Source organism: Pleurodeles waltl, chromosome 12, assembly GCF_031143425.1.
Source record: "Pleurodeles waltl isolate 20211129_DDA chromosome 12, aPleWal1.hap1.20221129, whole genome shotgun sequence".
NCBI lineage: Eukaryota > Metazoa > Chordata > Amphibia > Caudata > Salamandridae > Pleurodeles > Pleurodeles waltl.
Genome location: NC_090451.1, coordinates 159,214,618 through 159,286,706, shown reverse-complemented (window position 1 = coordinate 159,286,706; position 72,089 = coordinate 159,214,618).

Here is a 72,089-nt window from a genome sequence, read left to right as displayed (position 1 = left end):
AGATGGGGAAGTGCAGAGTCTACACAGTGGTGTAGAGGAGGTACCTGTTACACCTGGGGGAGGGTCTCCAGGAGTGGTAGCAGTAGGTCCTATGAGGGTCTGACTCCTAAAGATGTGCAGGACAGACAGGCAGAAAGGGTTTGCCTGTTGGAGTCAGAAAAGTTGAGGATGCAAAGGGAGCTTGACGAGTGGAAAAGGGAATTAGAGATAAAAAAGATGATTTGGGCTTATGTACTAAAACTGAAGGAGCTGGAAGTCATGAAGGCTGAGTCCAGCTAGAATGGTGGCAGCAACAATTTTATATCCAGTGCTGCTGAAGAAGTGCACATGCCCAGAGATGTGGTGCCCTACTTGAAGGAGGGCGTTAACTCACACCAGGAGGTTCAGGGGTATGAGGTGGCTCCAGTGATGCGCAGGGTCCCTGAGGTGGCTTGGGGAACTGGCATGCGGAGTCATATTCCTACTGTTGGGAGGGACACTCTACTGACTCTAGGTGAGAGTAACAGGGAGATTGGTTCCCCCCCAGGTAGAAGCCCTGCTTATGGAGTGTGAAGACATCCCAGAAGAGTGTGGGTAGAGTGTCAGGAACAGTCAGGTACTGTCTGACTTGTATCAGGAGGGTGATGTGGCGTGCTTTTTCAAAGCAGAGTCTCTGGATGGTTGGGTGAAGGGTACTTTGGTTAATTCATGTGAGGGGCTGAGTGATGTAATTGCTGGAGAGCATGTCTAGTCCTTGTTTTCCAGAGGTATGCCAACACCAGGTGGAGTGTGAGTTCTCTGACCCCAGGGAACTTACACTGGAGGCAGACCTCTGGGTGAGTACCAGAGAGTCTGAAGAGGCATTTGGGAGTGTCCTGAAAGTAGTAGTATAGGTATTTCCCAACCAGGTGAGGTAGGTCCTGGTGTAGTGGGATGGGTGAGGGACCCCATGTCCAGTCTCAGAGGAGAGGGAATGGGGATGGGCTGAGGCTCAAGGTGCCCAAGAGCCGGTCCCAGGTCCTGAAGGGTTCCATGAGGGAACACCAGGAGGGGAGCCTAGCCTGTACCACAGGGCCATCTATTGAGGGAGACCCCACAGTGTCAGGAGATCTTGGAGGGGCAGCTGTAGCCAGCATCCCCCCAGTTCTTGTGTCTGGCAGTACCACTCCTAGTGAGGGGGTGCAGAAGTCCAGACAGAGGGTTGAAAGGGGTTGCGGACCCCAGTGGAGAACCTGGACGGTCTGGGGCCAGCTCTGACAGCGGAGCCCCCCAGGAATGACCTTGGTGGGACCATTTCTGGGTTGGGGGAATCCTGAAGCTGTCAGATGGGCAGAGGTCAGGAGACCTGCACCAGCCAGACTCTTGTGTGGCCCTTGTGGATGGTGTGTCCCTTTAGGGGGTAAGTGTGGCCCCCTGGAAGTCCTGGTGTGCCAGGCAATGTTTCAACCACAGGGTGGTGACTCTGGGTTGAATGAGTAGGTTCAGGGGGTAAACTCTGACCTGATGGGGGTAGGTGTGCTCTCAAGGAAGTCCTGGTGCACCAGTCAGTGGTTCAACCGCAGGGTGGTGACTCTGGGTTGGATGACCAAGTTCATAGGGTAAACTCTGACCTGGTGAGGGGTAGGTATGCCCACAGGAAGTCCTGGTTTGCTAGGCGGTGGTCCAGTCTGTGGGTACAGACCCTGGACTGGAGGATCAGGTGCAGGGGGTAAACCCTGACCTGAAGGGGGAGGCGGTTTGCCCAGTCACCCCCATGGTGTGATTTCAAGGTGTACTCCCCCTGAGGGGGGTGCAGATCCTTGAGAGTAGGGGCAGGGGAGAGAGAGAGACTCATCCCTGACCCCTGTGCAATCTAAGGGTACAGACCCTGGATTGGAAGGCCAGGTTCAGTGTGCCCCCCCTGACCTGGAGGAAGGGGCTACTGCTAACAGTGCCCCTACCATGTTGTTTTCTGGGTGGGCCCTAGTTGTAGGGTGCAGGGCCCCAGAAGGGAGGGCAGGGGGAGGGAAGCCTCACCCCTGACCCTAATCCAACCTGAAGGTACAGACCTCAGGTTGGAGAACCAGTTGCAGGTCAACATCCCTGCACTGGTAGGAGAATTGTGAAGGACTGCTTCTACAACAAATAGTTCTGACAATTTTGAACTCTGGGGGTGCTGCTCCTGCAGGGAGGGTACAGAGAAGCCCCAGAGGGGAGGACCAGGGTCAGGATGTCAGCCCTGACCTGGTAGAAAAGAGAGGGTCAAATGGTGCCAGGCACCTCGGGCTACCGCCCTCCACTCTCTACAGTCACAGTGGTTAGAGAAGCCCGAGGTCGGCCTCTCATCCCTTACAGTTGTCAGGGGTCACTGTGGCTTGCAGTCCTGGTGGACAGAGTCTTTCCTTGGGGGGGGGTGGAAACGAGAGTCACACCCTGGGTGTGGAATGGGCAAAACCACTGTGTTGGCCTTGGTGGTGCTATCCACCCCCTGGGATACCTCTGTGAGCAAAGTAAAGTTAGGTGCTACACAGATGGTAACTGCAGATGAGGAGAATGGTTCCCCCTGGGTTAGCTTATTGGGCCCTGATAGTATGGACAGAGGGATCCAACTGGAGTCAGGAAGGCGTAGAACTGGAACATGCCCCTGCTGTTGTGGGCCTGGGTCCCTGTTCTATAGCCCCAATCAGGGATGTACATCTAGGTATTGATTTTTCTCCCCTGGCTTTAGGCTGGTAGGGGGTCGTGTTGGACCTTTTTGTCTATGCAGGGTCATCCCCAATCTTTTTGTCTCCTGCATCGTATTTTTTCTGACCTGTTGTTGTTGGTTTTTTAACTCTGAGTACTTTACCACTGCTAACTATTGCTAACATGCATATGTTCTCTGTCTAAATTGTATTGTTGATTGGTTTATCCATGATTGGCATATTTGATTTACTAGTAAGTCCCTAGTAAAGTGCACTAGAGGTGCCAGGGCCTGTAAATTAAATGCTACTAGTGGGGCTGCAGCACTGGTCGTACCACCCACATAGGTAGCTCTGTGATCATGTCTCAGACCTGCCACTGCAGTGTCTATGTGGGCCATTTTAACTGTAAATTCGACTTTGAAGGTGTACCCACTTGCCAGGCCTAAACCTTCCCTTTTCTTACATGTCAGACACCCCTAAGGTAGGCCCTAGGTAGCCCCAAGGGCAGGGTTCAGTGTATGGTTGAGGTAGGACATATAGTAATGTGTTGTATATGTCCTGACAATGAAATATTGCTAAATTTGTTTTTCACTGTTGCAAGGCCTGTCCCTCTCATAGGTTAACATGGGGGCTACCTTTAAATCTGATTAAAGTGTAGATTCCCTTTGGGAGCGGATGTACATGTGGAGTTTGGGGTCTCTGAGCTCACAATTTAAAAATACATCTTTTAGTAAAGTTGATTTTAAGATTGTGTGTTTGAAAATGCCACTTTTACAAAGTGAGCATTTTCTTGCTGAAACCATTTCTGTGACTCTGCCTGTTTGTGGATTCCCTGTCTGGGTCAGTTTGACAGTTGGGCCGGTTGCATCTCACACTAGACAGTGACACAAAGGGAGCTGGGGTGTAGTCTGCATTTCCTGATGAACCATCTGTGCTAGGAGGGAGGGGAGGAGTGGTCACTTGCACCTGAAAGGGCTGTGCCTCTCCTCACACAAAGCAGTCTCCAACCCCCTGGTGAGTGTCTGGGGCCTGGCCTGGGAAAGGCAGGATTTCACATTCAACAGACATTACTTTGAAGTAGGCCTACTTCAAAGGAGAAATTGGGTATAAGAAGAACACCCAAAACCACAGACTGAAGAAACACTTCTGGAATAAGAAGAATTTCTGCCTGGAGAAGAGCTGAAGAGCTGAGGAAGAAGAGCTGCTCTGCCTGTGACTGTACTTTGTGAAGCTATCCTGCAGTTACTGCTTCTACCAGAGTAAGAGGGCAAAGACTGGACTTTGTGTGACTTCCATCTTGAGAAGAAATCTCCAAGGGTTTGATTTAGAGCTTGTCTCCGGTTGTTTGAAGTCTCAGGGACAGCAAATACTTCTCTCTGCCAGAATCTGGAGTCTCTGGAGAGACTCCTACTCTGCCCTGTGGTGCCCATCCAGTTCCTGGGACCCTGAAAGGAGAATCTGGCAGCCTAAAGAAACGGAAATCCACGGTCAGAGCACCGTACGGGGAAAAGATCGACGCGACTCTGATCTGCGGCTGAAGAAACGATGCGCCGCCGGCTCCGCAGCTGAAAATCAACACTTGCCTGAAACACAACTGAAGAATCGACGCACGGAGCAGTAGAAATGATGCGCAGCATCGCTGAGGGAGGCTGGGAGATCGCAACCCGCGCTGCAAGGTTTCCGGATCATCGTGGGGCTGGATTTCCGACGCAAGTACTGCTGGGTGTGTAAAAACAACGCAAGTCCTGCCCAGACCTGAGAGTGCTGACCAGATCGATTTATCACTCTCCTGCGGAGAGAAGAAATGACGCGCCCCTAACCGGCAAAAGGAGAAATGACTCAAGGTCCCGCTCATGAGTGGAATCAACGCATCGCAAGCCCTTTTTGATGCGGACTCGCCCGTGCGGGGTTATTTTTGACGCACCCAAGGTACATTTTCACGCTAACAGTGTTAGTGTGTGTTTGAAACTACTTAAAGACTCTTTTTGCATTTTTATTAATAACTTGACTTGTGTATTGTGGATTATTGTCGTTTTGGTCTAGTTATGTTTAGGTAAATATTTCCTATTTATCTAAACCTGTGTTGTGTCATTTTGTATTGTATTCATTAAGTTACTGTGTGTGCTGGTACAAATACTTTACACCTAGCACTCGGAAGTTAAGCCTACTGCTCTGCCAAGCTACTAAGGGGGTAAGCAGGGGTTAGCTGAGGGTGATTCTCTTTTACCTGGACTAGAGTGAGGGTCCTTGCTTGAACAGGGGGTAACCTGACAGTCAACCAAAGACCCAATTTCTAACAGCTGGTATAGGGCTTTGCCCAGAATTCAGAGTTCATGAAGTTGGGGGATGAGAATTGAATTAGAAAGATTTTGAAAGTCTGTACTAAAGTCTAAAAGACATGCCTTGATCTAGTGTGGCATTAAGTTCTATAGACAATGAATTTCTGGCTGACAATATCCTCTGATATGGTTTTGTTGGGGCCTATATGTTCTACAGATTCAAGAAAGATAAAAAAATGTTGATTTGTTTTGTTTTGGAAAGTTTTGTGAAGATTTCTCAAATTACATTGAGGCACTCATTACAACCCTGGGGGTAAAGTCCGCTAACCGCTGTGCTGACGGCCGCCAACATACCGTGTCCGCGGCGGAAATCTGCTATGGGTATTTTAACCCACACTTAGAAATCATCCACAATACAGATACCCACACAAGTCCGCCACACCAAAGGTCAGTGATAAACTGGCGATAGCAAAACCCACACCGTCACGCCAACAGGAATACGCCCACACTATCAGGACCCACGAATCAAAGCTGTGGTCATTCAACCGTGGTAATCCATTGGTGGTATACCCCGCCATGCTCAAAATACAAACACACTTACAAAACTACACTACATTGGACAATTCAAAATAAACACACCTAACACACATACACACACCACACCCACATCACTATAAAACACACTCTCACATTACCCACAACCCCTTACAATGACATTTTTGGAAGAAGCAGAGAGAGAGAGAATAGCAAAGACAACACCAGCATCCAGAGGCACACAACACCATCACTCATACACCATCCACGCACAAAACACCACACACCCCAACACATCACATCAACCATCGCCTCACACATCACTCACACCACATCATGGCACCTCAAAGACCCCCCCCAGGTTTTCTGAGGAGGAGCTCAGGGTCATGGTGGAGGAAATCATCTGGGTAGAGACACAGCTATTTGGATCACAGGTGCAGCAGACATCCATAGCAAGGAAGATGGAGCTATGGCAGAGAATTGTAGACATGGTCAATGCAGTGGGACAGCATCCAAGAACACGGGATGACATCAGGAAGAGGTGGAACGACCTATGGGGGAAGGTGCGTTCCGTGGTTTCAAGACACCAGATAGCAGTACAGAGGACTGGCGACAGGACCCCCACCTCCTCCCCACAACTAACAACATAGGAGGAACAAGTTTTGGTGATCATGCATCCTGAGGGCCTCGCAGGTGTAGCAGGACTGGACTCTGGTAAGTCATTTCTCTACTATTATATCCTCCCCATCCAACCTGCATGCCATCACAAACCCCTACCCCTACCCTCACACCCATCAATTCAACACCTCACATATATCCCACTATCACAACCCACACATCCCAATACCAAGCCCTGCATATAACACCAAAGCATGGACCCCCAACACAGACCTGCATGGACACCCATCACCACAGCATGCCCAGCAGAGACACTCACCTAGCCCACAAAATCACCACTCACTCAAGGCCAAGCTGACAGGAAAATCACAACCATACAGATAAACACACCGGTGCACAAGATGGCACACGCAGATACAATAACAATGTATTTACACCCCAACAGGACTCCTACACAACGTCACCGGACAGGAGGTGCCAGCCATATCCAGTCCCCCCACAGAAGAGGTCCACAGTGATGACAGCAGCTCTGCACACCTGGATCAAGATGACCAGCCCGGCTCATCAGGGACCTCTGGACAGTCGGTTCCCCTGCCACAGTCACAAACCACCACTGAACCTCCCCTCTCAGGAAACACCAGCACAGCACCCACCCAGCGGGCCCATCCCTCTGTCCCCAGGACACGTCAATCAGCAGTGTGTCCACCACTACAGGGACCCCAGGCAACACCACTAACACAGGACGATCAGGGACCTGGGGTTAGTGGCACACAGTTCAGGGGACGGAGGCACAGGACAACAGGGAAGCTGGGAGGACTGCTGTGCAACAGGGGGAGGAGAGGCCCAGGGAACCCACTCTCCACGAGGCACTCTCAAACATTATGGGAGCATACCACCATTCCCAGGAGACCATGGGCATGGCACTGGCCAAGTTTCAAGAGACCCAGTGGCTGCAGGAGGAACAGTACCTGGGGATCAGGGAGGACTTAAAGTCCATTAACACCACCCTTGTCACCATTGCAGGGGTGCTGGCAGACATGGCCAACACCATGAGGGAAACAGTCGCATACCATCGGGCCCCTGACACTAGTCCAACAGATGAACAGACTTCCACGTCCGCTGGCGCTAGTGGACAAGAGGCCCCGTCACAGGACCAACAGGCCACCAGCACCCCACCCCCTGCAGAAGGAGAACCACCCCGCAAACGGTCCCTGCGATCCAGGAAGAGAACATTGCCAAGACCCTCACCAGGAAATAGGTCTCTCCTGATTGTCACCCTTCTGTCCCACTCTGTCACCCTGTCCACCTTGAACTGCCATTGCTCTACTTCCCATGCCCCCTTGGACAATACACCTGTGATACCAAGAGACTGGACTCTACCATGGACATTCCTCCACCATCACCCCAGCCCATTGCACATACCCCTCTACTTATTAGCACTGAAATAAACACCCTTGAATCACAAAACAATCTGGAGTCAGTCTGTACTTTCACAAATGTATTATTACAATTTCTTCAACAAATATAAATGTTAATGTTCATTTGCACATACCAATGTATGACAGTTGTTGGGCAGCAGTACACATAGCAGAAGGCAGAATGAGGTACCCAGATCTGTGAAAAGGAAAGCCAAAGTGAACTGTCAGGGTCCATACACAGAGGTTAAAAGGCTCACTTATACAATGTCCTACAGTAGTTAGATATGAGATGAGCAGTGCCAGTCTCTTACCTGTGTCTCACTGGAAGTACTGCATGATCATGTTGTTTCGGTTGTCAATCTCTTCTTCCTCTGCATCCTCTTCCTCACTGTCCACAGGCTCCACAGCTGCCACATGACCATCATCAGGCCCATCCTCCGGCAGAAAAGGCACCTGCCGTCGCAAAACCAGGTTGTGCAACACACAGCATTCCATGATTATCTGGCACACCTTCTTCGGTGAGTAGTATAGGGAGCCACCTGTTAGATGGAGGCACTGGAATCTGGCCTTCAGGAGGCCAAAAGTCCGATCAATAATACACCTAGTTCACCCATGTGCCTCATTGTTGCGTTCCTCTGCCCTTGTCCTGGCATTCCTCACTGGGGTCAGTAGCCATGAGAGGCTGGGGTAACCAGAGTCACCTGCAAATGTCGAGGGATATCTGTTAGACACACACCAACCCTTAGGGACTACTGCATACCCAAACACCTATTCATACTGTGTGAGAACCTTGGGCTGACCTATTAGCCACACCCGGTGCCTCTGAAGTTGACCCATCACATAAGGGATGCTGCTATTCCTCAAAATGTAAGCGTCATGCACAGAGCCAGGATACTTGGCATTCACATGAGAGATGTACTGGTCTGCCAAACACACCATCTGCACATTCATTGAATGGTAGCTTTTACAATTTCTGTAAACCTGTTCATTCCTGCGGGGGGGGTTCAAATGCCACATGTGTACCATCAATAGCACCAATGATATCAGGGCAGATAACACTCTGGTCAACACGTTAGAGAACATTGGTTAAGACATCCCTGATGCCATGGCCACTGTTGTTTGAAAGGAACCACTTGCCAGGAAATGGAGCACTGACAGGACCTGCACTAGAGGGTGGATACCTGTGGGATGGCGTATAGCTGACATCAGGTCTGGCTCCAATTGGGCACCCAGTTCTTGGATTGTGGCACAATCAAGTCTGTAGGTGATAATGATGTGTCTGTCTTCCATTGTCGACAGGTCCACCAGGGGTCTGTACACCGGAGGATGACGCCATCTCATCATCAGCCACAGCGGATGTGCCCTATGGAGGAGAATGGTGAGCAGAGGGTCATGTACCTCATAGGATGCACAAGTGTTTTTGCTCTAATGTGAGTAAATCTGTGTGTGGCGTTGTCTGTCTGTATTTCTGCCCAAATGTGCAGTGACGCAGTTAGGTGCCATGCCATGTGCCACCCTGAAATGGCGGCTGCCTGACCCATAAGGTGGGACAAGGGGAAATGAGGTAACTGCGCTGGCGTTGTGCAGCGTCGCGGTAGGCGGTCGAAGACCGCTGCGCAATTCAGCATTGGTTATCATTGGGCCCTATGGGTTCCAGGAGCCAATGACGATGTACGCTGGCGGTGACGATATGCACCGCTGCGGAAGTGACTGCCATTTTCTGTCTGTTCACTCAATTGATACCAGATCCTTCAACAGGAGAGGACCTACACTGCAAGTGCTGCTGTGACTTGTGTCTTGAAGCGACAATGGCTCGAGTGTCTGGGGAAAGGGCCCCTGCCTTCACTTCGGAGGAGTTGGAGAGACTAGTGGGTGGGGTCCTCCCCCAGTACATGCTACTCTTCAGTCCTCCAGACAAACAGGTGAGTACACTGTGAGCAAGATTTGTGGGCCATGAATGTATGGAGTGGTGTGGATGGAAGATACATGTGGGATTGGGGGCTGAGGGCTGCATGAGAGGATGGTGAGTGCATGTGTGTCAGGGCATGGGTGGGAGTGGTGGGCAATGAGTATGTCGAACCGAACAGGAGAGTAATTTCCTGTCATGCTATACCTTTCCTCTAGTTCAGCGCCCACCAGAAGAAGGGTATTTGGTGTGCCATCGCCAAGGAAGTGAGGACCCTCGGGGTCTATCATAGACAGAGCACCCACTGCCGCAAGAGATGGGAGGACCTGGCGACACTGGAGCAAGAAGACGGCGGAGGCCCAGCTGAGGATGGCCTCCCAACGTGGAAGGGGTGCCCGTCGCACCATGACCCCCCTGATGTTCCGGATCCTGGCGGTGGCATATCCGGACTTGGATGGGCGCTTGAGGGCATCACAGCAGCCACAAGGGGGTGAGTAGAGTCTCATTCAGCTGACTCTGTGCGCTTTATGAGGTGCCTGGGTGGGGGATGTGGGCTGTGAGTTCCCCTAGGCGAGGGCGAACTTGGTAGGGTAGGTCCCTTGTTAGGCAGACTCTGTGGCACTCCAACCGCAAAAGTGTTAGTGGCCATCTACAACTAGTCATCCTCCTGTGAGTTCCAGGTGTGCAGCAAATGGGGTTAGGCGTAGTCCCCCATGGGCTGGTGTTTTTCCTACTAACTGCTAGTGCATGGCCTAGTGCATAGGGCTTCTGTCTGTGTGTTGTGTCCGCCAACGTAGTGGTGTTGCTGGCACTGACCATGTTTCTCCTCTGTCTTTCCCCCCCATCTTGTTTTGTCACCCTGTCCTTGTGTGCATTAGCATCATCTGGTGGAGGATCAGAGGCACTGGAGAAAGAGGGAGCTGCATTCAACATGGCCCAGGAGGGTGAATGTACGAAGTCTGAAGGCACCAGTGGGTTGGAGGGCGAGGGGAGTTCCACAACGGGGACAAGAGGGGACACAAGTAACAGCGACTCGTCCTTTGATGGGAGCTCCCTTGTGGTGGCGGGCACCTCTGTGCCCACCGCAACAACAGGTACAGCCGCCACCCCCCTACCAGCACTGCCCTCCCAGCAGCCCCTCAGTGTGTTTCCCATGCCCGCTCACCCAGGAGGGTGGGCATCTCCTTCGCCCAGGCACCTCAGGCCCTGTCCCAGTCAGCACTGCTGCCCTCAGTGAGGAGGCTATTGACCTCCTGAGATCCCTCACTGTTGGACATTTAACCATTTTGAATGCCATCCAGGGTGTCGAGAGGCATTTGCAACAAACAAATTCATACCTGGAGGGCATTCATTCTGGCGTCGCAGCCCAACAGAGAGCATTTCAGGCTCTGGCCTCAGTACTGATGGCAGCCATTATCCCTGTGTCCAGCCTCCCCCCTCCAACATCCACTTCCCAGACCCAATCCCCTCTACCTCAGCCTATCCCAAGCACACCATCAGACCAGCATGCACACAGATCAACACACAAAAGTGGCTCAGGAAAACATAAGCACCACACATCCCACAGGCACTCACACAAGCACCATACCCATGCAGACACACCAACATCCACTGCCTCCACTGTGTCCCCCTCCTCCACGTCCTCCATCTCCCACCCAGTCTCGTCTCCACTCACACCTGCATTAACTACATCATCAGCCACTAATTCCATCACCAGCACGCCCATCACAACACACCGCTCACCTGCAATCACCACACCTAAAACCATTCACTCGTCCCCTGTGTCCTCTCCGAGTGTGTCTGTGAGCCCTCCTCCCAAAGTACACAGACGCCGGCACACACCCACTCAACAGCCATCCACCTCACAACAGCCTCCAGCCCATGCACCTTCACCCAAACTCAGCAGACGTACACCTCCTACAACCACTACCTCTTCCTCCACTCCCAAACCCTCTCCATCTTCCCGTCCCAGTGTGTCTAAAAAAACCTTTCCTGGCTAACATTGACCTCTTCTCTACACCCCCCCTCCTTCCCCTAGGGCCAGGTGTCTAGAACCCACATCACCCACAAACCTCTATGAAAAATATTGCAACAGAATGCCAGAGAGAGACACCACCAGAAACAACACTAGCATCCACAGGCACTCAACACCATCACTCACACAACATCCACGCACGTCACACAACACACCCCTAAATATCACCCCACACATCACCCACATCACCCCATGGCACCGCAAAGACACCCCAGGTTTTCTGAGGAGGAGCTCAGGGTCATGGTGGAGGAAATCATCCTGGTAGAGCCACAGCTATTCGGATCACAGGTGCAGCACACCACCATAGCTAGGAAGATGGAGCTATGGCACAGAATCGTGGACAGGGTCAACGCAGTGGGACAGCATCCAAGAACATGGAATGACATCAGGAAGAGGAGGAACGACCTACGGGGGAAGGTGCGTTCTGTGGTTTCAAGACACCAGATTGCGGTTCACAGGACTGGCGGCGGACCCCCACCTCCTCCCCCAGAACTAACAACATGGGAGGAGCCGGTCTTGGCTATACTGCATCCTGAGGACCTCGCAGGAGTAGATGGAGGAATGGACTCTGGTAAGTCAAATCTTAACTACTTCATCCCCCACCCTACCTGCATGGTATCACATACCCCCACCCTAGCCCTCACCCCCATCACCCCAACTCCTCACACATGTCCCACTATCACAAACCACACATCCCAAACCCAAGCCCTGCATGCAACACCAAAGCATGGACACCCATCACCAAAGCATGTCTACTGCACATACCCATACACCCCCCTAGACCATTATCACACAAGGTCCCACACAAGAATGGAAGCACTGGGGTACAGGGTGACCCACCCATTGCATACCATGGCACATACAGATGCAATAATCAGGCCTTTACACCCCTGCAGGACCCCTACCCAACATCACCGTATAGGAGGGTCCAGACATGTCCACTCCACCCACAGAAGAGGCCCACAGTGATGATATTAGCTCTGTCCAACTGGATCAAGATGACCAGCCCTGCCCATCTGGGACCTCGGGACAGTCGGTTCCCCTCACACTGGCACAGGCCACTACAGAGCTTCCCCCCTCTGGAAACACCAGGACAGCACCCACCCAGCGGGCCCATACCTCTGTCCCCAGGACACGTCAAGCAGCAGCGTGTCCACCACTACAGGGAACCCAGGCAAACCCACCACCCCAATTGTGGCACCGGTATATCAATGATATTTTGATTATCTGGCAAGGTACACCTACTGAGGTAGTCCTTTTCACTACCTGGGTCAATGGTTTAGACCCTTTTTTGAAGTTTACTTCTGCAGCATCAAGAACCCAGATATCTTTTTTGGATTTGACGATCAGCACAGAGGGTGGTAAACTATATACTTCCACTTATCAGAAAATAACCGATCGCAATAGCTTGCTGTTATATGAGAGTCATCATCCAAGAGCATTGCGAGATAACCTACCTTACGGCCAGTTCCTACGACTACACCGCAATTGTAGCAACACTCGCACATTTGATTCCCAAGCGAAAGATCTCTCTAATAAACTTATTGATCGCCATTATCCAGATCATGTGGTGTACACAGCCTATAAGCAGGCCAAACACTATAACAGGGATGCATTACTATCTACGATACCCAGTTCCTCAGACACCAAACTAACTTGTGTGGAGAGCAGATTCCAAAACCTCTCTTCGCTTTCAAGAGGACAACTAACATCAGGGACATATTAGTCCATACTCACGCCCTGTCACTCGACTTTCTAAACAGAAAACACTATGGGATATCCCACCTGTTGTAGGTCACATCCTGTGTGGGAATTGCAATGTCTGTGTACTAACAAAACGTCTAAAGACCCTTGACCTTGAACCTGTAGGCACATGGCGGTTATTAACACATACTGACTGTAATACCCGCAATTGTGTATACTTCATTACATGCCCATGTGGTCTGCGCTACGTTGGTATGACCATTCAAGCAGTCAATTTAAGAATCAATGAGCATCGCAGTAATATTAGATGTGGACGTACCACGACAAAATTTAGTACCCACTATCTGGAAATTAGGCATAGTCCGGATGACGTGGTGGGTTGTCCTACAGACCAGCTCACATGAGAATACTAGAACTGTTTTTGAATAAGGAACAACGCTGGGTGTTCCAATTGAACACACATGTAAATGGACTGAACAATGACATCCCCTGAATTAGTCTGGCACAATAGAGTTTTTAGGTGCCTTGAACTGTTGTCATCTCAGCAAACTCATTAGTTCGATATAGACTGTATGACCGACCACTCCTTAGTCATTCTATATGTTTTTTTCATGACAACACAATTTAATTATAGCCTCAATCCAAATATACTGACACAACCTTTGTAATGATTATTAAGAAACCTCCTGTCCAACTTTGTTATACTTGGAATTACCAGTTCCCCCTTTAAAAACTGCTAACTTGTTATCACGGGTCTTTCTTTGTAAACTACTTGTTTAGAGTTTTAGTACTTCTTCACTGTCCACCCTCCGACGATGACGAGCATGGGTTTAACTCACATTGAGCTCGGTTACTTGGCAATGCGAGCGTCAACACTACGTGTTTACTTCCGGTGGACGGGGTTCTTTTGCCGCGGAGCCGCGACATCCCCATTGTTTCGGGAGCACGGCTTCGGGTAGGCTACCCGCATCGTCCAGGAGCACTGCATGTAAGTGAAATCGCATCCTTGCTCCGGAGAGTATTGCCTTTAATGTATGACTGTGATCATTTTTTACCACTCTCGTGATTCACTAGCACGCAAGCTGTTTGTTTGCTTTTTTCGAGGTACCCTCCGCATTAAATCTTTTCTACGGAGAGAAATAATCTTTTTTCCCTTGCGCATGGAAGGTGTTGACAGACTAATACATTTTTTTTTTTTAAATGTCTTCAAATTGTTGACTTTCATGGCCAGAAACGATCAGGGTATTCTCCCACCAGCCCTTTTCTTGTGCCTTTATTAGCCTATAGACATACCGCTATGAGATTTAGACAATTTATTTAGAAGTATGTCTTTCTTGTGGGTTTAGCCACGGTATAGTTACTTTGCTGTGTCGAAGCCAAGTCGGAGTATTTCAGATCCAGACAATTCAGGAAACAAACAATGACCAGCCGCTTTTCCTTAGATAACTTTTAATAAGAACTAATAGGACATAATAAGAAATACATGTACATGGAGACTGAGCAGCCTAAATCCAGCGCAAACAGTCTGCACAAGGAAGTAATGCATGATCTTTTATAGCATTAAACCGCAGACACATTAACACATTTTATTGGTTCTTGATATTGACGTATGATTAATTTTTTCTATATAGCACACGTGATGCTCCATATAAGGGTTTGAATCATAGACAAGAAGCTTGCACAATGTCCTCTGAATCAAATGTCTTGTGATACATCTATATGTGGAGAAAGAGGAACCATAAGTGCATACGTTAGTACTTTTAGCAGTGAGGATTTCGCAAGCTAGCATCCTGTGGTGTCTTGTGATGGCCGTCAGTTTAGCAAGCCTTGCAACATAATGCGTTTCAAGCACAATAGACATTTCTTCAAGGCCTAGCTAATTCAACATTGTAAGGTGTTCAACAGAAACAGGCCTGTATTTTCATTGTGCATCACAGGGCCTACTAGGCCCAAAATGGATCCAGGAGAACCTGATTCCACAGCTGTACGACGGGTGCCCACTAAATTGCTACTAGAATTCTGTATGACCACATATTCTTGTACACATAATAACGGACTTTGTTGTTGTTTCTTGGTTTTCATTCATTCTATTATTAGAGTGCTTGCGCCCTGCTTTCTGCCGATGCTATCCCAGGAAGCTCGTTCCTTGATAGGAAGGGTGAGTTGGTATAAAATACATTTTTTTGCATGCATGCGTGTGCCACAACTTCCACCCCCACTAGTTTGCTCACTGTTTGACACCGTCTGTCCTATGATTGGAACCTATGATGTAATTACAATGGAAGCCAATGTTGATTTTATTACCTATGACCTGTATTTATTTTATTACAGGGTGACATTTAGGAATAGTTCGTTCAAGTTTGTTCCAGACTAGTGTAAGTGACTGGATACATCATTACTGATAGTTTCAGGTTATTACAGTCCTTTTTTTGACACTTAGGAGAAGCATTTAATCATTAGGTCCTGAAGAAGCGTCGTAGGATCCGGCTGGACCGTAGATACGCGAAACATGTTGACCCTTCTTCAGGGATGGTTTGATAGTTCCCCACCCCTTCTCCTGCATTTCCGTGGGAAAGAGTGATTGACCATTTTCTGTTTCACTCTTTCATCATTTTTTTTTTATCTTGGCCTCAACCCTCCTTATGGATCAATAACGTTTTTTTGGGTCTGTGAGCCAATTTCAACTTCCACTTAGACTCTCCTAGTTTTCCTTCTTGTCCAAACTCACTCTTGGGGTTTTGGCATCATTGAGAAAAGATCTCCGGCAAAGAGCCCCCCCTTTTTGGGGGGAGCATGTCAGACATTACAGCGCCAGTCTGACGAGGAGCACTCCGATGATGAAGCATGACACCCATCTGGGTGTGTGAGGACTTTTGCTCCTAAAATTTCAGACTCCTTTGTATCCTTTCACCTACTTTCGCTTGGAACAGTGTATTTTGTTTATATGCATGATAACCCACCACCCCAACAACACCAGGGACCTGGAGGCAGTGGTAGTGGGCACACAGGTCAGGGGCTAGAGGCCCACGAACACAGGGGAACTGGGAGGACTGCTGTGCAACAGGTGGAGGACAGGCCCAGGGAACCCACTCTCCACGAGGCCCTCTCCAACATCATGGGAGCCTACCACCATTCCCAGGAGACGATGGCAACGGTACTGGCCAAGTTTCAGGAGACCCAGCGGCTGCGGGAGGAACAGTATCTGAGATTGAGGGAGGAACTCAAATCCATCAATTCCATCCTGGGCACCATTGTAGGGGTGCTGAAAGAACTCGTCAACACCAGGAGGGACACTGTGGCACAACAAGGGGCCCCTGACACTAGCCTGGCCGATGAACTGCCCACCACCTCCACCGGCGCTAGTGGACAGGAGGCACCGCCACAGGACCACGACACCAGCACCCCACCCCCTGCAGATCGAGAACCACCCCGTAAGCGGTCCCTGAGATCCATGACAAAGACAGAGAACAATGCCAAGGCCCCGCCAAGAAATGAGACCACCCTGATTGTCATCCTTCTGTCCCACTTTGTCACCCTGTCCTTACTTAAACTGCCTAGCTCCACTTCCTATGCCCCTTTGGACAATGCACCTGTGAGACTAATAGACTTGACTCTGCCATGGACATTCCTCCACCATCACCCCTGACTAATGTACAACTCACTCCACTATTTAGAACTTAAATAAACACCCTTAACTCACAAAACATTCTGGAGTCAGTCTGTGCTTTCGAAAATGTGTATTTGCAATAACTGTGGAAAAATGCTATATCCAATGTATTGTCAACATACCTATGTCACACAGCTCTAGTCCATGCGGAAACAAAGCAGAGGTCACACAGTGGGACCCACATCTGTGAAATTGAAAGGGAAAGTGACAAATCAGGGTCCATACACTGGGTGAAAATGACAGACAGATGAGAGATAGAAGAATTAAATCAGATGTAGCAGGAAGTGTTGTCTTCTTACCTGTGTCTCACTGGAAGTATTGCTGGATCACTGTATTCCTGTTGTCTATGTCCTCTTCTTCTGCTTCCTCCTCATCACTGCCTACAGGCTCAACAGCTGCCACAACACCTCCACCTGGACCATCCTCCTGCAGAAAAGGCACCTGTCGTCGCAAAGCCAAGTTGTGAAGCATACAGCAGGCCACGATGATCTGGCACACCTTCTTTGGTGAGTAGAATAGGGAACCACCTGTCATATGGAGGCACCGGAACATGGCCTTCAGGAGGCCGAAGGTCCTCTCTATAATCCTCCTAGTTCGCCCATGGGCCTCATTGTACCGTTCCTCTGCCCTTGTCCTGGGATTCCTCACTGGGGTCAGTAGCCATGACAGGTTGGGGTAACCAGAGTCACCTGCAAATGGCGAGGGACAACTGTTAGACACACACTAACTCTTAGGGACATACCCAGACACCTAGTCACATTGTATTGGGTCCATGTCCTCACCTAATAGCCACACACGGTGCCTCTGGAGTTGCACCATCACATAAGGGATGCTGCTATTCCGCAGAATGTAAGCGTCATGCACTGAGCCAGGAAACTTGGCATTTGCATGGGAGATGTTCTGGTTGGCCAAACACACCATCTGCACATTCATCGAATGGTAACTCTTCCGGTGTCTGTACACCTGTTCACTCCTGCGGGGGGGAACCAAGGCCACATGTGTCCCATCAATGGCACCTATGATGTTGGGGATATGTCCCAGGGCATAGAAGTCACCTTTCACTGTAGGCAAATCCTCCACCTGAGGGAATACGATGTAGCTGCATATGTGTTTCAGCAGGGCAGACAACACTCTGGACAACAAGTTGGAGAACATAGGCTGGGACATCCCGGATGCAATGGCCACTGTTGTTTGAAAAGACCCACTTGCCAGGAAATGGAGTACTGACAGGACCTGCACTAGAGGGGGGATTCCTGTGGGATGGTGGATAGCTGACATCAGGTCTGGCTTCAACTGGGCATACAGTTCCAGGATTGTGGTACGATCAAGTCTGTATGTGACAATTACATGTCGCTCCTCCATTGTCGACAGGTCCACCAGCGGTCTGTACACCGGAGGATGCTGCCATCTCCTCACCTGCCCCAGCGGACGTGCTCTATGGAGGAGAACAGCAAGCAGAGAGTCAACCAACACTGAGGTACGTAAACACAACTTAATTGTAAAATGTTAGAAAATCGATATATGGCTGTATTAGTGTTTAAGCAAGGCCTAGATATGTGTGACGCAGTCAAAAGGAATGCCATGGGGCCCCCTGAAACGGCGGCTGCCTGACCTGTAATGTGGGACAAGGGGATATGAGGTAACTGCGCTGGCGTTCTACACCGTCGCAGTAAGCGGTCGAAGACAGTGGCGCAATCCTGCATTAGTTAACATTGGACCCTATGGGTCCCAGGAGCCAATGACGATGTACGCCGGTGGTGACGGTACGCACCGCCGCAGACGTGACCACCATTTTCTCTCTGTTCACTCACTTGATACCTGATCTGCGACAGGAGAGGACCTACACTGCAAGTGCTGCTGTGACCTCAGTCTGGAAGAGACAATGGCTCATGTGTCTGGGGAAAGTGCCCCTGCCCTCAGCACGGAGGAGTTGGAGAAACTAGTGGATCGGGTCCTCCCCCAGTACACGCTACTCTACGGTCCTCCAAATAAACAGGTAAGTACACTGTGAGCATGCTGTATGGGCAATGCCTGTGTAGAGTGGTGTTGATGAAAGATGGGGGGGGAATGAGGCGTGCATGATACGACAGTGAGTGCATGTGCGTCATGGCAAGGGTATGGATGCAGGCCAATGACTGTGACGGTGCGGACAGTTATATTTTCTCCTTTTCCCCTGTACTATTCCTGAAGGTCAGCGCCCACCAAAAGAAGGATATTTGGCGTGCCATCGCCAAGGAAGTCCGAACCCTGGGGGTCCACCACAGACGGAGCACCCACTGCCGGAAAAGATGGGAGGCCATTGTCCGCTGGAGCAAGAAGATGGTGGAGGCCCAGCTGGGGATGGCCTCCCACTGTGGGAGGGGTGCCCGTCGCACCATGACCCCCCTGATGTTCCGTATCCTGGCGGTGGCCTATCTGGAGTTGGATGGGCGCTTGAGGCCATCACAGCAGCCACAAGAGGGTGAGTACACTCTCATTCTGCTGATTCAGCATGCATTGTAGGTGTCTGGGTGGGGGAGGTGGGCTGTGGGTTCCCATATGCCGGGGCGAGTTTAGTAGGCAAGGTCCCTTCTTAAGGCAGGCCCTGTGGCATCCACCCCACCTGTGTTCAGAGCCAACTACACCTAGTCAGGCTCCTGTAACTTCCATGTGTGCAGCAATCGGGCATAGGCCTTGTACCCCATGTCCCAGGGATTAATTAGAGAACTCTAGGTGCACAGCGTAGTGCAGGGGGCTTCTGTGTCTGTAGTGTCCGCCAATGGTAGCGGTATTGCATACACTCAACATGTCTTTCTTCTGTCTTCCCCCCCTTTTTGTGGTCTCCCTGTTCTTGTGTGCATTAGCATCATCAAGCAGAGGAGCAGTGCCGACGGAGCAGGAGGGAGTTGCATCCCACATGACCCTGGAGGGTGACACAATGGAGTCAGAAGCCACCAGTGGGTGGAGGGTGAGGGGAGCTCCACGACGGGGACAGGAGCTGAGACCAGTGACTAGGACTCCTCCTCTGATGGGAGCTCCCTTGCGGCTCTGCCCTCCCAGCAGCCCTTCAGCGTGTGCCCTGTGGCCGCTCACCCAGGAGGGTGGGTATCTCCTTCACCTCAGGCACCTCAGCCCCTGCCCCAGTCAGCCCTGCTGCCCTCAGTGAGGAGGCCATTGAACTCCTCAGGTCCCACACTGTTGGGCAGTCTACCATTTTGAATGCCATCCAGGGTGTAGAGAGGCAGTTGCAACAGATGAATGCATACCTGGAGGGCATTCATTCTGGTCAGGCAGCCCAACAGCGAGCTTTTCAGACTCTGGCCTCAGCACTGATGGCAGCCATTGTCCCTGTCTCTAGCCTCCCCCCTCCAACTTCCTCCACCCAGACCCAAACCCCTGTACCTCAGCCTATCCCAAGCACACCATCAGACCAGCATGCACACATGTCAACAGACAAGGGAAGCTCAGGCAAACATTAGCACCACACATCCCACAGGCACTCACACAAGCATCATACACATGCACACATACCAACATCCACTGCCTCCACTGTGTCCCCTCCTCCTCGTCTCCCTCTTCCCTCCCAGTCTCATCTACACTCACACCTGCATTCACTACATCTTCAGCCACTACCTCCATCACCAGCACACCCACCACCACACCTCACTCACGTGCAGTCACCACCCCCACTACCATTCACACATCCCCTGTGTCGTCTCCCAGTGTGTCTGTGAGCCCACCTCCCAAGGTACACAAATGCAGCCACACACCCACCCAACAGCCATCCACCTCACAACAGCCTCCAGCCCATGCACATTCACCCAATTTCAGCAAACGTACACCTCCTACAACCACTACCTCTTCCTCCACTCCCAAACCCCCTCCATCTACCCGTCCCAGTGTGTCCCAAAAACCTTTCCTGTCCAACCTTGACCTCTTCCCCTCACCTCCCCCACCCCTTCAGTCCCCTAGGGCATGCCTTTCCAGGTCCCAACCCAGCACCTCAGCCACAACATCTGCGGGAACAGTGGTGCCAGTAGTAACCGGCTTCTGGAGTGCACCAAACAGCAGGGCAGCCAGTGTGCCAAGGAGCCAGACCACAGACAATCCCCCACCTCAAAAGCGCAAAAGGTTTGCCACTGCCCGGCGGGAGAGAGGCAAAACATCTAGGCAAAACATCAACCAAAGCCTCTCCCAGGGGTACAGTTGGGAGTGGGAAGACAGCTGCGCCACCATCCAAGGTGGGGAAGGGGCACAGAAAAACAGGCAAGTAGGCGAAAACCTGCACGGCGGACAAGACCGCCACCAGCACCGCTTCACAGGACACCGCCGCCACAAGCACCGCTGAACAGGACACCGCCGCCACCAGCACCACTGAACAGGACACCACCGCCACCAGCACCGCTGCCAAGGGCACTGCCGCCACAAGCAATGCTGCCGAGGACACTGCCACCACCAGCACCGCTTCACAGGACACTGCCGCCACCAGCACTGCTAAACAGGACACCGCTGCCAAGGACACCGCCGCCACCAGCACCCCTCTTCCCTTCCCCCTGAGTGCCTGTTGTATTTTTATCTTATGCTCCAGCAGTGTTCTCTCCGTTTTGACCGGGTATTGAGTGTGGCCTCGCCCATGCATTTTGGGCCCAGTGGTCCACGGACTATGATTGTGGAATACCTTGGACTTGTATTCTTGGTGTATGTATTTGTTTATAGTGTAAATATATATATCTATATATCTAAATATCTATATATATATATATATATATATATATATATATATATATATATATATATATATATATATTTTTTTTTTATTACTGTTTTTTAATAGATTACAATCATTCAACTAATTTCCTTTTGTCCTTGCATTCTTCCAGGGGGGGTTAGGGTTTGTAAATGTAATGTATCTACATGGGCTCGTGTGTGTCGTAGTGGGTGGGGGTGGGAGTGTTGCGTGTGTGTGTCACTCTTTTTTCCCTCCCCCCTCCCCTGTGTCATACGTGCAGTACTCACCATGGTCTTCGCCGCCGTCTTTGTTGTTCTAGGTAGAGGAGCAGGAAGATAAAGGTTGGGAGTATCTGGAGCGCGGCTTCCATGGTGTCCTGGTTCCTTGTGGGGTGGGTAGAGGTGAGCGTTTTCCCTTCCAAGTCCTGTTTCAGCAGTGTTTTTGTTTGCGGTGAATACGCCCCAGAAAAGGTGGTGGATTGGACTGTTGTAATACAGTGGGCGGAACCTTGTCTTCCGTCTGTCTGTTGGCGGTTACACCCGCGGTGTTTGTTTGTACCGCCGTGGCGGTCGGAGTGTTAAAGTGGCTGTCTATGTTGGTTGTTTCCGCCACAGTCGTGATTCAATTTTCTTTACCGCCGCTTTAACACCGACCGCCAGGGTTGTAATGACCCCCATATCCGAAAGTCCAGCCCCTCAGGCATGATGATGCTCCAACATACATACCACTGAAAACATGTATAGACCCTGTCACTCCAGTGAGTGATACACACACATATGCACACATGCAGTGGCCATAACTATCATGTGGTGACAAACATGATTCCTCAATTGGATGCATACTCATTTATAGAGTATACTCCATTTCATCATGTGTTGTTATGAGAGACATGCAAAGCCACATTCCTGGTGTACTGCAATACTAGTCACTCAGGTATTGTGGCTTGTGAATCAAGGGACAATAAGTTACTGTGTGATGCTCATGTGGTTTGAGTTAAGCTCATGATTTATTATGCTTTCTATGGTCCCTTAAATGTTGGCCTGTGTTGTGTGTAGGTTACATATGCTACATTTACAGTGTACCCTGAGCCACAAATGCCCCCTATGACACCTTGATGGCAGGGATCCTGTGCGTTACTTGATGACAATAGGACACTAAACATGGATTGGCCATTTATCTAAATTAATACAACAAAGAAATATATGCTGACAGTGTATATTTTGGTCATCCATGACAGAATGCATGGGCACAGGTGTAGTCATTGCACCTGAAATGTGTCACTCATCACACTGTGTACCTATATTGGGTATTGGAATTCATAGTTAGCCACATTCATCATCTTACATTACCCAAGTTGGGAGATCAGCAGGTATACAGCAAACTGACACTGTCCCATTATTGAAACATGATTTAGCAAATATCCTACTGTGTCAATCATGATGATGTAGGTTTCAATTTGTATGTATCTTGGGAATGGCAGCAGCTACAGGAATGGTGGTCTTCGGATCTTAGCATATACCCATGTCTGTGATATCATTCATACTGGGAAGTTAGCTATTGTACATATGCTACACTAGATCAGCAGGGGTGTACCAATCGTAAAGTAGCAAAGTATTTGGGGACTATATATGTATGATGGAATTGGTCAGGGGTCCCTTGCACAACATCATGCAAGTAATACATTGTGACCAGGCATTCCCCAACTTCAGTTATCCGATGATGACCCATTAACTTATGAGAAGTGCATGGCTATAAAGTAACACAGATGGCAAATGCATCAGCTCTGTTCCAGCTATTGTGCCCAAGGCCAATTTAAAACACACAGGAACAATGAACAGAGGGCCAGGGATATTTGTTATTCCTCAATTTGTAGCATTTGCTTCAACTTTGTATGTATGGACCGGAATACAGTTCAGACATGTATTCAAAATAATTGGGGACCACATTCATTCCTTGCTTTAGCTTGTGAAATACATCTCTTTCCTGGTACACTCACAGACCATGGATAAAACATATGTTTGAGCTGCATTACTATCATCTATTGATGTAACAGCAGCAGTAATTTACAAGATCAAGTTGATTTTGTAAGTATGTGCAGCTGTTGCGTCAACAAATGATGGTAATGTGTAGCAATTATTGTATAACTCAGGGTCACTGTATGTTTAACTTGCATTCCACATGTCCAAAAACATTGCCTGCAGCATATTATTAAATCTGCTACTGTCACTACAGAGCATTTAAATGTGCACATTACTCGGAATTGTACTCACCAACAGGGCCACCAATCACAACACCCAAGTGGTCCAGCAGGTCTTGCTCTCTGGCAACAAGGACAGCCCAGCGGTGCTTCAGTTGGTGGTTGTTACGTGGTGTGTTGAAAATGCGACGCAGATGGTACAGCACCTTGGACCACCTGAGCCTCCTCGCCTCCATGTGATACCACTGTATCACCCTGCCACCTGCTTCAATCATGAGGGGGAGGAAGTGGCACACCAGCCAAATTAATGCCCCCAGCTCTTCCTCACCCATTCTCCACAGACGTGGCCTACACAACATGACAGAAAGAATAGGACTAGTAAAGGATACAGAGGAAAATAAAGGGAAAGGAGGGAGGAAAATGAAAGTAAAGTAACCCACAAACAGCCCAAATATCCCCAGACTAACAATACTCACTACACACTCCTAACAGTACAAAGACAAAATTAGACACCAAATATGACAAATACACACTTACAATGAACAACTGAGACAATTACAAATAAAACAGATGAAAAATAGGATGGTACACAGGAGACAAAAGCACAAATTGAACAGACAAAGCTCTCAGCACAGCAACACAGTCTAGAAAAATCACAGACTGCAAAGTGAAAGTGAAAGTACACCCACTGTACAATTTCTGTAAATAGGATATCCTATTACATCACTTCCTGCCTCAAATGTGGTGAGTTTTGATAATGAGGAGTCAAAATTTTATGACGCTTACAGTCTGTTTGTCAAATTGTTTTGATGCAAACGCTTAAAAATTACCCCGCATTCATAGTTCAAAATATTGTGAATTGCTAACCAATTTCATGGGGTACAGTGTAGGAATTACCGCTCGGGGCAATGGATGTATAATGGCTGTGAGCGTCATTTTTCAACGCATATGCGGCAATTTTTGACACATATGCATCTTTTTTTACGCGTCTGCATCAAAACATATGTTTTTTACTGTGTTTGTGTCATTTGTCTAATTTTTAAATTACATGAAAGCTATAACTGTACAGAGATAGGTTGTTTGCACCTGCATTGTGTGTTCCAGAGTTTGGGCACATATGGCAGACCACACTACTGTGGACCATGATACTCATGTTGTTTACCGCATGAGCACTCTTTACTGACGCAATAGATACCCAAACTTTTTGAATAAAAATTAGTATTACCCAGTTTGAGAAGGTTGTGTGTCAATAGACGATAGCAAGGCTACGCAAATTAATACATTAACTCATTGCCTGTGTGTTAATGTCTGTGAATTGGTTATTTCAATTTTTGTTGGGCCTCTGTGTGAACGTCACAAGATGTGCTTTCATTAATGTGCTTGTATGCATGTGTTGTAAATGTGAATAACCATCAGAAACTATTGTAGCATGAGTCAGGATATGTGTTTGTCATACATGTAGCATCTAATGCTGTGTGAACTGCACTTACGTTTGGGACAATACATCTCCCATGACAAACTATGCACAGGATAGATGGAGGACGGTTGATAATGGCAGTGCGTAAGCCATCACATGTACAGCAATGTTGGATACCACATCCTGGTCACTTGTTTGTATACGAGCCATGAGTGAGTCATTTGAAAATGCTATGTAGGTACAGTGTTTGTGACACAGACTCAGAAAACAATCCAAAAATGTAATGTCACTCCACAGTTTGAGTCATATAAATGACCTACATTTATCTTGTGGCAGTGGAGGACCAGCAGACCAAGCTGCATGTGTTCACATATTTTCATTGGTTAATTGCACAAAGGTGTCCAGTTCAAGGGTGTGGCCATGTGTACCCTGTGTCATTATTGCCTCCATTTTCTCACTATTACATACATGTCTACTCATCAATCTGTGGATCCATTTCCTGCATTAACAGAGTATCATTCAAAGCAGAATTGACCAAAAGCCAAAGGGGAATCAACAACACACATGGGGATAGTCCAGCTATGGCACTGCAGACGTTTTATGAGGCTGACAACAGGGCAACCTTGGTGTGCTCACAAACATAATGGATCAGTAAATAGAACCCGGCAGCTGTCATCACAACATTTGTACACAGAGTAGTATTGAAAATTCCCACTGCAACAGGGAACATCAGTGCCTCTGTGCTGATTAATCTCACAGCTAGTCACCACGCAACCACCATCATTGGGTTGCAGCCAATGTGAATCTGTGTGTGGACCGTGTGGGCACAAACATGTTTTGTCCTTTCATGCACATTAGCAAACGTTGTTTGTTGTGCTGGAGGCACCATACCCAATCCATGCATACAGCCATAGTACACTATCACTGTTTGTCACTCATTCATAAATGGAACACAGGCAAGGGAGAGGGCCGGGATTGGTCTATTTGAACACTGGCCCCAGACTTTGATACCATATGTAAACTGATTAAACTATACAATATATTTATGGATTCATCATAGACCTACCAGACACAATATCCCAGGAGGAATGTGAGGGCATAGAAAGCAACTATGAGAGAAATGTAGCCACAGGGAACCTCTATGGTAACACAAAGACAGGAACCAATCAGGCTAACAGGAAGCATGCTCTGTCAGAAACTAACATGAACAAGGAAAATGCACAGTGAGCAGACTCAGACTGGGAAAAATCCTGAACAACACTATGGAAAATGAAAACTGGATTTGTGCTGTCGGCTGCAACGTTACACAATAACTCAAGGGCTGTATTACACAAGTGGTTTATACGGCAAGGCACAATAAGGATATACATAAGAAGGCAGCTTCTGAGCAGTTCCAGGCAACAGCAATGGCAGTGCAGGTTCAAATGGCTAATCTGCATGGAAGTGCTCACAGGTGTGTGCAGCTTCAGTCTCTTACATGTCCTGTAGGTGTGAATCCAGTTCAAAGAACCAACAGTACCTTTCACATGGGAAGCAATGGACAGGTGACTACAGGTCCTACAGACTACCAGGCAGTGCATTTTCGGACCTGCAGTCCATGTAGTCAGATGAACTAGGACTATGGCATGCCATACTTAAGAGGAAAACACACTGGAGTCAGAATGTGAGTCTGAGTGTGTGTAGATGAAGGATTATCAGGGGACAAATAGTCCTGTCAAAGGGCCACCTAGAGTAGGGTGGGGAGAGACTGAATAAGTGCCTGTGACAGAACTTATGACCTGGGATGGCATGCACAGGGCATGACTTGTGAGCAATGCTTGTCATACTTAGGGCACTCGTGCTATCCATTTTTAGCTAACATGGACTTCTTGTCACACATGTTCCTTGCAGAGATAGCTGATGTCACACTTACTGCTGCCAAGGGTGTGGTCATACATTCCTGTTACCAATGCAATTGCAAATCCACTGCTTCATGTATGAAGCAGGTTTTTTACTTGTGATTGATGGTGTCTTAGTTGTGTGCCATATGCTGCGATGAACCATGTTGCCAACATGGATGTGTGCCATAGCTGTGCTACTCTAATATTGCCCTTCAAATGTGAAATGAACACAATATATGTCATTTACACTGTGTGTGAAGTTGGGTGTACATTCATACCCAACAAATGTGATATGGCTTTTTCAGTATCCTAATCTGTATTACTGCACTGCTCCATGAGGTTAAACTCTGATTGTGATTCCTAAGGATCATGTGATGCATAAATAATTACCCAGACCATGATTTAGTGATTAGATTAGGTGTTTAATGACATATTATAAGAAATTGGTGATGGTGACTATAGTTAAAAGAAGTTTTGTACAATGTGTTGTCTCCGACGAAATCCTACTGCAGTGTTTGGATGGTCCCCCACATGTTGATGGACAACATCCTCCTCTTCCTCCTCTTCAGGCATTTGTGGGTCTGGTTCATAGAGGGGAATGTTCCTCCTTACACATATATTGTGTAGGATGGCATAGGTCAGAATGATCTTGCAGACCATTTACGGTGAATATAAAAATCTGCCTCCAGTGATGACGAGGCACCTGAATCTTGACTTCAGGATGCCAAAGGTCCTCTCTACTATGGTGCATGTCCTCCGATGTGCCTCATTATAGGCACGCTCTGCTGCAGTGCTTGGGTTTGCAAATGGGGTCATGATCCATGGCTGGATCCCATACCCCTGATCAGCTGAAAGAGAAAATGCGTGAACATTTTTGATGGAGTTGCACCATGATTATCACTTTGCATGGCAGTTGTTATTTTGTGTTGTCTGTGACTCATCTGTTTTTGTGTTATTGTGTGGAATCCTAGGCTTCTAGGATGTACCATCAGCATTGGGTTGTTTCATTATCTGTATTGGTGTTTGGCTGATTAACCGGATGTCAGCGGTATTTTTGTACACTTGAAGTACATTGTGTACTCCGATGCATTATGTCATGTGAAAGAGGTGTCCATGTCTCTTAACTGGGGGTGACATGATACTTTCATATACAGAATCAATTCCACAGTGGTGGTAACACGGTTGCATCTATATGGCCATCCCATCCAATTCAACATATGCAATAGAATTTGATAAACATCAGTGAGGCCCTTTGATTTGGCTAGGTGACAATGTACAACACATCTCCATACGTTGACAGCACTGAAGTGTTGACAATTGACAATGCACAAATATCCCATGTGTGACAAGTTCTAGGCAAACCTATTTTTGTGCCCTCACCAAGTTGGCTCATGTTCAAACGTGTACCTACAGTACTGAACCTGGTCCACGTAATGTGGCTAACTTGGTTGTGGGGGTGAAGGTTTAAGTGTCAGAAGGTCCATATGCCTGTACATCTGTTGTGTATGTGTGTAATTGTCTCAATCCGTATGTGTAGCAATGCGCACTTTGCAATATTCCACTTGCTTATTGGTAGCGGGCAATGTCACCCCAGAAGTGATGGGAGATGTTGGTACAGCCTCAATGATTCCATGACCCATTCATTAGAGTCATCATCATCATGCTATGTGTCTCATGGTGTTTGACCTGCAGTGAAACACATTACACACCCCTTACACAGTACGTATTGGTTGGAAGGGTGTGTGATTGAGTGTTATTGATATGATGTTGGAAGGTTCATCTTCCAAGTTGTACTGCCAGTTAAGGCCATGTCATTGTCACTGTGTGGTTTTAAATTGTTGCCTTGCGGCTCTGGAGTGGCATCTATTGCTATTTGCATTTGTCATTTGTCCCTAGGTGTGTATCCCCTTGGGTCAGGATATCAAACATGACTAGCAGTGTCACAACCTCAGTGTCTTCCTGGCCACATGTCAATATAGTGGTGTATGTGTTGTGTGTCCTACAGGGTTTCTGTGCTGTGTGTATATAAGTAGGTTTCTGTACTTACCAACAAGTAGGCCATTTCCATATCGTCCATACAGGAAGTGTTGATTGATGGTGCAGTGGCGGAGATGAATGAATCATGTACACTCCCAGGATACTTTGCCACGATGTTGGTGATCAATCCCCAGTGATCCACAATGGCTTGCACATTGATGGAGTGTGTGTGCTTGCAGTTGCTGTATAGATGCTCGGTTGCAGCAGGTGGCACAATCCGTACATGTGTGCAGTCAATGGCACCAAGCACATGTGGGAAGCCGTTGAGTTGGTAGAAGCCCTGTTTGGTCTCCTGCTGCTTCTGCTGTGTATTAGGGAAGCTGATGTGGCGGGTTGTGAGGGAGATGATGGCATCCAGTACCTTGGGTAGGAAGGCAGAGAATGAGGGCTGTGAGATCCTGGCAACCAGTGCACCAGTGGTTTGAAAAGAGCCACTTTCCAACATGTGGAGGACAGCTAGCAGCTTGGTCTCTGGTGGAATGATGTGGGGTGTCTGCAATTTGGCGCAGCAGCTGCTATATGGCTTGCCAGTTTAGTCTGTACCTCTGGATGACGTCATGTTCCCTGAGGCCCAGAAGGGTTGTCCTGGTCTGGAATATCCTCTCCTGCCTTCTGCGTTGCCTTTGGGGTCCTTGTTGGTGTTGTGGAAGCTGCTGATGTTGGTCCTGTGCTCTGCGTCTTCATGCATGCTCGATGAATAACACCTCCATGTCTTCCTTTTTGAGCTCTGATGTTGATTCTGTGTGTTTTCCTTAAGTAGTGGTGTGTTTGCCTCATTTTAACGCCTGCTCTGACCCAGGCGTTATTTTTTTACGCAAATCGGGCTATGTGCCATTTTCCGACTCCGCCTCCCAGCTGTGTGGGATTTTTGCGCGGTAGGATAAATATGGCGCACAGGTGTTTAAGATGTTAACGAACGCTTACCTTGCATGTCATTAATGCAAGGCGTTTTCACACATCCAGAAAATGACACACACGGTGGAATTTTGGCGTTCGCGGCCTCGGGCATTAAAGTATAAATATGGTGTTAGGTTTGCACCAAATTTTAGTAAAAAATGTTGATGCAAATTCTGCGCAGACAGAGTATAAATATGCCCCTGCGTGTGCTGGTACAAATACTTTACACCTAGCACTCTCAAGTTAAGCCTACTGCTCTGCCAAGCTCCCAAAGGGTTAAGCAGAGGTTAGCTGAGGGTGATTCTCTTTTACCTGGACTAGAGTGAGGGTTTTTGCTTGAACAGGGGGTAACCTGACTGTCAACCAAAGACCCCATTTCTAACATTGGTGATCAGCGGTTGGGATTTGGGCTTGTATTTGTACTTGATGTACAGTGATTAAGTGTACACTACTGTTTTGATTTCAGACCACTACTTGACCACATACTACTTGTCTTGTGATTTTGCTTTTTCTATTAAGGACTCCTTTTTGTTCTACTTCCATGGTTTTGCTGATCCCTTGACTGATTCTTTTTACTTCATTGGGAACTTGTTTTCTGCCGTTGGAGCTTTGCACTTGTTGCCATCATATCTCAATTTGGAGATGCAACAGCTGGAGCTGTGTTTGAATTGGGGAAACTGAAGAGGTACTCAGTTGCTCAATTGAATCAGTTCTGTAAAGTCTTGCCTGTCCCGGTAAGAGTTCCACCAGGAAGGGGGAGCTGCAAGAGGCACTGAGGGTCTGGGTGACAGCCAAGGAAGTTGGGGGGCACACAGAGGATATAGATGGGGAAGTGCAGAGTCTACACAGTGGTGTAGAGGAGGTACCTGTTACACCTGGGGGAGGGTCTCCAGGAGTGGTAGCAGTAGGTCCTATGAGGGTCTGACTCCTAAAGATGTGCAGGACAGACAGGCAGAAAGGGTTTGCCTGTTGGAGTCAGAAAAGTTGAGGATGCAAAGGGAGCTTGACGAGTGGAAAAGGGAATTAGAGATAAAAAAGATGATTTGGGCTTATGTACTAAAACTGAAGGAGCTGGAAGTCATGAAGGCTGAGTCCAGCTAGAATGGTGGCAGCAACAATTTTATATCCAGTGCTGCTGAAGAAGTGCACATGCCCAGAGATGTGGTGCCCTACTTGAAGGAGGGCGTTAACTCACACCAGGAGGTTCAGGGGTATGAGGTGGCTCCAGTGATGCGCAGGGTCCCTGAGGTGGCTTGGGGAACTGGCATGCGGAGTCATATTCCTACTGTTGGGAGGGACACTCTACTGACTCTAGGTGAGAGTAACAGGGAGATTGGTTCCCCCCCAGGTAGAAGCCCTGCTTATGGAGTGTGAAGACATCCCAGAAGAGTGTGGGTAGAGTGTCAGGAACAGTCAGGTACTGTCTGACTTGTATCAGGAGGGTGATGTGGGGTGCTTTTTCAAAGCAGAGTCTCTGGATGGTTGGGTGAAGGGTACTTTGGTTAATTCATGTGAGGGGCTGAGTGATGTAATTGCTGGAGAGCATGTCTAGTCCTTGTTTTCCAGAGGTATGCCAACACCAGGTGGAGTGTGAGTTCTCTGACCCCAGGGAACTTACACTGGAGGCAGACCTCTGGGTGAGTACCAGAGAGTCTGAAGAGGCATTTGGGAGTGTCCTGAAAGTAGTAGTATAGGTATTTCCCAACCAGGTGAGGTAGGTCCTGGTGTAGTGGGATGGGTGAGGGACCCCATGTCCAGTCTCAGAGGAGAGGGAATGGGGATGGGCTGAGGCTCAAGGTGCCCGAGAGCCGGTCCCAGGTCCTGAAGGGTTCCATGAGGGAACACCAGGAGGGGAGCCTAGCCTGTACCACAGGGCCATGTATTGAGGGAGACCCCACAGTGTCAGGAGATCTTGGAGGGGCAGCTGTAGCCAGCATCCCCCCAGTTCTTGTGTCTGGCAGTACCACTCCTAGTGAGGGGGTGCAGAAGTCCAGACAGAGGGTTGAAAGGGGTTGCGGACCCCAGTGGAGAACCTGGAGGGTCTGGGGCCAGCTCTGACAGCGGAACCCCCCAGGAATGACCTTGGTGGGACCATTTCTGGGTTGGGGGAATCCCGAAGCTGTCAGATGGGCAGAGGTCAGGAGACCTGCACCAGCCAGACTCTTGTGTGGCCCTTGTGGATGGTGTGTCCCTTTAGGGGGTAAGTGTGGCCCCCTGGAAGTCCTGGTGTGCCAGGCAATGTTTCAACCACAGGGTGGTGACTCTGGGTTGAATGAGTAGGTTCAGGGGGTAAACTCTGACCTGATGGGGGTAGGTGTGCTCTCAAGGAAGTCCTGGTGCACCAGTCAGTGGTTCAACCGCAGGGTGGTGACTCTGGGTTGGATGACCAAGTTCATAGGGTAAACTCTGACCTGGTGAGGGGTAGGTATGCCCACAGGAAGTCCTGGTTTGCTAGGCGGTGGTCCAGTCTGTGGGTACAGACCCTGGACTGGAGGATCAGGTGCAGGGGGTAAACCCTGACCTGAAGGGGGAGGCGGTTTGCCCAGTCACCCCCATGGTGTGATTTCAAGGTGTACTCCCCCTGAGGGGGGTGCAGATCCTTGAGAGTAGGGGCAGGGGAGAGAGAGAGACTCATCCCTGACCCCTGTGCATTCTAAGGGTACAGACCCTGGATTGGAAGGCCAGGTTCAGGGTGCCCCCCCTGACCTGGAAGAAGGGGCTACTGCTAACAGTGCCCCTACCATGTTGTTTTCTGGGTGGGCCACTCCTAGTTGTAGGGTGCAGGGCCCCAGAAGGGAGGGCAGGGGGAGGGAAGCCTCACCCCTGACCATAATCCAACCTGAAGGTACAGACCTCAGGTTGGAGAACCAGTTGCAGGTCAACATCCCTGCACTGGTAGGAGAATTGTGAAGGACTGCTTCTACAACAAATAGTTCTGACAATTTTGAACTCTGGGGGTGCTGCTCCTGCAGGGTGGGTACAGAGAAGCCCCAGAGGGGAGGACCAGGGTCAGGATGTCAGCCCTGACCTGGTAGAAAAGAGAGGGTCAAATGGTGCCAGGCACCTCGGGCTACCGCCCTCCACTCTCTACAGTCACAGTGGTTAGAGAAGCCCGAGGTCGGCCTCTCATCCCTTACAGTTGTCAGGGGTCACTGTGGCTTGCAGTCCTGGTGGACAGAGTCTTTCTTTGGGGGGGGTGGAAACGAGAGTCACACCCTGGGTGTGGAATGGGCAAAACCACTGTGTTGGCCTTGGTGGTGCTATCCACCCCCTGGGATACCTCTGTGAGCAAAGTAAAGTTAGGTGCTGCACAGATGGTAACTTCAGATGAGGAGAATGGTTCCCCTGGGTTAGCTTATTGGGCCCTGATAGTATGGACAGAGCAATCCAACTGGAGTCAGGAAGGCGTAGAACTGGAACATGCCCCTGCTGTTGTGGGCCTGGGTCCCTGTTCTATAGCCCCAATCAGGGATGTACATCTAGGTATTGATTTTTCTCCCCTGGCTTTAGGCTGGTAGGGGGTCGTGTTGGACCTTTTTGTCAATGCAGGGTCATCCCCAATCTTTTTGTCTCCTGCCTCGTATTTTTTCTGACCTGTTGTTGTTGTTTTTTGAACTCTGAGCACTTTACCACTGCTAACTATTGCTAACATGCATATGTTCTCTGTCTAAATTGTATTGTTGATTGGTTTATCCATGATTGGCATATTTGATTTACTAGTAAGTCCCTAGTAAAGTGCACTAGAGGTGCCAGGGCCTGTAAATTAAATGCTACTAGTGGGGCTGCAGCACTGGTCGTACCACCCACATAGGTAGCTCTGTGATCATGTCTCAGACCTGCCACTGCAGTGTCTATGTGGGCCATTTTAACTGTAAATTCGACTTTGAAGGTGTACCCACTTGCCAGGCCTAAACCTTCCCTTTTCTTACATGTCAGACACCCCTAAGGTAGGCCCTAGGTAGCCCCAAGGGCAGGGTTCAGTGTATGGTTGAGGTAGGACATATAGTAATGTGTAGTATATGTCCTGACAATGAAATATTGCTAAATTTGTTTTTCACTGTTGCAAGGCCTGTCCCTCTCATAGGTTAACATGGGGGCTACCTTTAAATCTGATTAAAGTGTAGATTCCCTTTGGGAGCGGATGGACATATGGAGTTTGGGGTCTCTGAGCTCACAATTTAAAAATACATCTTTTAGTAAAGTTGATTTTAAGATTGTGTGTTTGAAAATGCCACTTCTACAAAGTGAGCATTTTCTTGCTGAAACCATTTCTGTGACTCTGCCTGTTTGTGGATTCCCTGTCTGGGTCAGTTTGACAGTTGGGCCGGTTGCATCTCACACTAGACAGTGACACAAAGGGAGCTGGGGTGTAGTCTGCATTTCCTGATGAACCATCTGTGCTAGGAGGGAGGGGAGGAGTGGTCACTTGCACCTGAAAGGGCTGTGCCTCTCCTCACACAAAGCAGTCTCCAACCCCCTGGTGAGTGTCTGGGGCCTGGCCTGGGAAAGGCAGGATTTCACATTCAAGAGACATTACTTTGAAGTAGGCCTACTTCAAAGGAGAAATTGGGTATAAGAAGAACACCCAAAACCACAGACTTTAGAAACACTTCTGGAACAAGAAGAATTTCTGCCTGGAGAAGAGCTGAAGAGCTGAGGAAGAAGAGCTGCTCTGCCTGTGACTGTACTTTGTGAAGCTATCCTGCAGTTACTGCTTCTACCAGAGTAAGAGGGCAAAGACTGGACTTTGTGTGACTTCCATCTTGAGAAGAAATCTCCAAGGGTTTGATTTAGAGCTTGCCTCCGGTTGTTTGAAGTCTCAGGGACAGCAAATACTTCTCTCTGCCAGAATCTGGAGTCTCTGGAGAGACTCCTACTCTGCCCTGTGGTGCCCATCCAGTTCCTGGGACCCTGAAAGGAGAATCTGGCAGCCTAAAGAAACGGAAATCCACGGTCAGAGCACCGTACGGGGAAAAGATCAACGCGACTCTGATCTGCGGCTGAAGAAACGATGCGCCGCCGGCTCCGCAGCTGAAAATCAACACTTGCCTGAAACACAACTGAAGAATCGACGCACGGAGCAGTAGAAATGATGCGCAGCATCGCTGAGGGAGGCTGGGAGATCGCAACCCGCGCTGCAAGGTTTCCGGATCATCGTGGGGCTGGATTTCCGACGCAAGTACTGCTGGGTGTGTAAAAACAACGCAAGTCCTGCCCAGACCTGAGAGTGCTGACCAGATCGATTTATCACTCTCCTGCGGAGAGAAGAAATGACGCGCCCCTAACCGGCAAAAGGAGAAATGACTCAAGGTCCCGCTCATGAGTGGAATCAACGCATCGCAAGCCCTTTTTGATGCGCACTCGCCCGTGCGGGGTTATTTTTGACGCACCCAAGGTACATTTTCACGCTAACAGTGTTAGTGTGTGTTTGAAACTACTTAAAGACTCTTTTTGCATTTTTATTAATAACTTGACTTGTGTATTGTGGATTATTGTCGTTTTGGTCTAGTTATGTTTAGGTAAATATTTCCTATTATATTTAGGTAAATATATCCTGTGTTGTGTCATTTTGTATTGTATTCATTAAGTTACTGTGTGTGCTGGTACAAATACTTTACAACTAGCACTCTGAAGTTAAGCCTACTGCTCTGCCAAGCTACTAAGGGGGTAAGCAGGGGTTAGCTGAGGGTGATTCTCTTTTACCTGGACTAGAGTGAGGGTCCTTGCTTGAACAGGGGGTAACCTGACAGTCAACCAAAGACCCCATTTCTAACAGCTGGTATAGGGCTTTGCCCAGAATTCAGAGTTCATGAAGTTGGGGGATGAGAATTGAATTAGAAAGATTTTGAAAGTCTGTACTAAAGTCTAAAAGACATGCCTTGATCTAGTGTGGCATTAAGTTCTATAGACAATGAATTTCTGGCTGACAATATCCTCTGATATGGTTTTGTTGGGGCCTATATGTTCTACAGATTCAAGAAAGATAAAAAAATGTTGATTTGTTTTTTTTTGGAAAGTTTTGTGAAGATTTCTCAAATTACATTGAGGCACTCATTACAACCCTGGGGGTAAAGTCCGCTAACCGCTGTGCTGACGGCCGCCAACATACCGTGTCCGCGGCGGAAATCTGCTATGGGTATTTTAACCCACACTTAGAAATCATCCACAATACAGATACCCACACAAGTCCGCCACACCAAAGGTCAGTGATAAACTGGCGATAGCAAAACCCACACCGTCACGCCAACAGGAATACGCCCACACTATCAGGACCCACGAATCAAAGCTGTGGTCATTCAACCGTGGTAATCCATTGGTGGTATACCCCGCCATGCTCAAAATACAAACACACTTACAAAACTACACTACATTGGACAATTAAAAATAAACACACCTAACACACATACACACACCACACCCACATCACTATAAAACACACTCTCACATTACCCACAACCCCTTACAACGACATTTTTGGAAGAAGCAGAGAGAGAGAGAATAGCAAAGACAACACCAGCATCTAGAGGCACACAACACCATCACTCATACACCATCCACGCACAAAACACCACACACCCCAACACATCACATCAACCATCGCCTCACACATCACTCACACCACATCATGGCACCTCAAAGACCCCCCCCAGGTTTTCTGAGGAGGAGCTCAGGGTCATGGTGGAGGAAATCATCCGGGTAGAGACACAGCTATTTGGATCACAGGTGCAGCAGACATCCATAGCAAGGAAGATGGAGCTATGGCGGAGAATTGTAGACATGGTCAATGCAGTGGGACAGCATCCAAGAACACGGGATGACATCAGGAAGAGGTGGAACGACCTATGGGGGAAGGTGCGTTCCGTGGTTTCAAGACACCAGATAGCAGTACAGAGGACTGGCGACAGGACCCCCACCTCCTCCCCACAACTAACAACATAGGAGGAACAAGTTTTGGTGATCATGCATCCTGAGGGCCTCGCAGGTGTAGCAGGACTGGACTCTGGTAAGTCATTTCTCTACTATTATATCCTCCCCACCCAACCTGCATGCCATCACAAACCCCTACCCCTACCCTCACACCCATCAATTCAACACCTCACATATATCCCACTATCACAACCCACACATCCCAATACCAAGCCCTGCATATAACACCAAAGCATGGACCCCCAACACAGACCTGCATGGACACCCATCACCACAGCATGCCCAGTAGAGACACTCACCTAGCCCACAAAATCACCACTCACTCAAGGCCAAGCTGACAGGAAAATCACAACCATACAGATAAACACACCCGTGCACAAGATGGCACACGCAGATACAATAACAATGTATTTACACCCCAACAGGACTCCTACACAACGTCACCGGACAGGAGGTGCCAGCCATATCCAGTCCCCCCACAGAAGAGGTCCACAGTGATGACAGCAGCTCTGCACACCTGGATCAAGATGACCAGCCCGGCTCATCAGGGACCTCTGGACAGTCGGTTCCCCTGCCACAGTCACAAACCACCACTGAACCTCCCCTCTCAGGAAACACCAGCACAGCACCCACCCAGCGGGCCCATCCCTCTGTCCCCAGGACACGTCAATCAGCAGTGTGTCCACCACTACAGGGACCCCAGGCAACACCACTAACACAGGATGATCAGGGACCTGGGGTTAGTGGCACACAGTTCAGGGGACGGAGGCACAGGACAACAGGGAAGCTGGGAGGACTGCTGTGCAACAGGGGGAGGAGAGGCCCAGGGAACCCACTCTCCACGAGGCACTCTCAAACATTATGGGAGCATACCACCATTCCCAGGAGACCATGGGCATGGCACTGGCCAAGTTTCAAGAGACCCAGTGGCTGCAGGAGGAACAGTACCTGGGGATCAGGGAGGACTTAAAGTCCATTAACACCACCCTTGTCACCATTGCAGGGGTGCTGGCAGACATGGCCAACACCATGAGGGAAACAGTCGCATACCATCGGGCCCCTGACACTAGTCCAACAGATGAACAGACTTCCACGTCCGCTGGCGCTAGTGGACAGGAGGCCCCGTCACAGGACCAACAGGCCACCAGCACCCCACCCCCTGCAGAAGGAGAACCACCCCGCAAACGGTCCCTGCGATCCAGGAAGAGAACATTGCCAAGACCCTCACCAGGAAATAGGTCTCTCCTGATTGTCACCCTTCTGTCCCACTCTGTCACCCTGTCCACCTTGAACTGCCATTGCTCTACTTCCCATGCCCCCTTGGACAATACACCTGTGATACCAAGAGACTGGACTCTACCATGGACATTCCTCCACCATCACCCCAGCCCATTGCACATACCCCTCTACTTATTAGCACTGAAATAAACACCCTTGAATCACAAAACAATCTGGAGTCAGTCTGTACTTTCACAAATGTATTATTACAATTTCTTCAACAAATATAAATGTTAATGTTCATTTGCACATACCAATGTATGACAGTTGTTGGGCAGCAGTACACATAGCAGAAGGCAGAATGAGGTACCCAGATCTGTGAAAAGGAAAGCCAAAGTGAACTGTCAGGGTCCATACACAGAGGTTAAAAGGCTCACTTATACAATGTCCTACAGTAGTTAGATATCAGATGAGCAGTGCCAGTCTCTTACCTGTGTCTCACTGGAAGTACTGCATGATCATGTTGTTTCGGTTGTCAATCTCTTCTTCCTCTGCGTCCTCTTCCTCACTGTCCACAGGCTCCACAGCTGCCACATGACCATCATCAGGCCCATCCTCCGGCAGAAAAGGCACCTGCCGTCGCAAAACCAGGTTGTGCAACACACAGCATTCCATGATTATCTGGCACACCTTCTTCGGTGAGTAGTATAGGGAGCCACCTGTTAGATGGAGGCACTGGAATCTGGCCTTCAGGAGGCCGAAAGTCCGCTCAATAATACACCTAGTTCACCCATGTGCCTCATTGTTGCGTTCCTCTGCCCTTGTCCTGGCATTCCTCACTGGGGTCAGTAGCCATGAGAGGCTGGGGTAACCAGAGTCACCTGCAAATGTCGAGGGATATCTGTTAGACACACACCAACCCTTAGGGACTACTGCATACCCAAACACCTATTCATACTGTGTGAGAACCTTGGGCTGACCTATTAGCCACACCCGGTGCCTCTGAAGTTGACCCATCACATAAGGGATGCTGCTATTCCTCAAAATGTAAGCGTCATGCACAGAGCCAGGATACTTGGCATTCACATGAGAGATGTACTGGTCTGCCAAACACACCATCTGCACATTCATTGAATGGTAGCTTTTACGATTTCTGTAAACCTGTTCATTCCTGCGGGGGGGTTCAAATGCCACATGTGTACCATCAATAGCACCAATGATATCAGGGCAGATAACACTCTGGTCAACACGTTAGAGAACATTGGTTAAGACATCCCTGATGCCATGGCCACTGTTGTTTGAAAGGAACCACTTGCCAGGAAATGGAGCACTGACAGGACCTGCACTAGAGGGTGGATACCTGTGGGATGGCGTATAGCTGACATCAGGCCTGGCTCCAATTGGGCACACAGTTCTTGGATTGTGGCACGATCAAGTCTGTAGGTGATAATGATGTGTCTGTCTTCCATTGTCGACAGGTCCACCAGGGGTCTGTACACCGGAGGATGACGCCATCTCATCATCAGCCCCAGCGGATGTGCCCTATGGAGGAGAATGGTGAGCAGAGGGTCATGTACCTCATAGGATGCACAAGTGTTTTTGCTCTAATGTGAGTAAATCTGTGTGTGGCGTTGTCTGTCTGTATTTCTGCCCAAATGTGCAGTGACGCAGTTAGGTGCCATGCCATGTGCCACCCTGAAATGGCGGCTGCCTGACCCATAAGGTGGTACAAGGGGAAATGAGGTAACTGCGCTGGCATTGTGCAGCGTCGCGGTAGGCGGTCGAAGACCGCTGCGCGATTCAGCATTGGTTATCATTGGGCCCTATGGGTTCCAGGAGCCAATGACGATGTACGCTGGCGGTGACGATATGCACCGCTGCGGAAGTGACTGCCATTTTCTGTCTGTTCACTCAATTGATACCAGATCCTTCAACAGGAGAGGACCTACACTGCAAGTGCTGCTGTGACTTGTGTCTGGAAGCGACAATGGCTCGAGTGTCTGGGGAAAGGGCCCCTGCCTTCACTTCGGAAGAGTTGGAGAGACTAGTGGGTGGAGTCCTCCCCCAGTACATGCTACTCTTCAGTCCTCCAGACAAACAGGTGAGTACACTGTGAGCAAGATTTGTGGGCCATGAATGTATGGAGTGGTGTGGATGGAAGATACATGTGGGATTGGGGGCTGAGGGCTGCATGAGAGAATGGTGAGTGCATGTGTGTCAGGGCATGGGTGGGAGTGGTGGGCAATGAGTATGTCGAACCGAACAGGAGAGTAATTTCCTATCATGCTATACCTTTCCTCTAGTTCAGCGCCCACCAGAAGAAGGGTATTTGGTGTGCCATCGCCAAGGAAGTGAGGACCCTCGGGGTCTATCATAGACAGAGCACCCACTGCCGCAAGAGATGGGAGGACCTGGCGACACTGGAGCAAGAAGACGGCGGAGGCCCAGCTGAGGATGGCCTCCCAACGTGGAAGGGGTGCCCGTCGCACCATGACCCCCCTGATGTTCCGGATCCTGGCGGTGGCATATCCGGACTTGGATGGGCGCTTGAGGGCATCACAGCAGCCACAAGGGGGTGAGTAGAGTCTCATTCAGCTGACTCTGTGCGCTTTATGAGGTGCCTGGGTGGGGGATGTGGGCTGTGAGTTCCCCTAGGCGAGGGCGAACTTGGTAGGGTAGGTCCCTTGTTAGGCAGACTCTGTGGCACTCCAACCGCAAAAGTGTTAGTGGCCATCTACAACTAGTCATCCTCCTGTGAGTTCCAGGTGTGCAGCAAATGGGGTTAGGCGTAGTCCCCCATGGGCTGGTGTTTTTCCTACTAACTGCTAGTGCATGGCCTAGTGCATAGGGCTTCTGTCTGTGTGTTGTGTCCGCCAACGTAGTGGTGTTGCTGGCACTGACCATGTTTCTCCTCTGTCTTTCCCCCCCATCTTGTTTTGTCACCCTGTCCTTGTGTGCATTAGCATCATCTGGTGGAGGATCAGAGGCACTGGAGAAAGAGGGAGCTGCATTCAACATGGCCCAGGAGGGTGAATGTACGAAGTCTGAAGGCACCAGTGGGTTGGAGGGCGAGGGGAGTTCCACAACGGGGACAAGAGGGGACACAAGTAACAGCGACTCGTCCTTTGATGGGAGCTCCCTTGTGGTGGCGGGCACCTCTGTGCCCACCGCAACAACAGGTACAGCCGCCACCCCCCTACCAGCACTGCCCTCCCAGCAGCCCCTCAGTGTGTTTCCCGTGCCCGCTCACCCAGGAGGGTGGGCATCTCCTTCGCCCAGGCACCTCAGGCCCTGTCCCAGTCAGCACTGCTGCCCTCAGTGAGGAGGCTATTGACCTCCTGAGGTCCCTCACTGTTGGACATTTAACCATTTTGAATGCCATCCAGGGTGTCGAGAGGCATTTGCAACAAAAAATTCATACCTGGAGGGCATTCATTCTGGCGTCGCAGCCCAACAGAGAGCATTTCAGGCTCTGGCCTCAGTACTGATGGCAGCCATTATCCCTGTGTCCAGCCTCCCCCCTCCAACATCCACTACCCAGACCCAATCCCCTCTACCTCAGCCTATCCCAAGCACACCATCAGACCAGCATGCACACAGATCAACACACAAAAGTGGCTCAGGAAAACATAAGCACCACACATCCCACAGGCACTCACACAAGCACCATACCCATGCAGACACACCAACATCCACTGCCTCCACTGTGTCCCCCTCCTCCACGTCCTCCATCTCCCACCCAGTCTCGTCTCCACTCACACCTGCATTAACTACATCATCGGCCACTAATTCCATCACCAGCACGCCCATCACAACACACCGCTCACCTGCAATCACCACACCTAATACCATTCACTCGTCCCCTGTGTCCTCTCCGAGTGTGTCTGTGAGCCCTCCTCCCAAAGTACACAAACGCCGGCACACACCCACTCAACAGCCATCCACCTCACAACAGCCTCCAGCCCATGCACCTTCACCCAAACTCAGCAGACGTACACCTCCTACAACCACTACCTCTTCCTCCACTCCCAAACCCTCTCCATCTTCCCGTCCCAGTGTGTCTAAAAAAACCTTTCCTGGCTAACATTGACCTCTTCTCTACACCCCCCCTCCTTCCCCTAGGGCCAGGTGTCTAGAACCCAGACCAGCACCTCAGCCACCAAAGCATCATCCACTGTGGTCCCTGCAAGTCCGGGAGGATCGAAGGGGGCACCTTTCAGGGCTACCAGTGTGCCACCTACTGAAGCTAAGGACCCCCCGATTCCGCCACCTGCCAAGGTAAAGAAGGGGCCAGCATGCAGAAGGGAAAAGCCGCACCACCCATCCAGCAAGGCCTCATCCACAATCAAAGAGGACAGTGCCAAGGTGCCAGCAGCGACTACCAAGGTGGGAAAGGAACACAAAATCAAAAGAAAGTCACCTCAGGGCACGGAGCCTCCTGGTGAGGGACTGGTGATCCCCATTTCTCATGACAGGTCAGCAACCTGTACCGCAGTGAGCACGGCTGCAACGACCGCCACCTGCACCGCCACCTGCACTGCCATCTGCCCCGCCACCTGCATGGCAGCTGCCACAACTACAGTCACCAGCACCATCCCCAGTGGACAGCTGTCCGAGGCTGCTGGAGACGGCCTGGTGTCTCCCTCCACTAATACAGACACCTGCACCACGGGCAGCGCCGCCTGCATCTCCGCCCCAGACACCACCACAGCCACCGCCACCTGCCCTGCGACGTGCTCAGCCAGTGCCACTACAGCGGACATCAGCAGCATCCCCAGTGGGCAGCCGTCCAAGGCTGGAGGAGAGGTCCTGGACCCTGCACACACTACATGAAGCACCACCACCGGCACTGGCACTACAGCAGTTTGCAGCCTAAGTCGTCACAGGATTGAGTGTTGCTCTGCCTCCATGGAGTATCATGCTATCTGTTCCCTGAAAATCTTGTGGATCAGACCCCAGGTGAGGGAATGGGAACTGCCACACCCCAGGTGCAGCATCACTGGGCACCAAGCGCCCTCCAGAACCAGTGGAGAAAAGCATCCACTAACATAGTCCTTGGCAGGATGAAGCACTCTGAGCACCAAGCCCCCTCCAGAACCAGTGGAGAAAAGCATCCACTAACACAGTCCTTGGCAGGTTGAAGCACTCTGGGCACCAAGCCCCCTCCAGAACCAGTGGAACATGCCACCGACTTGAGAGACTTTGGTTTGCACTCCCCAGGAGCAGGCAGTGGGCAAACCACCCACTTGAGAGACTGTGACTTTGCACTCCCCAGGAGCAGGCAGTGGGCAAACCACCCACTTGAGAGACTGTGGCTTTGCACTCCCCAGGACCAGACAGTGGGCAAACCACCCACTTGAGAGACTGTGGCTTTGCACTCCCCAGGACCAGACAGTGGGCAAACCACCCACTTGAGAGACTGTGGCTTTGCACTCCCCAGGACCAGACAGTGGGCATGGAACCCCCTCGAGGAGCAGTGGCGTCGCCCCATCATCCGGCTGAGGTGCCCCCCTTCCCGCTGAGGTGCCTGTTTTTTTTTCAACCTGATGTTGCTGCAGTGTTTTCTCCGTTTTGAGGCAGGTGTCATGTGTGGGCTTCGCCCATGCTTTTCAGGACCACTGGTCCACGGACATTTAATGGGACAGTGTACGGACTTGTGTACTTGCTGTAAATATTTGTATGTACTGATTATTTACTTTTCTCTTGGGCTATCTGTTTGTTTGAATGTTACACTCATTAAACTCATTTCGTTTGGCCCTTGCATTCTTCCGGGGGTGATGGGGTGTATCTGTGACGTGATTGGATTGTGTGTTGTTGTGGGTGGGGATGTTGCGTGTGTCTGTCACTCTCTTTTCCCTCCTCCCCTCCCCTGTGTGCTAGGTGCAGTACTCCCCGTGGTCGTCGCCGCTGTCCTTCGTACTCCTGGTAGATGAGAAGATACACCAACATTGGTAACACCTGTAGTTTGGGCTCCATGGTGTCCTGGTTTCTTGTTGGGTGTCGAGACGTGAGTGGTTTCCCTTCCAATTCCTGTTTCCGCCGTGCTTTTGATGGAGTTGGTACCGCCCCAGAAAAGCTGGCGGATTGATGCCTTGTAAATAGTGTGGGCGGTACATTGATTTCCGCCTGTCTGTTGGCGGTTACCACCACGGTGTTTGTTTCTACCGCCGTGGCGGTCGGTGTGTTAAAGTGGCTGTGTGTGTTGGCGGTTTCAGCCATGGTCGTAATTCCATTTTTTGACCGCTGGCCTGTTAGCGGTATTACCGCCACTTTATCACCGACCGCCAGGGTAGTAATGAGGGCCTCAGTTATTAGCAAACCAAAAAAATCAATTTTCAATGGAAATGTGGTCCTAACTATATCTACCCACCAGCAACAAAATATATTTGTATGCATAAAAGCAACTCAGCTTTAAATAAATACCTGTTAGATTACCCACCCCATCCAGCTTAGCATGGTTTCCGTTAAACATCAAATATATATTTATTAAGCCTCCCTAAAAAAGGCAAATATAAATATATGTCTTTCAAGAATGTATATCTGATTTTATCTTAGAAAATCAAATATGCACACATATTTGTTCCCAAGCCTAGTATAACGGGAGGGGCAAAAGGAACGAACCAAAGTTGCAATAGTGCCAAAGAGTTAAATCTGTTAAAATGGAAGCCTCGAACAATAAATTCGAAGACGAAATGAAATATCAGGCAACTTGCCTCAAAGTTTGATTTAGCTTTGTTGAAATATGAATTACTACGTAATACTAATCTCCAGCTTGCTCTAGAGTTCATGTGATATACATTTTGCAGTAGATTAAGAAAGAAATTAAACATATTCAAACGGTTTCACTTCTTGACACAAAATTAACATCACGAACTACAACCAGGGGTTCTGTAACCAGTGTGTTTCAGAAGCAAGAAATTTCCGCTCCAGGCTGCTTAAATAAGTGCCTGAAGTGAGGAAATACATTTTAGTTCCCTTGTGGTACAAATTTCAGTGCTTTCATTTTCAGAAAGCTCTGCAGACACTTTGCGATGACTCGTACTCTCCTTTTGATCACTTGGCTGAACTGAGAGCAAATTAAGATTTGAAACTGTATTGATATTTCGAAGCCTGTCCGAAGCCACTTCCTGAATTGTTTTAGTGCTGTGAAAACTATCTTGCATATCATTCTGCCATGTTTTACTATTTTGCACTTATTTTGAATACAAACAAATACATTTATATGTGCATTATATCATTATAAGATATAACAAATGACTCGCATGCACAGCAAGAATGGTCCACTCTTGTAGTATGTTACCAGGTATAGAGTTACAAACCATGGTGGCTGCTTCCTGTTTGAAGTAGTGGGGCGATCAGGAGTGCCTGAGGTCCATCCCCAAATCTCTCAAACCTGGTCCGTTATAAACAGTGTTTATAATGGGTCACGATGGAGAGCTCTGGAGTTAGTTAGGGCTGAAGGAAGTGCGAATTTCTCACACTGCCTGGCACAGTAAATTAAAAAAGAAAACTTACTTGCCTTCTTCATCCTCTTCTACTCCAGTCCTCTTCTACTCTGGTCCTTTCCGTCCTGTAGACTGGCAGAATGGGGTTTGGCTGGAGCTCCCTGGTCTGACACTCCTTCAGGCCTTGGGGGCCTGTTCTGGCTCTCCACCCAGCTGTCTAAGACAGCTTAGGTGGAGAGGTTTAAAGTGTGCATGTCAGGATGCCCATCACAAGCCTGCCGGCTAAAGTGACATGCACACCTTAAACTGGAGTGCCCACCACTCATACTCCCCTGCTGCTAGTCTGCAGACATGGCCCTGCCCCAAACCTTGGCTCAGGCTGGCTGCACTGAAAAATGGAACGGTAATAAAATGGTTTTATTACTGTTTTATTTTTCATTTTTGCTGCTCTGGCAGCAGGGGGCAATGCTCCCCTGCCCTAAAGGAGGCACTGCAGGGCTGTAAAAGATACGATTATAACTTAATTACACTTAAACACTCTGTTTAACATACGAAAAAACATATATCAGAAAAACACATCAGCAATGGATATCCAACGACAACACCCACGTCACTTTTGTGAAAAACACCTAAGCTGTCAAGTGTGATAATTCGTGAATAGTAAAACAAACATGAAGCCACCAATAGACGTACTAGTTAAAAAATATGCAACAGAATTGTTACCAATGAGAGTAATAATATATTACAGAATAGTGAATAGCATGAGAGTCATGACACCTTCTTGAAAACCATAAAGCTGAGGTATTCATTAGAGGGCACCCAATTATATAAGCCAAGAAAAACATCCATGTAACCAGAAAAAAACATAATATGTAACAAAGAGTCATAAGATTAAACGGGAATGTCACCAGAACTAGAAAGAAATCACATCTAAGAGATAGTGGTTCATACCTTAAGCAATAAATGAGAAAAGATGCGCGTTTCCATAAGTGCTAAAGTAGCTCTCCTGATATCCCAAGATTTGCTGTTATCTACAAATAAATATGTGTAAATGGTAGCCAAAAAATTAACCCAGGTCTAAAGCCAAAATTTGACAAACAAAATAATAACTGAGTCAAAAAGGGACATCTACCCAATAACAAGTTGTCCAAGTCTGTGCTTGTGAGCACATAACGGTGTGTGTATACACACCTCTGTGGCTGAAAATAAATATGCAAATGCATTAAAAACTATATAATGTTGTATCCCTAATATTATGGTCGCACAAGACCATTAGCAACAAATGCCAAGATCCCCTCACTCACCTTCGGGAATCATAAGGAAATGAAGCCGCGTCCAGCGTATAACGCGGCGCTCCCGATCGTTATGATGAAAGTGTCGGCACCCGGAAAAGTCCTCCTTTTTTATATTAATCCAGCAGTAGAAAGAAGGAAAGTGAAGAAGGACTGTAGGGCTATAAAAACCCCTTTGCGGCGCCATCTTAGATGTGTTAATCATTGAACCTTGAGATCTATTGCTATCCATTCAGTAATTTGCGAAATAGAAAGTAAAAACTGACTATGAAGCCTCCTCACGGGCGCCATCTTAGATGCATAAGTATTTGAACCATGAATTCGAGAACCCTAAATGGACTCACACCAGCAGCCCATCGATAAGTATCAGATATCCTACCAAGATTATCAACCAAGTACTAGCATTGAAAATCAGTAAATTGATCAGGAAAATCCAATAAAACTATAAAAACCATATGTAACCTGTATGAAACAGGGGAGAACCGAACAACTGGGTATTTAACCTTCATGAGTTACCACCTTTAGAGCTCCAGCAGAGGGAGAAGTGTATACTCAGACCTAACGCAAATGTATCACAATGCAGAGGGCCACCATACTATAATAAGGGAACCTAAAGAAGGAAAAAATATGAAAATAATAGAAAAAGAAGCTTTACGTGTGTGTCATGTCTATCACACTACCCCGTAGATCTAAATGGTTCTCCAAAATTGGAAACCGACACCTAAACATGATAAGTATACATTTTACATCCAGTTAAAATCCATCTTCATCAAACAACTGTCCCACGTTCATAAACATGAGTAAACATTTCCCCTACAAGCCCCCCACTGTTATTCATCGTCCAAATGATTGAAACCAAATGACAATATACTCATTTCCTTTTATCCCGCAGTGAGACTCAACATACGTAATGGCAACTAGATGGCATGAATGCCAAATTATTCACCTAGAAAGTACTCCATTTCATAGTTCGTGTTAAGGCCCTCTTCCACTGCCCTTAGTTTAAGAATCCAGTAACATTCCCGTTTCCTAAGTGCTAGTTCCCTATTCCCTCCTCGGGGATCTCTAAATACGTGCTCAAAACCAAAAAACTCAAAGCACTTCATCTGACCTTGTTTGGAGCTCTGTCTCATATATGTAACTATGGGATACCGGTCTTCATCTTGTCTCAAGGCCCTATAGTGTACCTTTACTCTGGTCCTGAGTGATCTGATTGTACTGCCCACATAATATAGTCTACATTTGCAGGTAATCATGTATATAACATAATTGCTGCTACATGTGATATTAGAAGTGATGCAGAATTGGTCACCTGCCTGACTGTTAAAAGTAGAGATGCCTGATTTAGTCCATCTGCACATTCTGCAGTGTCCACATTTGTAGAACCCTTTGCTACGACTGGTAAGCCAATTCTCATGTTGGTGTACAACAGGGTAACTGGGGCACAAAATGTTCTTGAGGGTCCTACCCCTCCGGTATGTAAAGACCGGGGTATCAGAGATTACTCCCTTAAGGTTTGCATCCGCTGTTAGCACATGCCAGCGTTTACTCATAAATTTTTGTAACAGTGTAGAGGTTTTTGTGTAATTCACTGTACACCAAATATTAGTGTCCGTTGGTCTGACTTTGTGTCTAAGAGTGTCTGTCCTGTCCAGGCGCATAACTCTATTGCGTGCTTTCTCAAGGATTCGCGGCGGATAGCCTCGTAATTTGAATCTAGCTTCCATATCTTCTATGCATTGTAAGAAATCAGTCTCTAGGCTACAATTCCTTCTTGCCCGCACCATTTCACCGTATGGAATCAAATTTATCTGATGTCTAGGATGTTAACTTTTCGCATGTAATATGGAATTACATGCTGTACTTTTTCTGAATAGACGACTCTCAACCCTGTTGTTATGAATGAAAAGTTCCACATCCAAAAATGCAATATTGGTCGTACTGTGTTCCCAAGTGAATCTAATATTGAAGTCATTGGAATTCAAGCAAGCTAGGAAGTTATTGAGTTTCTGTATATCACCTGTCCATATCATTATGCAGTCATCAATATATCTGCCCCAGAAAAGTATGTCTGTATTCCATGTGTTACCTTCCATACTCCAAATAACCTTCTGTTCAAAGTATCCATGAAGAGGTTTGCATAAGCTGGTGAGAATCTGGATCCCATGGCCACCCCCTGTTTCTGGCGGAACCAATCTTTCTTAAATAAAAATAAATTATTATCCAGAATCATCTAAAGTCATCCCTGGTTCCCAATTGATATCAGCCAATACACTCAAAATGTGCTTAATGTCCTTGATAAGAGAGGGGAGATTGGTCACAAAGGGCTGCAAGAAAATGTCCACATATTCAGAAAGTCTCTCTGTTGGGCCACCCATACCCGAAACAATAGGCCTACCCAGTGGAGAAATAGGGTTTTTGTGAATTTTTGGTAGGGTGTATATACAAGGGTATATGGGTCTGAAGACTCTACGGTACATGTCCTCATCCTCTTTTAGTAACGATTGGTCGAGACATTCTTTATTCACAAGTCCAGGAATAGGATCTGAGCCGATTCAGTCATAACATGTGGTGTCTTCTAACTGCCTACAGATCTCTTGTTCGTAGTCCTGGGTGTTCATGACCACTATATTACCGCCTTTATCAGCCTCCTTGATCATAATATCTGTACATGTTTGTAAGTCTCTTAGAGTTGCACGTTCTTCATGGTTCAGATTGTTATGGTGAGTATAGTGATGGGTGCTCTTTCTAGATTCCAAAATATTCAAATCCCGCCAAACTAACTTAAAGAACATATCAATACAGTTACCACAACTAAGGGTAGGTATTCACCTCGACTTAGTCCTTAACCCACTATACAGTGTATCAGATGGAATGTCAAGATCTGCTAAAATCTGAGATACGGTAGTGTGGTCCCGTTCATAGTCTGTAATAGATAGTAGTGTAGCTGTGTCATGAATATCCTTAATGGAAAGAGGATAGTAGTCCCTGTTGCTATCAAAGAGGATATCATCATCCCTGTTGTCAGTGTGGAGGGTAAAATACTTTTTAAGTTTTAGGCGTCTAATGTACTTAAAAATGTCCATTTTCATTTTTCGGAAATCCCCAAAGTCCCCTAGACAAAATCCAAGTCCTTTGCTCAGTAATGATACACCATGTGTTGTGAGTTCTGTATTGGAAATATTAACAATGGCAATAGAACTCCTATTCATATTGTTTATTTCTCCTTGTTCCATGACCTAGTCTTCATTCCCCTTCTTACTTCTGTGTGTTCCTCCTCTCTTGCCCCTCCTTGTTTTACGGGGTCTACCTTGCGTCGATTTGTTTCCCATTGCCCCTGTCTGATCCTTTGAACCTCCGCTAAGAAAGAGGGGGTGCCCTGTTGAGTTGTGACATCCTGTCTTGAAATGTTGGAAATACTACTCACTTCACTTTTACTGATCGAGAAACTACTAAGTGTTGATAAGGAACCAACGTCCTGAGTTTGTACACTATCCCCCCTTTTGATTAGGTGATCGTAGTTTTGGGAAAATGTAAAAATTCTACTATTTTTGTAGTCTAGTTCATCACGTTTGAGTTCGCGTGCTTTTCTCTGTGTGATTTCATTCTGATGTTGATCAATAATCTCATTCAAAATCCTATAGTTCCTGGTGGTTGCTTCATCCAGGTTCAGACTCTTAATCTCTGTTTCAAGAGAAGATATTTCTAGTAGTTTAGTAACTTTTCTCTCCAAATTTTCTATCAAAATATTCATCAATCTTAGAGAGCTCGAAATGAGTTCCTGTTCCCAGCTATCTAACAGGTCTGGATCTAAATCATCAAAGGTAGGGAAAATATGAGATCTTAGTCCCCTAGGTATCCTGTTCAATTTCACATTGTTTCAATGTGGCTCCATCCCACCATTTTGAAACCTCCTGTTTTTCCAATTTTTCAAGCCTAATACATTTTTCTTGCAAGCCAACTGTGGCCTGGCGGGTACCTTCATGTTCCTTCATGTACATAAATAACCATATGTAAATGACAATTTGTCTCTTCTGTGTGTGCTGTATTCTACAGCTCACACAGAAGTGCCAAAGCACCATTAGTGATTCTTAATGTGCAGGAAGGGACACCTTCACGCACATAAACAGTCATACCCCTCAATGCATAAATCCTGGCAGCTGAATCTTGCACCAGCGTGAGGGACAACACAGGGGTCAATACAATGCATCCATGTGTTACCAACGTGACGCAGTGGGGCTCTGATTATTTTTACACACCACCGTGCTGCACCACATTTACATCAACAGGGGCCTAATATGACAATAAGCCTGAAGTATCAAGTCTGTGACGTGACTTGTCAACTGCCACAACACAGATAGACTGATTTTATACCATCTCATTGCAGAGGATGACGGCTTTCCTGTGGATCTGCCTGTCCTGGAGTACCCTGATGACCTGGATGACCGGCTGGCAAATATCAGCCAAGAGACCCTCTCAGCAGACACCACCTCCAATCGCATGGAGGAGTATTGAAATAGGCACCCCAACAGTACGACCTGCCAGCACTGACACAGCACAGGACTCTAAAGACCCAGGCACCAGCTTTGAGAGGACAGTGGTAGGAGTCCAGCGGGAGCTGGCCAAGGAGGAGAGGGAGGAGATGCAAACAATGGCAGCCAGCCTTGAGGGGAAGCAGACATGTATGGTCATGGCAACAGAACAGACTGCAGCCAACCGACGTGCACACTCCCCAATGCGTGGAGTCCAGGAGTGTCTGAGTGACATAGCTGCTGCCATGAGGGAGCGGCCACAACATCTGCCCTCCCAAACTGGCAGCAGCGTGCTTGAGGACAAAATGGACTCCATGCACTGAGAAATGGTCTTCCGCAAGGCAGACATGGCTGCCTACCACAGGATGTTGCGGCTATACTGAAAAACCAGCAGCTCCTACTTGCTGCAGTGATGCCATATGTAGTGCCACAGATGGCAGCTGCCAGGAATTGGGACTCCACATCTGCAACCCATGAGGAGTATGTGGCCCCCTCTACCTCGCCATTACCACCATCAAGGGTAGAGGAGGTACCACACACATCGGAGGATGAAGATGTTGAACAGATCATCTTCAGCCATAGGAGTTCCCAGTAGCACCTACCATACCACCTAAGCAGTATTTTCCTCAGTCCTGTGCTTGACATCATGCCAGTGTTAGCACTGTTACAGCTTTGCACTCTTCCTCAGCACACTGTTGAACTTTCTGCTATGGACTACTATTGTCCCTAACTTTTCAATTGGCAATTTATGTTCTCCTGCACTGAAAGACATTTTACCCAAACATGTCCCATGACATGTGCATCAATCCTGGACTTATGTTGTGTCCCAAATGGATGAATGGGGTCACAGACATGGACATTGTATATATATTTAGCACTGTTACACTTGTTAATAAACACCACCTACACACCCAGCATGTTTATGTGTGTTGTAACACTTCTACTATGCCTAGTATTTGTGATGTGTGTAACATGTCTCAAGTCACAGAATGTCAGTACAAGAGTGCATGAATATGTGGCACAGATATATGCACATGGGGCATATTTATAGTCTATTTGCGCCAGATTTGGGTAATTTTTTCAATGCAAATCCGGTGCAAATTTAACTCCATATTTATATTTTGCTTCTAGACATGTCTAGCGCCAAAATATTGGAGGTAAAGTCATTTTTTGCCTGCAGAAAACTACCCTGCATCAATGAGATGCAAGGTAGGCGTTCCCGGGCAAAAAATGACTCAAGGGCCATAGTGCCTTATAATCCTCCTATGTAAAAATGGCGCACAGGAGGTAGGCAGGACTAAATAATGGTGCTAAGCTTGCTTAGCACTTTAACACCTGTGTCAGGGCAGGTGTTAGGGGATGTGTGGGCCCATTTCCATGGTGTTACACCATGGAATAAGCCCACAGGTGCCCACCCATGCGCAACTGACACTCCCACCCACACCAAGGTGACAGCAGAGGATGTGGGACCCCATCCCAAGTAAGCACAGATAAGTAAAGGTGAGTATTTACCTTTTTTCTTTAAGTGCCAAGGGGGCCCAGAAATGGGCCCCCATACATGGCACTGGGTGCAAAGGCCATGCCCAGGGGACCCTTGTACCACGTGCTGGCCATTGGGGTGGTGGGCATGACTCCTGTCTTTTATAAGACAGGAGTCATATAGTATGGTAGGTTTAGCATCAATAAGTGATGCTAGGCTGGTTAGAGTCATCTTTTTTCACTCTAACCAGCCTTACATTATTTCTTAATGCTAAACCCACTACTCCCACACCCCTCCCCGGCTAACATCGTTCTCCATGATGTTGGCCCACCCTTTGCACTGGGCTGCACCATTCCATAAATAAGATGCCCAGCAGGTGTCTTGGAATGGCACTAGCCGACAGTACCACAGTTTAGTGTCAAAAAGTATAAATCAGGTCCCTGGTACATGTTGTATGTCAATGCTGGCCTCAGCCCCTACAAGCAATTCACTGAATATGTGATACATGTTGAACACATGTATGCTACACCCACTATGTACTGCAGGGATGGGTGTGAAACAGTAATCAGGGAATATTGTCAGCTGGGAGTACCAGTAGAACACATTGGTGTGAAACAGATGGACTCAAACTCATCTATTTTTGCCACTGGTCAGGTCAGCAGGATAGGAATGAAATGTAGGCTGCTGTAAAATGTCCCACAGTGGTCAACATTCCAAAACAAAATCCATACAATGTCAGCTGAATTCCCACACCTATCCTGTCCTATACATGGTCAACATAGCTTGAGTGCTGGGTACACTGGATGGCAGGTGCACAGGTAAGTAGATGTGTTGTAGCTGCCAATGTGACAGCTCAATCATAAGGAGGTGTTGAACATGTCAAGAGAGGGATTTAGATGCAGGACGGACAACACACAATTTTCACTGTACACTCATGGGAAGACCCTGAGACCCAAGCATATGACACATGAAGTAAGGGAGTACCCAATATTATTTATCATGATAATTATATAAATTAAATAAAGTTATTAACACATATCCTAATTTAACCTATCCTAACTATACATAACCCACAACACACCCTAACTACTCCATGCTACACTTACCTAACACATTTAACGACTCACTCTAAACATTCCCCCCCCCCCAAAACCACTTATATCACAGGACACTTTCAGGACAACATACACTAAACTACACATTTACTAACTATGACTAAATAAATATATATATATTTTGTTTTTTTACTTTTTTTATAAACATAAAAGCCCCAATATCACTTCCATCCACCCACCCACCCACATAGTAAAACATAAAAAGTAGAAAAACCACCCCAAACCTACTTGTCCTAACTAACCCCCTAACCTATTCTAACCTACAACTAACCCCCTAATACCCACAAAAAAATTAGAAAAAAGAGGAGGGAGGGGAGTGAACTTGGGAGGAGTGACATAATGCCATTCAGAGGTTGGCCCTTTTCAGTCTTTTCTTAATGTTCTTGAGGGCCTTTGTATACTTTGCCATCTCCTTTTCAATAGAGTCCAACTTTTGGAGGAACTGTTGTACATCCCTCTGTAAATCAGTGATGGCGCTCATCTCCATGCCAGCAGGTGTAGTTGGCTGTTTGATGGTATTAGAGGGTGCAGCAGCTGGAGCAATACTTAAGTTGACAGCTGTGGTCCCATGTACAGCTGTGGTGCTTGGTCCAGCCTGTGTAGGCAGTGTTGGTCCCCCTTGTCTGAATGCCTGCCAATCACCGGTGGGACACTCCAAGCGATAGCGGCGTGCCTTCCTCCTGAACCCTGATTCCACTGCCAATATGTGCCTATAGTGCATTGCCCTCTTCTGTAAGGCACAGAGTTGGTTGTTGTTCATGTTGGCAGTTGTTAAAATGAGACAGGCAACCATCAGTGTCAGCATTATATGGAGTATGGACAGTAAATTAGCTTACTATCTACATCGATTTGCACATGCACTCCTACTCACATTCCAGATGTATACAATGGCCCTGATGGATGAAACAACAATGCTGCTTTAGCACCATTTCCTTGACACCATAGCCACCCATGACAAGATTAGGAAACAAACCAAATGAGATCTGCCTAGATTTTGTACCATGTGTGACAATGCTAAGGCAGCATCAAATTCACATTCATCCGGGCCACTATTCCTCTTCACATGTGTCAACTTTCTAACATACATCACCAGAAACTTGCATCTGTTATTGGGAGTATGGGATGCTGTTGGTAACCATAAGTGTTGAGTGTTGATAGGTACACATGCAAACCTGATCAAAATGACTGTCACCTACACTGTGAGCAACATATCTACCAAAAATGTGTTGTTCCCTCTCCCTGTGCCTCAGGGAGTATGGCCATGCAGATCAACATCTCAACTGTCCAGGTCATCCACCAATGCATGGCCATTCATATATGGAGTCAGGGAGTGGACTATATGTTAGGTGATGACAAAAAGAAGCTAGTATCCATATGTCTATCACTTCTACATTCGTGTGTACAGGTGTAGACACTCATCATTACCTGATCAGCCAATACCATTCCTCACACAGCCATAACCATGCCAGCACACAATTGGACTTGACATGCATGCACACCAATTACATTCATTATAAGTGTCACGTAAGTTGGGTACAAAATTAGTGGCACCATGCTGGGGGACAATTGGCCACCCAATCCTACATGTACACAACAATACAGGGATGCACTAAAATGGTGCATCACTGTGTTGTGGGAATGATGGTGTGTTCCCGTGCCATTATATACACAACAGTGCACATCTAAGTCACATATGGAGCTACATGTGGCTTGTCATCACTTCGTTTACACAATGCTGGCCATTGAGCACCAGAAGACTCACATTACAGACAAAATCACACTTACTGGATGTAGGAAAGTCCTTCTTTTTGCCATGGTCACCCCCAAACTTTTTGGACAGGTACTGGTGGTTACTGACTCTTGGCTGTGCCCTGGGTACTGCTTACCAGTCCCAGGGCCAGTGCTCTGTGTAAAGTGAATATGCAAATTAGGCTAATTATAATTGGCAAAATTAACCTACCTATAAGTCCCTAGTATATGGTAGGGCATGGAGGTTTAGGGACCCCAGCATAGGTAGTGCTCCCGTAGCTGCACTGCTGAGGTGCCCAGTGTAATTTTAAAGGCAGGCCTGCCTTGCTGGCTGCTTTTAAATGAAAGTTACATGCAAATTCGACTTTGGAATTAAAAGTACTTCCAAAGTCTTAAACTACCTTATTTTTACATATAAGTCACCCCTAAGGTTTGCCCTATGTGCCCCTAGGGCTGGGTGCCATGTAACGATAAGCAGGGACCTTATAAAAATAGTTTTATAAGCCCTGGTGAGGTAAAACAGCCAAATTCGTTTTTCACACATTGTAGTGAATGGCCTCCATAGGCTAGAATAGGGAGACTTTATTTTAATTTTAAAAGTCCTCTTAAGTAATAGATACCAGAAGTTTGGTACCAAATGAATTGTTATAATAAATCCAGTTGTTGGATTTAATAGAACTTGTTCAGGTAAAGAGTTTTAAACTTTACCTGGAAAGTTGCCAAATTCAGCCCTGCAGTGTTTTTACTGCTGTGCTCTGAATGGCCAGTCTCTGGCAGCCTGGCCAGGCTGCCTTGATGAGGTGTGAAGTGGCCTCGCTCCACACAAAGAGATGTGCCTGGGGGAGGAGATCTCCCCTCAGCAGATGGTGAAGCAGGAAGGGGAGGGCTGCCAAACTGGTCTTCAAAGGCAGGGAAGGGCATTTGGAGCAACCCAGCAACACCCTCATATCCTGCAAACACAGCCAAGTAGGTGCCCCCTTGATTAGATTAGGAGAGGGGTGTGTTTAGGATTTTTAGCCACACCAGTGGGTGGGCTCAGCCAGATGTAACCTCCAAAATTCACTTTCCGCCATGATGGATTTTTGATGAATGTTGCTCCCTGGGATTGATTGTTGCCACACTTTCCAGGAAGTGGTCCTCACAGGGGGAAGGACCCTGCACCTGATAGGAGAACCAGGACCCCCCTGTTTTTCACCCAGGAGCAGGGATAAAACTGGCAGACCTGCTCCCACACCTCAGATCCCCATCAGATTCCAACAAGGAAGAACTACAATAGAAGAAGGACTGCCCTTCTGGACCCCTAGATTGCACCCGGATCCTGCACTCTGAAGGACTGCACCAGCTGCACACTTGGGCTTCACCACAAGAAGTACTTTGCCTGGCTTCAACTGGTTCAAGGAGGGACTCCCTGTTTGCTACAGGTGAAAACTTGCTAACCAGAGTCCCTTTCACCAACTCCTGAAGAGACCAACCAGCTGACCACTGTCCAGTGGGCAAAAAAAAGTTTGTGCCAGGTGCATTCTGGGAGTTATAGTCCAAACCCCCAAGGAGCATCTCAAAGCTTCTGGAACCTTGGAGTGAGCTGTGGACCCCAAAAGAACCTTAAAAGAACATCTGGAAGAAGACCCAGAAGTTTGGAGAACTTTTGGAAAAAAGCTCCATAGAGGGACCGACCCACCGCAGCAACTCTAGCCGGCTTGCCTCAACCGCGACCCGGCCTGACTTGCAGGTTCGTCCCAGTGAAGAAAATCTCCAAAAAAGAGACTAAGGTGGTCATTACAACCCTGGCGGTCGGTGTTAAAGCGGCGGTAAGACCGCCAACAGTCCGGCAGTAAAACGTCTGCAATTACGACCGTGGCGGAAACCACCAACAAAGACAGCCACTTTAACACTCTGACCGCCACGGCGGTACAAACAAACAGCGAGGCTGTCACCACCAACAGACAGGCAGAGGACAATGTACCGCCCACAGTATCACAACCTACCAATCCACCACCTTTTCCGCGGCGGATTCACAGCGGATAAAAACACGGCAGAAACAGGATTCTGAAGGGAAAACGCTCACCTCTACACACCCCACAAGGAACTAGTACACCATGGACCCGGAGTTCCAAATTCTCTCTGCGATAGTCTTCCTGCTCCTCTACCAGGAGCACGAACGCCGGCGGCAAAGACCACGTGAGTACTGCACCTACGACACAGGGGAGGGGGAGGGAAAAAACAGGGACACACACACCCAACACGCAACACCCCCACCCCCACCCTCACCCACAACACACACACTAATAAATATTGATACATCACAGTTACACCACCCCACCCCTCTGGAAGAATGCAAAGACAATAGAAAATGAGTGTAACCATTGTAATATATTAAAATCACATAGGCAAAAATATATATATATATACACCATTAACAAAATATACACCAAGCGTAGTAGTCCAGGTAGTGCTCCAATTAAGTCTGTGGAACACTGGGCCCACACGGTATGGGCGAGGCCCACACAAGATCCCCGACCATGACGGAGAGAACACTGCAGGGGCATCAGAGAACAAGAAAACAGGCACCTCAGGGGGAGGGAAAGAGAGGCACCTCAGCCGCTTGAGTGCACGATGCCAAATCCACGAGAGGGCCACAAGCCCACTGTTCAATCCTGGGGAGTGCAAAGACACAGTCTCTCAAGTCTCATAAGTGGGTGGTTTGCCCACTGCCATATCCTGGGGAGTGCAAAGACACAGTCTCTCAAGTCTCATAAGTGGGTGGTCTGCCCACTGCCATATCCTGGGTAGTGCAAAGCCACAGTCTCTCAAGTATCTACAGTGGGTGGGTTGCCCACTGTTTCATCCTGGGGAGTGCAAAGCCACAGCCTCTCAAGTCTTTCCAGTGGGTGGGTTGCCCACTGTCATATCATGGGGAGTGCAAAGCCACAGTCTCTCAAGTCTCTACAGTGGGGTGGGTTGCCCACTGTTCCGTCCTGGGGAGTGCAAAACCACAGTCTCTCAAGTCTCTACAGTGGGTGGGTTGCCCACTGTTCCATTCTGGGGAGTGCAAAGCCACAGTCTCTCAAGTGGATAACAGTCTCCACTGGTTCTGGAGGGGGCCTTGTGCCCAGAGTGCTTCATCCTGCCAAGGACAGAGGTAGTGGATGGATCTCTCCACTGGTTCTGGAGGGGGCATGGTGCCCAGAGTGCTTCATCCTGCTAAGGACAGATGTAGTGGATGGATCTCTCCACTGGTTCTGGAGGGGGCATGGTGCCCAGAGTGCTTCATCCTGCTAAGGACAGAGGTAGTTGATGGATCTCTCCACTGGTTCTGGAGGGGGCATGGTGCCCAGAGTGCTTCATCCTGCTAAGGACAGAGGTAGTGGATGGATCTCTCCACTGGTTCTGGAGGGGGCTCTGTACCCAGAGTGCTTCATCCTGCTAAGGACAGAGGTAGTGGATGGATCTCTCCACTGGTTCTGGCGGGGGCATGGTGCCCAGAGTGCTTCATCCTGCTAAGGACAGAGGTAGTGGATGGATCTCTCCACTGGTTCTGGAGGGGGCATGGTGCCCAGATTTCTTCATTTTGCCCGTGACAGACTCAGTAGCGTCAGTGCCCTTAGCGCTCATGGGCCAGCGAAGCTTGAGATGGCGGTGCCCTGTTCATCGGTGCTTGAGACGGCGGTGCCCTGTTCAGCGGTGCTTGAGACAGCGGTGCCCTGTTCAGCGGTGCTTGAGACGGCGGTGCCCTGTTCAGCGGTGCTTGAGACGGCGGTGCCCTGTTCAGCGGTGCTTGAGACGGCGGTGCCCTGTTCAGCAGTGCTTCAGATGGCGGTGCCCTGTTCAGCAGTGCTTCAGATGGCGGTGCCCTGTTCAGCGGTGCTTGGAGCGGCGGGCTCCTTTGCAGTGGCTCAGCTGCTGGCAGTCCTCTCTAGCCCAGCGGGGCTTGTGCTGGTGGTCCTCTCTGTCCCAGCGGGGCTTGTGCTGGCGGTCCTCTCTGTCCCAGCGTGGCTTGTGCTTGCGGTCCTCTCTAGCCCAGCGGGGCTTGTGCTGGCGGTCCTCTCTGTCCCCGCGGGGCTTGTGCTGCCGGTCCTTCATGGCCCAGCGGGGCTTGTGCTGGGAGTCTTCTCTAGCCCAGTGGGGCTTGTGCTGGCGGTCCTCTCTGTCCCAGCAGGGCTTGTGCTGGCAGTCCTCTCTAGCCCAGCGGGGCTTGTGCTGGTGGTCCTCTCTGTCCCAGTGGGGCTTGTGCTGGCGGTCCTCTCTGCCCCAGCTGGGCTTGTGCTGGCTGTCCTTCATGGCCCAGCGGGGCTTGTGCTGGCGGTCCTCTCTGTCCCAGCGGGGATGACGGCTGATGCCTACCGGGCAGCAGGGCTGGTGCTGGCGGCGGCCTCCTGGGCAGCTGGGCTGGTGCTGGCGGTGGCATCCTGGGCAGCGGGGATGATGGCGGTCTTTTCCGCCGTACTGCTCTTCCCAAACTTGCTGAGTTTCTTGTGCCCCTTCCCCACCTTGGAAGGTGTCGCAGCTGACTCCACTCTCCCACCTGAACCCCTGGGAGCAGCTTTGGTGGCTGGAGTCTTCCCTCTTCCACCGGGCACTGGCCAACTTCTGATGCTTGACAGGTGGGGGAGTGTCTGTGCTGTGGCTCCGTGCCACACTGGATACCCTGGTGTCCGGTGCACTCCAGATTCTGGTGACTACAGGCACCACTGGTCCCGGAGATGTTGTGGCTGAGGTGCTAGTTCGAGACGGACGGGGTGGGGAGGTGTGGGAAAGAGGTCAAGGTTGGACAGGAAAAGTTTTTGGGAGACACTGGGACGGGTAGCTGGAGAGGGTTTGGGAGTGGAGGAAGAGGTTGTGGTTGTAGGAGGTGTTCGTTTGCCGACTTTGGGTGAAGGTGCATGCACTGGAGGCTGTCGTGAGGTGGATGGCTGTTGGGTTGGTGTGTGCTTGCGTTTGTGTATCTTGGGAGGGGCGTCACAGACAGACTGGGAGAGGACACAGGGGACGTGTGAATGGTAGTGGGGGTGGTGACTGCACGTGAGCGGGGTGTGGTGGTGGGTGTGCTGGTGATGGTAGTAGTGGCTGTAGAGGTAGTGCATGCAGGTGTGAGTGTTGACGAGACTGGGAGGGAGGAGGGAGACGAGGAGGAGGGGGACACAGTGGAGGCAGTGGATGTTGGTGTGTATGTATGTGTCTGATGCTTGCGTGAGTGCCTGTGGGATGTGTGGTGCTTATGTTTGCCTGAGCTTCCCTTGTGTGTTGACGTGTGTGCATGCTGGTCTAGAGGTGGGCTTGGGATAGGCTGGGGTACAGGGGATTGGGTCTGGGTGGAGGAAGTTGGAGGGGGGAGGCTAGAGACAGGGACTATGGCTGCCATCAGTGCTGAGGCCAGAGTCTGAAAAGCTTGCTGAAGGGCCGCCTGACCAGAATGAATGCCCTCCAGGAATGCATTTGTTTGTTGCAACTGCCTTTCTACACCCTCGATGGCATTCAAAATGGTAGACTGCCCAACAGTGAGGGACCTGAGGAGGACAATGGCCTCCTCACTGAGGACAGCAGGGGTGACTGGGGCAGGGCCTGAGGTGCCTGGGGCGAAGGTGATGCCCACCCTCCCGGGTGAGTGGGCACGGGGAAAAGGCTGAGGGGCAGCTGGGAGGGCGGTGCTGGAAGGGGGGTGGCAGCAGTACCTGTAGATTGGGGGGGCACAGATGTTGCCGCCACCACAAGGGAGCTCCCATCAGAGGACAAGTCCGTGTCACTGATCTCAGCTCCTGCTCCACCGTGGAGCTCCCCTCACCCTCCGTCCCACTGGTGAAGTCCGATTCCGTAGTGTGGCCCTCCATGGCCATGTGGGATGCAGCCCCCTCGTGCTCCAGTGCCACTGCTCCTCCACCTGATGATGCTAATGCACACAAGAACAGGGAGACCACAAAAAGGGGGGGACGACAGAAGAAAGACATGTTGAGTGCATGCATTACCGCTACCGTTGGCGGACACGACAGACACAGAAGGCCCAAGCACTACGCCGCGCTCCTGGGCTCCACTGTTCCATTTCTGGGAAATGGCATACTAGGCTATGGACAACATCTGCACACATGGATGACACAGGGTCATGACTAGGTGTACTTGACACGCTACAGAGTTGCGGTGGGGTGCCACATGGCCTGCCTTATGGAGGGACCTTGCCTACAGAACTCGCCCTGGCCTAGGGAAACCCACAGCCCACTTCCCCCACCCAGACCCCTCCACTGCGCGCAAAATCAGCAGAATGAGAGTGTACTCACCACCTTGTGGCTGATGTGATGCCCTCAAGCGCCCATCCAACTCCGGAGACACCACCGCCAGTATCCTAAACAACAGGGGGGTCATGGTGCGACGGGCACCCCTCCCACATTGGGAGGCCATCCCCAGCTGAGCCTCCGCCGTCTTCTTGCTCCAGCAGCGAATGTCCTCCCATCTTTTCCGGCAGTGGGTGCTCCGTCTGTGGTAGACCCCCAGGTTTCCGGACATCCTTCGCGATGGCAGGCCAAATATATTTTTTCTGGTGGGCGCTGACCTACATGAGTTGTACAGGGGGAAGAGAAAATTATTACCAACTGCACCGTCAAAGTGATTGGCCCCCATCCCTACCCTTGCCATGTGGCACATGCACTCACCGTCGTTTCATGCATGCCACACTCTCCCCCTTTCCTCCTTACATCCACCCCTCTCCACACAGGCATAGCCAGTACAGCATGCTCCCAGTGTACTTACCTGTTTGTCTGGAGGACCGTAGAGTAGTGTGTACTGGGGGAGGACACCATCCACGAGTTTCTCCAACTCCTCCAATGTGAAGGCAGGGGCCCTTTCCCCAGAAACTCGAGCCATTGTCTCTTCCAGACCGAGGTCACAGCAGCACTTGCAGTGTAGGTCCTCTCCTGTCGAAGATCAGGTATCGAGTGATTGAACAGATAGAAAATGGCGGTCACGTCCGTGGCGGTGCATACCGTCACCGCCGGCGTACATTGTCATTGGCTCCTGGGACCCATAGGATCCAATGTTAACCAATGCAGCATTGCGCCGCGGTCTTCGACCGCCTACCGTGACGGTGTACAACGCCAGCACAGTTACCTCACATCCCATTTTCCCACTTTACAGGTCAGCCAGCCGCCATTACAGGGGCCCACATGGCTTCATTTTCAACTGTGTCACACATACCTAGGCCTAGACTCAACACACATACAGGCCACTTTGTAGATTATGATTGGTGTTCTGTGTAAGCTGTGGGTACGTACCTCTGAGTTGTTTGACTCTGTGCTCGCTGTTGTCCTTCATAGGCACCGTCCGCTGGGACATGTGAGGAGATGGGGGCATCCTCCGGTGTACCGACCATTGGTGGACCTGTCGACAATGGAGGAAAGACATGTGATAATCACATAGAGGATTGACCGTGCCACAATCCAGGAACTGTGTACCCAGTTGGAGCCAGACCTGATGTCAGCTATCCGCCATCCCACAGGAATCCCCCCTCAAGTGCAGGTGCTGTCAGTGCTCCATTTCCTTGCAAGTGGGTCATTTCAAACAACAGTGGCCATAGCATCAGGGATGTCCCAGCCCATGTTTTATAAGGTGTTATCCAGAGTGTTGTCTGCCCTGCTGAAACACATGGGGAGCTACATCGTTTTCCCTCAGGTGGAGGATTTGCCTACAGTGAAAAGTCATTTCTATGCCCTGGGACATATCCCCAACCTCATAGGTGCCATTGATGGGACCCATGTGGCTTTGGTACCCCCCCACAGGAGTGAACAGGTGTACAGAAACCAGAAGAGTCATCATTCGATGAATGTACAGATGGTATGTTTGGCCGACCAGTACATCTCCCATGTGAATGACAAGTTCCCTGGCTCAGTGCATGATGCCTACATCCTGCAGAATAGCAGCATCCCTTATGTGATGGGTCAACTCCAGAGGCACCGTGTGTGGCTATTAGGTGAGCACCTGGAAGCTAGTCAGTGGGAATGATTGTCTGGGTCTGGGGATATCCCTCCAGGGTAGTGTGTGTCTAACAGTTGTCCCTCGCCATTTGCAGGTGACTCTGGTTACCCCAACCTGTCACGGCTACTGACCCTAGTGAGGAATCCCAGGACAAGGGCAGAGGAATGCTACAATGAGGCCCATGGGCGAACTAGGAGGGTGATCGAGCGGACCTTCTGCCTCCTGAAGGCCAGGTTCAGGTGCCTCCATATGACAGGTGGATCCCTATTCTACTCACCAAAGAAGGTGTGCCAGATCATAGTGGCCTGCTGTATGCTTCACAACTTGGCTTTGCGACAACAGGTGCCTTTTCTGCAGGAGGATGGTCCAGATGGCGGTGTTGTTGCAGCAGTGGAGCCTGTGGACAGTGAAGACGATGAGGCAGAGGAAGAAGACATGGACAACAGGGACTCAGTGATCCAGCAATATTTCCAGTGTAACACAGGTAAGAATACAGACCTGCCTACTACATGTACTTAAACACTACTACCTCTCTACGGTCTTTCTTTTTCACCCAGTGTATGGTCACTGAGTTGTCACTTTCCCTTACGATTTCACAGATCTGGGTCCCACAGTGTGACATCTGCTTTGATTCCTCATGGACTAGAGCTGTGTGACATAGGTATGTTGACATTACAAATTAAAGATCTTTTTTCTACAGTTATTGCTAATACAGTATTCTGAAATCACAGACTGACTCCAGATTGTTTTGTGCTTTAAGGGTGTTTATTTTAGTGCTCAAAATTGGAGGGGGTAGCAAAATGGTGAGGGGTAATGGCGGAGGAATGTCCATAGCAGAGTCCAGTCTATTAGTCTCACAGGTGCATTGCCCAAATGGGCATAGAAAGTGGAGCTGGGGCAGTTTAAGGATGGACAGGGTGACAAAGTGAGACAGTAGGATGACAATCAGGGTGGTCTCAATTCTTGGTGGGGGTCTTGGCATCGTTCTCTGTCTTGTTCCTGGATCTCAGGGACTGTTTGCGGGATGGTTCTCCATCTGCAGGGGGTGCGGTGCTGGTGTGATGGTCCTGTGGCGGTGCCTCCTGTCCACTAGCGCCGGCGGAGTTGGTGGGCAGTTCATCGTCCAGGCTAGTGTCAGGGGTCCCTTGTAGTGCCACAGTGTCCCTCCTGGTGTTGACTAATTCCTTCACCACCCCTATGATGCTGCCCAGGGTGGAATTGATGGTTCTGAGTTCCTCCCTGAAGCCCATATACTGTTCCTCCTGCAGGTGCTGAGTCTCCTGAAACTTGGCCAGTACCGTTGCCATCGTCTCCTGGATGTGGTGGTAGGCTCCCTTGATGGAGGAAAGGGCCTCGTGGAGAGTGGGTTCCCTGGGCCTGTCTGCCCCCTGTCGCACAGCAGCCCTCCCAGTTCCCCTGTGCTCCTGGGCCTCCGTCCCCTGGACCGTGTGCCCACTACCACTGCCCCAGGTCCCTGTTGTTGTTGGGGTGGTGGGTTAGCCTGGGTTCCCTGTAGTGGTGGACACACTGCTGATTGACGTGTCCTGGGGACGGAGTTGTGGGCCCGCTGGGTGGGTGCTGTGCTGGTGTTTCCAGAGGGGGGAAGCTCTGTGGTGGCCTGTGACTGGGTGTGGGGAACCGACTGTCCTGAGGTCCCCGATGGTCCGGGCTGGTCATCTAGATCCAGTTGGACAGAGGTGCTGTCATCACTGTGGGCCTCTTCGGTTGGTGGTGTGGACATGTGTGGACCCTCCTGGCCGGTGACTTTGGGTAGGGGTCCTGCAGGGGTATAAAAGGATGTTTATTACATCTGTGTGTGGCATGGTGTGCAATGGGTGGGTGAATGTGTACTCCAGTGCTTGAATTCCTGTGTGGGACCTTGTGTGATGATGGTTTAGGGGGGTGTATGGGTATGTGCAGTGGGCATGCTTTAGTGATGGGTGTCCATGCTTTGTTGTTGCATGCAGGGCTTGGGGTTAGGATGTGTGGTTTGTGATGTTGGGACATTTGTGAGCAGTTAGAGTGATGGGGGTGAGAGTGAGGATGGGGGTATGTGTTGGCATACAGGTAGGGTGGGGGATGTAATAGTTGAGATTTGACTTACCAGAGTCCATTCCTCCACCTACTCCTGCGAGGCCCTCAGGATGCAGAATCGGCAAGACCTGCTCCTCCCATGTTGTTAATTGTGGTGGAGGAGGTGGGGGTCTGCCGCCAGTCCGCTGAACCGCCAGGTGGTGTCTTGAGACCATGGAACGCACCTTCCCCCATTGGTCATTCCACCTCTTCCTGATGTCCTCCCGATTTCTTGGGTGCTGTCCCACTGCGTTTACCCTGTCCACTATTCTTCGCCATAGCTCCATCTTCCTTGCAATGGAGGTGTGCTGCACCTGTGATCCGAATAGCTGTGGCTCTACCTGGACGATTTCCTCCACCATGACCCTGAGCTCCTCCTCTGAGAACCTCGTGTGTCTTTGCTGTGCCATGGGGTGGTGTAGGTGATGTGTGGGGTGGTGTGTGGGGTGATAAGTGTGCTGATATTTAGTGGTGTGTAGTGTGAGGTGCGTGGAAGTTATGTGGGTGATGGTGTTGTGTGCCTGTGGATGCTAGCATTGTTGCTGGTGGTGTCTCTCACTGGCCTTCGTTCGTGATTTTTGGTCATAGGGGTTTGTGGGTGATGTGGGTGTGTGTTATATATTGTATTGGGTGTGTGGGAGTGGTGTGTGTATGTGTATCAGGTGTTTGTATTTCGAATTGTCCAATGCGGCTGTGTTTTGTATATGTGTGTGTATTTTGAGCGCGGTGGTGTGTAACGCCAATGGAATACCGCGGTTGAAAGACCGCCGCGTGGATTCATGTGTCGTGATAGTGTGGGCGTATTTCTGTTGCCGTGACGGTGGAGGTTTTGGTTTCGCCAGTTTATCACTGACCTTTGGTGTGGCGGACTTGTGTGGTTGTCTAAATTTTGGTGGATTCTGTGCTGTGGGTCATAATGGCTGTGGCGGTTTCCTGCGGCAGTGTGTTGGCGGTCTTCTGCACGGCGGTATGCGGCTTTTACCGCCAATGTTGTAATGACCACCTAAGTCCGAATGTAGGAAGTTGACCGGGACCTCCCAGCCAGCATATCCGAGGAGGGCTCCAAGGCCGTCGGATCAAGATCCAGGTTTGCCCCGGTCGAAGGATTTTCATCTAAAAAAAAGACTACGTCCGAAGGTAAAAATCTCCACCGAGGGCTCCTGCGACGCGTATCCGAGGAAGAGTTCCAGGAGGTCGGATTGGACTGGCAGGTTCGTCCCGCTGAAGAAAATCTTCAGAAAAATGACTAAGTCCTAAGGTAAACTTTTGACAGAGGCCTCCCACGGGCTGTAGCCGAGCCAGGCTTCATCCCATCGCAGTCAGCCTTAAACTTTGACTTTACCCCGGATGCGACCAGATGACCAGATTGGCGCTTTTTGTTTATATGCGCTAGAAAGCAATAATTCTTTAAAAATTCATATCTCTGGTTCCCCTTATCCAATTGTATTCATTTTTGTGTCATTTTAAAGCAAAAAATATTTCCTATTTTTAGAAATTTATTTTGTATTTTTGAACTGTTTCCTGTGCTTTATTTAATTACTGTTTTATATTTGAATGCTTTACACTCTGTCTCCCAAGTTAAGCCTTGTCACTCGTTGCCAAGCTACCAAGGGTTGATTTGGGTTTAATTAACTGAGACCTAACTGGACCTAAGTGGAGGTTGGTGGCCTAATGCTAAGTGTAGTTACTTACCTGCCCTTACCAATAACCCATTTTCCAAAACTGGATACATCTGGGTCCTCAAATCTTGCCACTTTGCCTATGGTGTAAGGGGGAGGTCTACCTGAAATATATGGATTAAAAACCACGGTTAGTATCACATCACTGTCACTACTAGTGGACAACATATGGCAGTTTGTACTATTTCAGAGGAGTGAGGTAATTATCCAGGTTGTGGACAGTGCAACAGACACCACTGCAAACTCACAATGAGTCTTACACTCAGGTGAATGAGAGCCATGCATCTGCACTCTTACACTGCACCTGAGCCTCATGTAGTGCTACACCCTGAATCAACCATTTGTGGCCAATCTGTAGTAGATGGAACTCCATGGAATGAGGGGGAATTGGGTGACAGATAAATTACACTACCCTTGTGCTCAGCAAGACAACTGACTCAGGTATTCTGGCTTGTCCTGCAAGGCACACAGAGGCACTTTGTGGAGGACAAGTCTGCAATTTCCGTGCATTGAGTAATCCATGACTGATGTGTCATAGCTGGGTGATGGCATCAAATGCCCAATTGCCAGTGCCTCCTAAGTCGGGTATGCCCCCTTTGTAAACAAAATGGCAGGGATGATGTATGTGAAAATCTGACATTGTTTCACCATACATGGACTTTGTTCTCACAATCCACTTACATATGGTACGCTGGTGGTGCCTTGGTTTATCATATATGACACAATGCTGGAGCACAGATTTTGCCATGGCCTCTGAAATGTGTGACTTAGTGATGGATGTGCATGACTCACCTAACATCTGACTTGCCTTGGTAAAGTGGTAGGATATGTGATGCCCATGGCTATACTGGCACAGTGACACTTCATTCTGATTACATGCAACCTGTCCACAAGCATTGCATGAAGCACACCAACACATCTGCTACTGTCATTCAAGTGCAGTGAATAGTAATTAGTTTGCCAATGGGGTACTCACCAACAGGGCCACCAATCACCACACCAAGATGGTCCAAAAGATCCTGCTCCCCAGCCTCCAGATCATCCCAGTGATGCTTGAGCTGGTGGTTGTTGCGACTGCTGTTGTACACCCTCTTCAGGTTGTGGAGCACCTTGCCCCACCGCAGCCGCCTCACCTCCGTACGGTAGCACTGGATCACACGGCCACCCATCTCTAGCATCAATGGGAGGTAGTGGGTTACCAGCCAAATGAAACATCCCAGCTCCTCCTCCCCCATTCTGGTCTGTCTCCCCCTGCCAGACATTGCACTGGGGTACAGGTTGAAAAGAGTAAAATGCAGTAGTAATAAACAGAAATAAGCTTAGGAAACTTTACACCCAAAAAATCACTAACTCAACTAACCCACCTATCGAACTAACCCAGACAGACACCCCACAGCTCAGGTACAAGGTAAAATACAGTAGACACTCAAATTCACAGACACTGGTACAAATAACAATCAAATACAACAGAAAACACAACAGGCGGGATACCACAAGATACAAAAAAGAGCAAGAAGACACCATCAACTCCAAGACACAACCACACAGTCAAAAGAGGCACAAACTGTAAAGAGAAAGTATAAGTACACCCACTGTACCATGCATGTAAACAGGATATCCTATTACATCACGTCCTGTGCCCTTGCATCATGTTTTATATACATACAGTTATACGTGTATTTTTTCATACATCTGATATTTGCATGAGTATTTCTGATGCATTACTTACGTGCGTCTATTTATATTGACGCATTACCTTTATGTGTCGATTTCACAGTAAATCAGTATTGCGATGAATGCAAAGGTGGAAATCACGCTAGGGGGCCCTGGATCATGTATTTTGCGTTTGTGGGTATTTTTTATGCATTCACATAATTATTTTTACTCTATTCTTTACTGTGTGATTTTGTCATTTGTTAATGGAGGCACCCTGTATCAACATACAAATTGAATGTACTGGGCTGCAGTACAGCATTTTGTGTATGGCCACATGTGGTAGTCCATTGTATAATATGATTTGTGTGTGATTGGTATGTTACACCAATGTGTGTGTTACAGAATCAACAGGATGCAAATGTATATAGGCCATGTATATGAATGTATGTGTGATAACAGTGTATCCACATATGTATGGCTGTCAGTACTATGCAAGAGTCATGGTATGTGATTGTAAATTGTGTTCCCTTATGTGCTGTGTGTAGTTGTCTTACAGAGCATCAGATTTCAGACAATATACACAGCTCAGGCATTGTTGATGATGGCTGATGATTGCAATCTGTCAAATGTTACCCGACAACTGTCTCCATATGTTGATATTCAGTATCTGGATGACTTGTGTGGACTACACATATGTCTGACGTGTACATATTTGGTACATACTGTGATAGACACACTCTACCTACATTCCAACCATATCATGTATTGAACCCAATAGACAGTTGAACATCATAACATTTTGCATTGTAATTAAAATTACTTTGTTGTGGACCTGCAGCCCTAGCTGTATATGTTCTCATTCATTCTGATGTGCATTCCATAGACATGTCCGTGCAAAGTGTGAGGTCATGTGTACCCTGTGACAGGATTGGGCCTCATGGCAGTGGCAGGAGTGATTTCCAATGATGTACTGCGCAGGCTCCATTTCTCCCATTGCTTGTCATACCGGGCTAATCATGTTGAGCATTGCCACCAAAGATGTCCCCACCTTGTCACACATGCTCCATGCAGTCATTGCAACTCTCACACTGAGTTGTGTTAGTGGTCTGTTCAAACATTACAGTCTCACCATATTTTGACAGCCACCGCCTCGTGTGGGTCCCTTATTTAGCCCATTTTGGGCATGTTGTTGTGTGTGATGAGCTATTGTTATACAAGTTGGCAAAGTGGATGTAATTAATATGTTGTGGTCCATAAACTGTGTCCTTCAGTTGTCACATTCAAGTGATGAGGATAATTGTGATGTGTGTGATGTAGCAGTTCACTCTTACACTTCACATGTGATGTTGCTACAGTACTCTTCAGATTAGTATTTGTGACATGCTCCCTGAGGTTAGACTAATAATCCTAAAGTATATGTTTAAGAGATTGAAGACACCAACGCCGGAATGTGTGAATAAGTGAGGTGTTTATTGACATAATTTACAAGGTGAATCACATGATTATTATGTGAAGAAGTTCTGTACAATGTGCAGTCTGCGGCGCATCCCAGCAGCTGTGTTGTGGTCTTCCCCCTCATTTTCTTCTCCAGCATCCCCCTCCTCCTCCTTAGGCAGGTCATCTACCTACTCATATAACGGTATGTTTATCCGTACACATATGTTGTGCAGGATTGCACAAGTCAACATAATCTTGCACACCGTTTGGGGACATGTAGGAGGCTGCCTCCTGTGATGTCCAGGTACCTGAATCTGGACTTCAGGATGCCAAATGTCCTCTCCACAATGGTCTGTGTCCTCCGATGTCTCTCATTATATGCACGCTCTGCTGCTGTGCTTGGGTTGTGAAATGGGGTCATTATCCATGGCTGTATGCCATCACCCTGATCCGCTGCAAATGATTACATGTGTAATTTGTTGTTAGGGCTTGCAACAGGTATGCCATGTAGAACGGCAGTTGATATTAAGAGCTGGTTGTGGCTCATATGTATCTGTAGTTTGGTGTGAGTTCCTATTCTTGAGTGATCTTTCCTCAGCACTAGGTTTTTGGACATGACAATATTGTGTTTGGGTCAAGGAGCTGGAACATATGATTTGGAATTCAGACTGACAGTCATTATGTATGTACCATGCATTGTGTAGTGCACCTTTGCATCAGTGTGCTATCACTAGAGGGGACATGACACATCCTCACAACACAATGGGGTCAGATGTGGTGGCAACGTGGTAGCATTACAGTGCCTGGACATCCCATCCCTTTTGACATGTGTCATTGAAGATGAGGTGTGATACTTAGGGCCTTTGAAATTGGTTAGTGAGAATGCACTACATGTCTCCAAAATTGGCTGCTGTATCCTGCAACATTTCAAATATTCAAGAATGCCCCATGTCTGCCAAGTTACTTGGCAACCCTTTGTTGTTTCCTGCGCCCGTTGCTCATGTGTAGCTGTGCACCAACTCTACCTACCCTGCACCAGGGTACTTGGCTAGCTGCCTTGTGGTTGAGGATGTATCTGTGCAGGACAGTACACCGCCCTGTACATATATTTTTCTGATGTCCAATTGGCTCTTTGTGTGTGTGCAGCAGTGCACAGCATGCATTTGTGCCACATTCATCGGAGTTTATAGCACAGTCTACTTCCTTTTTGTGCCCTTCATACTGCAGCCCTGGGGTGGTATTTGTTGATGGCACTTCCTCAGATTGTAGGGGACAGCTACATGTGAGTCTGCATCGTCATGCTATGGATCTTGTAGTGATAGACCTGCAGTGAGAAACATTGCACACCCCTTCCACGCTACATACAGATTGGGAGGGTGGCCAATTTACAATGTGGCTTCAAGCAATGATGAAATGGTCATCTGCCAATATGTTTATACAGTGCAGGTCATTACTACAAAACTGTGGGCTATTAAATTGTTCATTTGGTGTTCCTGAGGAGCAGCTAATGTTTGTGTCAGTCATGAGGTGTCAAAGGGTGTGTATCCCATTGTCACAGGATGAGCAACATAACTAGCAGTGTCTCACCTAT